Source organism: Siniperca chuatsi, linkage group LG4, assembly GCF_020085105.1.
Source record: "Siniperca chuatsi isolate FFG_IHB_CAS linkage group LG4, ASM2008510v1, whole genome shotgun sequence".
NCBI classification, from domain to species: domain Eukaryota; kingdom Metazoa; phylum Chordata; class Actinopteri; order Centrarchiformes; family Sinipercidae; genus Siniperca; species Siniperca chuatsi.
Window position 1 is genome coordinate 10,111,240 of NC_058045.1, and position 66,055 is coordinate 10,177,294.

The 66,055-nt window shown below is 39.5% G+C and overlaps 5 protein-coding genes across 16 annotated transcripts in view; 1 reads left to right on the forward strand and 4 right to left on the reverse strand.

The window, feature by feature from the left end:
* Positions 1–8,628: 8,628 nt before the first annotated feature.
* Positions 8,629–19,352, reverse strand: LOC122875412 (CD81 antigen-like). The gene is made up of 8 exons (XM_044194480.1): positions 19,135–19,352; positions 17,211–17,325; positions 11,703–11,800; positions 11,498–11,572; positions 11,229–11,342; positions 10,979–11,077; positions 9,523–9,606; positions 8,629–9,349 (listed from the first exon to the last, which is right to left on the reverse strand). The coding sequence occupies exons 1-8, from the start codon at positions 19,198–19,200 to the stop codon at positions 9,284–9,286; spliced, it is 717 nt and encodes a 238-aa protein (XP_044050415.1). The 5' UTR covers positions 19,201–19,352; the 3' UTR covers positions 8,629–9,283.
* A 456-nt stretch (positions 19,353–19,808) lies between these two features.
* kcnc1b (potassium voltage-gated channel, Shaw-related subfamily, member 1b) lies at positions 19,809–36,519 on the forward strand. Of its 4 annotated transcripts, none has more exons than XM_044194438.1 (4): positions 19,821–21,867; positions 25,524–26,439; positions 27,090–27,263; positions 34,918–36,519. In XM_044194438.1, exons 1-4 carry the CDS (start codon positions 21,304–21,306, stop codon positions 34,974–34,976), a joined length of 1,713 nt encoding a protein of 570 aa, XP_044050373.1. In that variant the 5' UTR covers positions 19,821–21,303; the 3' UTR covers positions 34,977–36,519. The 4 variants fall into 4 exon arrangements, with proteins under 4 accessions (XP_044050374.1, XP_044050373.1, XP_044050371.1 ...); XM_044194436.1 differs by lacking the exon at positions 34,918–36,519 and adding an exon at positions 28,441–30,605 and having other exon boundaries at positions 19,824–21,867; XM_044194437.1 differs by lacking the exon at positions 34,918–36,519 and adding an exon at positions 31,095–32,729 and having other exon boundaries at positions 19,825–21,867.
* sergef (secretion regulating guanine nucleotide exchange factor) lies at positions 21,901–42,316 on the reverse strand. Of its 5 annotated transcripts, none has more exons than XM_044194464.1 (12): positions 42,165–42,316; positions 41,753–41,891; positions 40,865–41,017; positions 39,695–39,789; positions 39,480–39,540; positions 39,284–39,397; positions 39,100–39,162; positions 38,102–38,260; positions 37,841–38,007; positions 36,343–36,379; positions 28,193–28,319; positions 21,901–25,277 (listed from the first exon to the last, which is right to left on the reverse strand). In XM_044194464.1, exons 1-12 carry the CDS (start codon positions 42,204–42,206, stop codon positions 25,250–25,252), a joined length of 1,185 nt encoding a protein of 394 aa, XP_044050399.1. In that variant the 5' UTR covers positions 42,207–42,316; the 3' UTR covers positions 21,901–25,249. The 5 variants fall into 5 exon arrangements, with proteins under 5 accessions (XP_044050399.1, XP_044050400.1, XP_044050398.1 ...); XM_044194465.1 differs by lacking the exon at positions 21,901–25,277 and adding an exon at positions 27,163–27,293; XM_044194463.1 differs by lacking the exon at positions 21,901–25,277 and adding an exon at positions 27,177–27,311.
* Positions 42,317–43,236: 920 nt separating this feature from the next.
* On the reverse strand, positions 43,237–49,139 carry tph1a (tryptophan hydroxylase 1 (tryptophan 5-monooxygenase) a). Of its 3 annotated transcripts, none has more exons than XM_044194458.1 (11): positions 48,948–49,139; positions 46,524–46,634; positions 46,119–46,302; positions 45,927–46,027; positions 45,756–45,823; positions 45,471–45,667; positions 45,225–45,360; positions 45,006–45,132; positions 44,799–44,894; positions 44,340–44,473; positions 43,237–44,193 (listed from the first exon to the last, which is right to left on the reverse strand). In XM_044194458.1, the coding sequence occupies exons 1-11, from the start codon at positions 49,035–49,037 to the stop codon at positions 44,019–44,021; spliced, it is 1,419 nt and encodes a 472-aa protein (XP_044050393.1). In that variant the 5' UTR covers positions 49,038–49,139; the 3' UTR covers positions 43,237–44,018. The 3 variants fall into 3 exon arrangements, with proteins under 3 accessions (XP_044050393.1, XP_044050391.1, XP_044050392.1); XM_044194456.1 differs by having other exon boundaries at positions 46,500–46,634; positions 48,948–49,138; XM_044194457.1 differs by lacking the exon at positions 48,948–49,139 and adding an exon at positions 47,630–47,665 and having other exon boundaries at positions 46,500–46,634.
* Positions 49,140–58,136: 8,997 nt separating this feature from the next.
* The window catches only part of saal1 (serum amyloid A-like 1), a 9,178-nt gene continuing 1,259 nt past the window's right edge, over positions 58,137–66,055 (reverse strand). Inside the window, exons 2-13 of one of the 3 annotated variants that reach the window (XM_044194459.1) lie at positions 65,766–65,965; positions 65,354–65,455; positions 62,928–63,011; positions 62,755–62,834; positions 62,601–62,660; positions 62,405–62,520; positions 61,678–61,840; positions 61,018–61,100; positions 60,677–60,862; positions 59,814–59,971; positions 59,560–59,652; positions 58,137–58,531 (exon numbers count right to left, since the gene is read on the reverse strand). In XM_044194459.1, coding sequence (XP_044050394.1) covers positions 58,454–58,531; positions 59,560–59,652; positions 59,814–59,971; positions 60,677–60,862; positions 61,018–61,100; positions 61,678–61,840; positions 62,405–62,520; positions 62,601–62,660; positions 62,755–62,834; positions 62,928–63,011; positions 65,354–65,455; positions 65,766–65,965 — 1,403 coding nt within the window. In that variant the 3' untranslated portion in view covers positions 58,137–58,453. Of the gene's footprint in view, positions 58,532–59,559; positions 59,653–59,813; positions 59,972–60,676; positions 60,863–61,017; positions 61,101–61,677; positions 61,841–62,404; positions 62,521–62,600; positions 62,661–62,754; positions 62,835–62,927; positions 63,012–65,353; positions 65,456–65,713; positions 65,966–66,055 lie in introns of those variants that run through there. The other 2 variants (XM_044194460.1, XM_044194461.1) reach the window with 2 other exon arrangements.

Below are 66,055 nucleotides of genomic sequence, written 5' to 3' on the forward strand. Positions count from 1 at the left end.
AAGACCTGTAAGTGGCATAAATCTATCTCTGAATATTTTCTCTCACTATTAAGTTTTTTTAAAATTCCTGTTTTTTGTTCCCTGCATAACCTGAATTTATTTTTAACAGACGACCTGAAGACAGTGGTGGGATGTAACTAGGTGCATTTACTCAAGTACTGTACTTAAGTACAATTTTGAGAATTGTACTTTACTTGAGTGTTTCCATGTCATGCTACTTTATACTTATACAATTAAAAATATATAATTTTATTATATTATATTATCCCACTGTATCTATTTAAGTAACATTTTCAATGCAGGACTTTTTCTAGTGATGGATTATTGTTATATTGCAGTTTTGCTACTTTGACTTAAGTAAAGGATCTGAATACTTCGTCCACCGTTGCTTGAAGATTATGTGGATGTTATCTGAAACGTTTACAAAAGGAATTGTTTTTTATACTTCTTCAGATGTACCGTGTTTGAGATCACTGTAGAGAGAGATATTTAAGGTTTTTGTCTGTCGGCCACTCTGAGTCCAGACTGCTTCAGTGGAAACCCATTTGAGGCAAATTTGTGTTTGTAGTATGGGGTAATTAATAAAATTGACTTGAGTAAAAGAACGTCAAGGATAATATCAAGATATATATTTATTTTTTTCCATTTATTCACAGGTAGTGTCACTGAGCAATGCTTTCTTATTCAGGAACGCCCTAATGACAGTTACATATTCACACCTGGAAGCTGTCCAGTACAACCATAGTCTGGGCAGCTCCACTGGAGCAGGTGGGGTTAAGCGCCTTGCTCAAGGCACCTCAGCGATGGTAATGAGGGAGGTGCAAGCTCTCCTTCACTTTCCCCACCTAGATTTATCCTGCCGGTTCAGGGTATTGAACCTGAGATATTTGATAGGGCAGAAAAATATTTGTTCAAGTGGGGCATGAATTGCTTTTATAAATGCATAAGTGTATTGTCTTTGTTGTGTATTTGTTTTTCTTGAGTACAAAAAAGCTATTTTAATGTATCTTCTTGGACCCTGTAGGCTTTTTAAATGTTAAAATATACTTTAATGTAACATTAAGTTGAATTTTTAATTTAATGTTACACTTTTAAAAAATGTAAGTTAAATACATTACAATTGTGTCCTATCAACATTAAAACACAAGCAAAGATCCATCTTGTAACAGGGTTAAACAGTGAAAGTGACAGTGCGGACAAACCAGGTAAAACAGCTGTCAGTCATTCAGCCCTGATTATAGTCAGTGGAGTCATATTTACATTAATAATGAGGTTAAATGTGACAAAGCTAATCTCTTTATAGCCATAAAGCTATAATTCTTTTACAACACTGTTGTTTACAGAGCTGGAATGTAACTAAGTACATTTACTCAAGTACTGTACTTAAGTATAATTTTGAGGTACTTTTACTTGAGTGTTTGCATTTTATGCCACTTTATCCTTCTACTCCACCACATTTTGGAAGCCAATGTTGTACTTTTTACTCCACTACATTTATTTGACAACATTAGTTACTAGTTACTTTACAGATTCACATTATTAACACAACATATAAATCCACAATAAATGATAATGTATTATTATGGATTGAGCTTCCCAGCAGTGTATAAAGTAGTTCAAATCAGCTCCACTTTTACCAGCTGCAGCATTGGATGAACACATTAATGCATCACTAATTATAATCCAGTAATATAATTTATATGATTTTGAAATGGGCCATTCTGCATAATGAATTATTTTACTTTTGATACTTTAAGTATATTTTGATGCTAACATTTATTTACTTTTCTTAAGTAAAAGTTACATACATGACTTTTACTTGTAACAGAGTATTTCTACACCGTCGTACTGCTACTTTTACCTAAGTAAAATATACAGTATGAGTACTTCTTCCACCACTGGTTGTTTAGTTTTGCAAAAACAGTTTTATTTATTTGTTTATTTAACAGGGACCATATAGATAAACATTGTTACATACAGATAAGCAATGCAACAGATGTAATGTATACAGGGATAATATGTAAATAATATTATAAAGAGTACGGTCTAGACCTGCTCTGTAGGAAAAGTGCAATGAGATAACTTCTGTTATGAATTGGTGCTATATAACTAAAATTCAACTGAGTCTGACAAATCCACTCAACTAATAAAACAATGTAAGGTGTTCATGTTATTTTGTCCCACCATACAATCCACAGTTTCAAAAATTAACATCCACTAAATTGATGGTAACTGATGTTGAATCAACACCTCTTTGACACACTGAACACTAAAAGCTTCATAAAGTTATCTTGCATTGGAGATAAATATAGTTTACATAGGAATTTGTTCTTTCTTCAACAAAACAACGGGAGAACAAATTTTATCTACATGTAGTAACACCTATTTTATCCATTTTTTGTAGATTTTGAAACATCTTAATATATTCTGTATTTACGTTCTACTTTTTGTATGTATGTTAGGTTAATACATGTATATGCCCTAAACTTTATGCTTCAGTATGCAGCAGTAAAGGCCTTTTTGTCTAGGGTGTTTTCACAAATTGGCATGATATGAAGTTAAATCTATCAAATGATGTTAAGTATGAATGGAGGACTGTTACCAGGTGTGGCACAGACTCTCTCTATTATTAAGTTGGAGCCACACCTAAGGTTTATCTGGCTTGTTTTATTTGAGCTTAGCAACTGTGAGTCACTGCAGCCAATATTAAAGTGATATGAAGTAGTTCATGTTATATGCTGCATGTCTGTGGTATCTGCCTGGATACAGGCTAAACTGTTAGAAAAAAATCACTGTTGGAGCAGAATAAATAAATATAATTATTATATTATATATATTATATACATATATTATATGTATTATAATACATATAAATTAACATATTCGCTCTAATTGCTTTATTTCCTGGGTTCCTTCCTTTGTTTAAATGCATTTGAGCAGAAAGAGATGAACTGCAGCCTGTCTAAAGGTTATTCAGTCAGCCAATCATTTTCCTCGATTTATTTTTCCCAAAGTAAATCAAAGTCACTAGTTTTACACTGAACCGGATGCAGTAGGAGATCTATCGAAGCATGACCGATTGCCTCCTCCTCCCTCTGCTTATAGTATCAGCTTATCACCTTATCACCTTTCACTTGCGCAAATATTTCTTCACATTCCTTCCAAATCTGTTCACGCTGACTTCACTTTCATTGTCACGGCATATTTGTATAGAAACAATCAATCACAGCTTCACATGCATGCACTGAATGCCGCTTAGTGAGTCTGAGAGACAAACATTCTCAGTGAAATGAATTTATAATCCAAACAGCAATAAAATAGATTAATCTGGTATAAATAAATAAAAATCATACATTTTGACTCACCATTACCATTGAAGCTGTGTTGATTGTAGATGTTCTCCTCTCTGATGTTGAGCACCTGCTCGTCTAACCAAGTGATCTGATCTGGTGGGATATTAGAAAGTATTAAAAGTTATAGTCACAGTCACCGCCCTGAAAATTATAATTCCCCTTTCCATTGCAGGTAAATGCAGGGCATACACAAAACAAAACAAAGAGTTGAGTCACAGGGGAGTATGACACCACTGGGTGTGTACAGAAGAGGGGGGCAGACAGTCTGACTGTGACACTCAGGACCAGTGAGAAAAGACAAAGTGCATTTAGCTGTTCAGTTGTGCTGTTGCTCTTCTACTGAGGAGGAAAGTCTTCATGGGAACTGAGGGGAGTTTTTGTATTATAAATTTGCTAAATACATTTATATTTATGTTGTGTGATTCAACATCAGTGCTGATTTTTTTTAGGCTGTTGCAACATTTCTTTGATGACTCAGTCAGTAGAGCATCAGTTCAGAGGCACAGAGTGACCGAAATCAACCTAAAGGTTATTGGCTCAGGGCAATGTGTGTGTGTGTGTGTGTGTGTGTGTGCGTCAGAGAGAGTGATTGCATGAGAGAGCGAGTGTGACAACCTTGTTCTGCCTGCTGTCTCATGCGTCAGGCCCCAACTGTCTGTCTGTCTGTGGTGATCACTGAAACTACACTACGTGGCCAGAAGTACCAAACATTTAAAAAAAAAAACATAAGAATAAAATAATACACAGAAGAAAATAATAATAAAATATGCTCACGTGTTCACCCAATGCACATAGAAATAGATACAAACACCTACAAAGGTTTCAGAAGAAATAAAACAGCAGGTATGAACGGATTATGAGAGAATGGGCCCCTGGACATGTTAAAGGCCCCCCACACCTCAGACTGAAAGAGACATTTTGCAGGTGAACCAGAACTCTCAGGTGCTGCTGTTGGTTTAAAACCTGAACCTGAACGTCAGTATTTTGTTCACGCTGGACACAGAGAGAAGCCATCATACGCCTGTCCAAAGCTTCCTACCACAGCAGACCTACACTGACACTCCTCTGTTCAGATATTAAACTAAATACATACAGCACACTATATAAAATAAATATTATACGTAACCATCAGAGTAAGCCTGAGATGCAGCACGCACCTTTTCTGCTATCACAACGATATATATTGCTTTAGTAGTGTTACTGTATTTTAATGAAAAGTCGCTGAAGCCTCAGAACACAGTGCAGATGTAATATCAAAGAAAAATCAACAAAAACAAATATTGGACGGGATTTGGTTGGCTGATACTCAAAATGAAAAGACTCAGGAGCAAAACAAAAATTGATCAGGACATTGCGACTTTTAACTGTGACTTTACAACAGGAAATGTTTTTTTTAAAGAATCTTTTTATTATCAATTTTTCCAACAAATATATTTATATTTCCAATAATATCTTTTGAACCACAAATTGAAATAAATCAGAAAAAGAAACGTCCCTCCCGTTTCCCTCACTTTCTCCCTACTTTTCTCTCTTTTTACAAACACCCTGATTTATAATATATATATATATATATATATATATATATATATATATATATATATATATATATTTAAAGTCAACCACATTGACATGTACAAACTGGTTTTTAAAGTTAAAAGTGAAAACTAAAATAATCAGAGCGCACATTTCACCGCTTATGAGTTATATCTTATGAGGTATACCATTACTTTTACATTCAAACATGCCCCAATAATAGATTAAATGGTTTCAGATTTCTTCATAAACATTTAGTTTACCTCTCAAAGTGTATCTTATTTACTCTTATGTAATCTTATTTTGCCCCATACAATGAGCCATATTTTTAACCCAGACATTATTTGGCTTATCACTTTTTTCCAGTTCAGAGCAATAAGTAGCTTTGCTTGTAATATACACATATCTATAAATGTATAGTCTTCTGACAACAAGAAATGTTAACTCTTCAAACAGAGGCTCTGTCATCTGTGGGGGGGCTTTGGCCCCTGGGCCTGTGCCTGGTAGTACTGTTCAGTAATTCATCCACGAGAGCAGGTTATGTTAAAAGCACTCCTGAGGGAAATATCTGGCTCTTTAGCTGCTAAATGCTCCACTATGTTCACCAGCTAGTCACTAGCTGTGTCTGTCTGCCGTTTGGGGCTGAGCAGGTACTGTACAGTGGGTTTTTAGAGCTTTTACTCTGCAATCAGTTGCCTGCTGCGGCTGAAAACAACGATTTGAGAGTGGTGAGAGTGATCTGTAACAGTAAGCCTGAAATTGCAGCTGGACAGCAAAAAAATGAGCTGAAACTCTTTATAAAGCTCCATAAAGTCTCTGAGGATTCATCACTGCGAGTGACCTCTTTCATATTATTTTCACATTGTAATTTCATACATTGTTATAGTAAAAATATTGATTATAGCGGCTTTAAGAAAGCCCTGTTGCCATTGCACTTTGTCCTGGATCTCGGGACAGACAGGAGCCTTTGGTCAAAGGATCTCAGGTTTCTGATACTGTGATATGAGGACAGGAGTTCTATAATGTAATCAGGGGGCAAGACCATTTTACACTTTGTAAACAAACAAAGGATTATATAGAAAAGCATCTGAGTGGCAACCCTTTGCCATGAAGTGAGCTTGCACATTTGATGAAGGTGACAATGTACAGAATTGACTATAAAGCAAAGGTGTTAAACCCAATAAGGATATATTTCATGTTTTATGGGCTAAACATGAACAAATATGTATTCATTTGTTTGCCAAAAAGTAATTCACAGAAAAATAAATGTAGGCCTACAGTATGTTATCCTACATAATGATTTTACTTGTGTTTGGAGTCAGTTAGACCCCAGAGAGGTCTATCTCCTTGTTAGACCTCCAAGTAGACTTATTTGGGATTTGGGTTTAAGGTAGTGCATCATAAAAAGTACAGACACCAATCACAAACACAGAGCGTATAACACAGCTGTGAATGAAGTAATGCTTCATTTTCTGTATCTGACGTCTAAAATCATGTTTATAAGCATTTCATATATTTGGGAAAGTGAATAATCAAGCTGATAAAACAATGTTAAGTATGTTTTTTGAGCTGTTAAAGCTAGGGTAGGTAATGTTGGAGAAACTAGCAAGAGACAGCTAGATTTTGAAAGTATCCAACCAAAAAAATCCCATCCCCTCCCTTCAGGCCTCCCTCCAAAGCCACTCCCCCAAATGAGTGCACGGGCAGAGTGTGCGATGGGCTTATTACAGTTCTGCGACAGCCACAGATACCAGATTTTTTTCAGAGCATTTGATTTATTGATTGCTGTTGAGATGTAACGAGAATTTCAACAAAAATAACAAAAAATGCTTCTGAAATACATTACCTACCCTAGCTTTAAAGAGGGCCCAGGGTCTCCAGGAGGGTACAGACCTTGCTGCGGCATTCTTAACTAGTTGGAGACCTGATGAGTGATGCAAAAATGTAAAGACTTGCAGTGCAGTAAGGCAGGTGGACATGAAGGTGTGGAAGGCTTTCTCCGGGTCAGAGATACAGAGAACTGATGTGACTGAATCTTGATTTGACAAACTGATTTATTTGTTTTCCAGACTTTAATGCTAAATCAGACATGTCTCCAAGATTTAAAGCCCCTGTGTGATTGATGATTGTTGATCGCACCTATATGTCATTGTTGAACATCTCATTACAAAGCCTTGGGCATTAATATAAGACTTGGCTCTCAGTCGGCGTCCCAGTTCACCCCAAAGGTGTTGGCTAGGGTTGAGGTCAGGGCTATGTGCAGGCCAGTCAAGTAATTTCACATCAATCTAAGAAAACCACTTGGACCTGGCTTTGTGCATGGGGACATTGTCATGTTGAAACAGGGAAGGGCTCCCTAAACTGTTGCCACAATGTTGACCATAAAACACAGCTGTCTAAATTTCATCGTATACTGTAGCATTAAGGGCAAAGCCCAAACCACGAAAAACAGACTAAAATCAGAACAAACATATGTGGGCATTGGGTGTTATAATATGTGTATATATAATGTACATTAAATAAAATAAACTAAATAATAATAGCCAAATAATAAAGCCAAATTCAAACAGATTAATTCAGAGACACTTTGTAGATACAGTACATTAAACACCAAATATGGTATACTCTACTGAAGTCCTGTAATAAATCCTGCCTTCATGAAGGTTATAACGTTCACCTTCGTTGAAACATTTTAGAAGGGTGTTGATACAACTTTATGGTCATTTTGGAAGCCGTAGTTTGTATTACTACTGTTGACTTGCATTGAGTTATAGGTGGTTCTAATATTAAGTCTAGCAATGAAGAAACAGAAGTCACTGAGAAAACAAGAGAAGGTCTCTTTTTATGCGTTGCATTAACTTTGCTTATCTTGTCCAGGAACTTACATAACCACTGTGTTATAGTTTCATTCTACAAAGTTTTGTCCTCAAAATATCTTTCCACCAATTATGCCTCTTGAACGTGTTTGAGCTCGGGGGCATTCTGAACTAAATGTAAACTTTGTAACACATGGCGTTAGTGCTTTGTGTCCTCTGATGAAAAAGTAAACCTGTTGTCAGGACAAAAACTGTGTTTACTGGGTGTGTCTGCTGCCACAGTGCCAGAAATACAAGTCAGTTGCGTTTTCAGCTGTGCTGCAGTGGGAAAGATAGTGCTGATTGAGCAAAAGGGGTGTTGATATCCCACTGCCCCCCTGTGGTGACACACGGCAAATACTGTGGGCCGGTGTGTAGGTTTGAAAAAAGTAAACTATCAAGGGCAGGAAAGACATTGTTGTACAGATCAAATAGAGATCTTGTACAGTATGTGTGTCAGTCAAACACAGAGCATAGTCCTACATTTAAAACAATCCCACAGTGAAGAATGTCACTGTAAGGACTTGGATCCATGAAGTTGTGGAATTTCAAATTTCATATATTTAACTCCTTTGTGTAGTGCAGTGGTTCCCAACCTGGGGGCAGGGACCTCTACAAGAGTCTACTGGGCTACGAGTTGATTGCCCAAAAACTGAAAAAAAAAAAAAAAACTCAGACTCACTCAACTCATTTGGACACAAAATATATTTATTTTCCTAACTTTTCTATATTCGTTAAATCCCCCCCCCCCAATATTGTAATTTTACCTCTTCAGTACTCTAAAAACTATTCAAATGAAATAATCTGAGAAGTGAGAAATGCTCACACATTATAGGCGTGGAACAAAAAATTGCTTCATCTTAAGGAGTCACAAGCGAAATAAAAGGTTAGGTGTAGTGTAGACATCATTTATTAGCATTATTAAAACAGGCTGAGTAAGAAGACATGACTGTTATTGTCATCATTTAAGGGCGAGTGTTTCACAAGTTAATAAAGGAGAGACAGCATGAAGATGTTTCATCAGGCACAACGAGACACACAGTCGACTAAAAAACACACTAGGCTAACTAGTCATCCTGATAATCGTTAGAGTAAGACGTTACATTACCATATACCACTGAAACCCTGCTGCTTAAATTATATTATAACACTGCAGCGAGATACATAACAAACAATCAATCACATGGACTCTCCTCAGTGTTATTAACATATGACAAGTATATATACAATTTATACATCCATAAAAACAGCATTAAGTTCAATGACTTCAGAGAAATATTTCATAACATACTGTATGTATAAAAGATTCAAGTGAAGTGTTGTATGATAAATAAAGAACATCTGACTGACAGAAGCTAAATTGTTGTGTAAGACAGATGAGTGTTGATGGATTAGCAATATAAAAACAAGTATTTTCTAATCTAAAATAAAAAGAGAGCTATATCCATCTTGCTATGTTATAATTATAAGTAAGAGGAGCTGATGCATATAAACCCATAATAAAATAATTCCATTATAGGCTGATGTGGACTGATGTGACGCCTAGTAAACTCCAGGGCTGTTACGGATCCCACAACAGAGCACCATGGTGAAGATCATCTCGAAAATCTAAATGGGAAAAAGGACAGAACGGCTTAATTCAATAAGTTTCTATTCAAGTACCTGCATCCTTATCACAGCTCATAAAAGCAGGAGTTTCAGGGAAATGTTGGCCATGTTGTGAGCCTTTTCACACCACAGCCGTGTGAAATAACCAACTACATTTTCAATCTGACACTCACCATGATGACAGCAACCACCAAGGCAGCCAGACCAATCAGGTAGAGCTTCTCCGAGAACAGCTCGATCAGCTTATCATGACAGCTCTGGGAGGAGACAGAGGCAGAACAGAACATGCCAATGGGATAAATGAGACATTTTTCACCCCTCACACTGTACACACACTGTAATGGATTACATGTAACAGAGAGCTGGGTCAGTTGTCAAAACAAGGTGCTGAAAATCAGCTGCCTCTGACTACACTTCTGAATAATTAATTATGTATATGTTATCTATTAGTGGCATAAATACTAACAAGGAGTCAAAAAGGGTAAAAGTCTTAATCGCTGGTGTCAGTAATTTGGGTCAATATAGCACCAACACAATACTGGGTAACTTTAACTTGGGTAGAAACCCACCCAAGACAAGGTGTTGTTTTAGTTAAAACTTTAGTGTTATTTTTTATATTACTGTTGGATTATTTACCCAAAGTAAATATGGTATGGTTGTGAACTGTTCTAATCTACTGTAGTTCTTTTTAAACTTCATGTCACTATGTGTTACTGATTGTTAATGTGTATCCTTTGCAGTTTTGAGCACATCGTTTCAGACAACTAACAATACATTTGTGGCCATTTTGAGGTCAAATTTGAGCTTTTTGTGTTCTGGGTCAAAATATTCATATTTTAGTTTGAGTTAATAACCCAACGGTTATATAAAAAAACAATACTAACACTGGATCAAAACAACCCATTGATAATGGGTTAAGCCAGGACTAGGTCTGTGCTATATTGATCCAAACTGGGTCAATTTTGAGTGAGTTTTGGTATGAAGTAAAGTTTCTGGAAAATTAATTGAGATAATTGAAATAATCAGACAGGGATGTCTGTTTTTGGCTAATCCAGAGACTTAAATATCTGACATAAAGGAACATCATCACATTGATCCAATGAGCCAACCTTTATTGTCATAAAGCAGTCCTGCTCATTGATTTCAAACATTTATCTATCACAGTATAAACTGTATGGAAAACTTATATTTATAACTTATATAAAATGTATATTATCTCAGGGGTGTATACTGCCATATTGCCCACACTAATAATAACTGAAATCAATCAGTCAATCAATAAGCACAGGAATTTACTTTTTGATTTTTCTTTTTGACAACCATCCATTTCTTAACAACAACAGTTTCATAGGTTACAGGTTACAGTTTCGCATTTGGCTACATTTGGTGAGATGCTGTAATTAGTCAATCCAAAGGCTGATGATAAGTTCAAGTTGCAATTTCATAAAACCTGAAATTTATATTTGCCCCTCTTTCTAAAGATGCTAAATAATAGTCTATTTTCTGTCTGTTCTGCAGCCATTGAAATATATTCTAAGGATGGCAGACAAAGCCAATAAAAACATTTTCATAACAGATATTGTGAAGGTATTGTGTTCATTGTGAATTTTAGTAAGAATATGTGTATACCTGAGATTTCAGAAAATCTTCTAGAGACTTTCTGGGACACAAGGTGCCGATGACTTGTTTGAAGAGAGCAGTGTCGTCTCCTTTACCACAGCAGTCGAGCTGAAAGGGAGATCAAGAGCAGAAACAAGAGGTCACTCACTCAACAAAATACATGATCGAAATTGATTTCTATCGCTTATAGACATAACAAAACAACTGGCTTAGGGCCATCAGAGCCCCAATAAAGTGAAGATTTTCCATCATGACGTACCGTCTGGTGGAAAACATCCAGCACCTTGATGGCAGAGTCTTTACTGGGAGACCCTGAGACGTCCACAGCTTTGATGTATGCAGAGTCGTAGAAGTTGATCAGTTCTTTGGAGATCTGTGGACAGTCAGGAGTCGGGCAAGTTGTTTTAGAGACACAACAACAAACAGAGCAGGTTCACTGGAGCAAAGGTGGAAAATCAAAGCAAACATCAAACATTCAGAGCTGCAGTGAAATGCGGGCCTGTGTGTGTGTGTGTGTGTGTTTTCTACTGTGTCCCTGTTCATGAAACCCCAGATTGCTGCAGCCACTTCACAAGCAAAGAGGATCACCAAAAAGAAGAAGAACTAAAGAAAGAAAATGAGGAAAATTATTTGAACCTCAAAGTCTTTTTAATAAAATTAAACTGAAAAACACTTCCTGCAGGATAAAACTCACACATGTGGGAGCTGCAAAGTCAAAAAGAGAGATACTCACTGTTCCCAACAGGCACTGAGATTCCTGAATGGCACCGTAACATCCGAGGAAGCCCACAAGCATCATCACAGCCCCAACAGCTATCAGTATGTACACACCTGTAAACACAGAGACAACAGGAAACTGACAAACGTACCAGGGTTCAAAGAAGTGTAGTTCATCATTGTGTCCTCAGCACCACTAGGGGGCAGCAGTGTCAGAGCAGTGTGTGACTGCTGCTCATTCATTGATTCAGACATTGTTTGGTAATGGACTTCCTGGATGGCTCTCTTGCTTTCCCTGTAGGATGACATGACATTACTGACATCCTGGAGCTCCCAGATCCTGAGAGAGAGAGACAGGCGCTGAGGCCAGGAAATGCCTACCAGGCGCTGAGGCCAGGAAATGCCTACCAGGCGCTGAGGCCAGGAAATGCACACAGACGTTGCTGTGCGATTAAACTGACATAAAGAGGAGTCTAAAATTACATTTATACTGAGCGCTCGAGCAATGTATTAACCTATAAAAAAATACATTTTTGGCCATTATCCATGGTGATGAAACAAAATACACAATTTCTAAAACTTTTAATTGCAAGCAGAAGTGTTCAACAGGCACCAGTATAGGTAGTCCTGTTCCTGCAGGAAAAAGTAAATGAATAGCAATAAAGCTCCAGTTACAGCAGAGGTCTGGCTTATGTTTTATGCAGCTTAAAGAAAAGGTCCTGAACACAGAGTGAAGGTGAAAAAATATATCTATTTTACTAGCTATATGGTGAGCTTAATTTAGAGTACAAAGAAGCACTTGGAGCAATGAAGGCATGCATTAATAGATTATAAAAGCTATCATAACAGGCCGCCAATCTGCTTTAGACTCCTCTAAATGCATCTGTCACTCGTCTTAAACAGTTAAAAGTTGTTAAAGCTGAGAAAAATTGTCCCATAATACACCATTTTGATTATTTTGTTATTAGCAGTGGTGGAAGAAGAATTCACATCCCTTACTTAAGTAAAAGTAGCAATACCACACTATAAAAATATTCAATTACTGGATTCAAGATTCTACTCTTTTTAAAGTAAAAATACAGAGGTTTTATCAGAAAAAATTTAGGCTACTTAGAGTATCAAAAGTAAAAGTTCTCATCATCAGAATATCATCTTTTTATTCCACACATTCTTCTTCTTTGTCAAAACCTGGCGCCTACAACAATGTACAGCAGACAGTTGACTCGGAGATTCAGGTGTGTTATACTAGTAGTGACTAATGCAGCCTCAGGTTGCTAGCCTCAAGATGAGGAGCAGGCTACAGAGCTCTGGTAAACTCACTTCTTTCTAACTCCACACTCCCAGATTTTTTACATTTTTTCCCTAAGTTTCAGAGAAGCTGTAGTTTGTTTTAGTTTAGAATGAATCTAACGTCTTTAATCCACCCTCATGACCTCAGCAGATCCACAGCAACCTTTACCCTTTACCATAACAACAGTCTAACTACACTTCACTACATTTCAAGGGGAAATATTGTACTTTTGACTGTATTTATCTGACAGCTATAGTAACTAGTTACTTTTCACATGATAAGCTTATAAAATACACTTCCAAAATACATCGTTAAAGATTAGACCAGTGGTTCCCAACATTTTTGCCTTGTGACCTCTTACAAAAAAGCTAGTTGGGGCCCCATGTCATATTTCAGATGTATCTGAGGTCATTAGCAGTTCCACCAAAAAGAGATTTCCCCTCTTCACTTCTCAGATTGTTTCATTTAAATAATTGTTTGAGACCCGAACAGGTCAAACTATCCAATATTTCACAAGAAATGCAAAGATTAGAGAAAAGTCCAAACTATGAATACACATTTGTGTCTCAGCACTTTCTTTGCTTCCCCATTAACTATCTCATGACCCCTCAGATTTTTCTTATGACCCTTGGCTTGGGAACCCCTGAAATAAACTACCTGACAGTATATAAAGTAGTGTATTGGTACTTTTACTGAAATGAAGAATGGGAATACTTCCTCCACCACTGCTTTAAAAAAAAGATGGTCTGGGAGCAGTCTGTTTCTGAGTTTTCAATTTTAACACACACGCGAACAAAACACGCACAGCCTCTAATGTAGCCTGACAGAGCGGTGTAAAAGGGACAGCATCTGTAGGCCTCAAACACCTCAGACTGTACCTCATATATCACGCACAGCCATTCCACGTACTTACGTCTACACCCTCTCTTTTTCTCTCTGCCTCAACTCAATGCCCCCCTTCTCTTTCCCTTTCAGGACTTGATGTTTGCAATGCGGCAAAGCAGGCATTATTTCCACTGCCTTCCATTACTATGACAACACCCTTTGAGGTTTGAAGGCCATTGAGACTTTGAGGGAGACAGGCAATTTTGTACCACCGGGGAAGTTCATTTATTTCTTGTCTCCCAGTGTAATCTCCAGAGGGGGAAAAAGAGGGGGTGAAGACCAGCTAAAACCCCCACTTGGACTTCTCTTGTCTTTTCTCATCCAGTATCTTTAAAAAAAGAGATGTGAAGCCATGGCCACACTTTCGGAGCATGACACCAATACACTGAGATGAACCCAATCATACTGTATGTCAATGTATAAATGATGAGGTAAGAAGTAATTATTAAAAAGGCTCCATATAAACATTTCATCCTGTCATTTTGTTAACAAAAAGAGTTGGAATAAAAGGTTGCAGAGCATCTTTAACAAATTACCCCCTGCAGTAAATATTAGAAATACTAAGTTAAAGTTACACAATATATTTGTAGCCCACCTTACAGTAACTTCAACATCATTCACAATTCATAGATAATTCAAGTGTGTGCACTGTAAATAGTTGACGTGTCACTTGGTCTGTAAGCAGTGATAGCAGGTTAAAGGACAAGACCAACATTTTTGGAAATATGTTTCACTTTCTTGCCAAAAGTTAGATGAGAAGATCAATACCACTCTTATGATTGTACGCTAAATAAGAAGCTGGGGACAGTAGACAGCTAGCTTAGCTTAGCATTAAGACTGTAAACTGGGGAAATAGCTAGCCTGGCTCTGTCTAAAGGTAACAAAATCTGCCTACCAGCACCTCTAAAGCTTTTTAAATCTGTACAGCCAAAGTGTAAAAACAACAATTTGTTAGTTCTAAAGGTGCTGGAAGGCAGATTTTGTTACAATACCTTCGGACAGAGCCAGGCCAGCTGTTTCCCCATTTCCAGTACTTTCTGCTAAGCTAAGCTCCCATGCTGATACCACTCTCATATCTGTCCGTTAAATATGGAGCTGGAGCCAGCAGCCAGTTAGCTTAGCGTAGCATTAAGAGTGTAAACAGAGAAACAGCTCGCTTGGCTCTGCCCAAAGGTACTGTAGCAAAATCCACCTACCAGCACCTTGAGAGCTCACAACTTGTCGTTTTTACACTTTGTCTTTTGTACATATTAAACAAACAAAATACACTGTGTTAATTAGTGAGCTTTAGAAGTGTTGGAAGCGCTAGAGATAGTTGAAGTGTGTCATTGAAACCAGTGGAAGTTTCTGGTAAGCAATGATAGAAGTTGATAAATAAGACTTTAAAACCCAAAAGATTTTAGTTTACTGCTATTTTCATGTGAGAGATTTCCTGTTTATACAAAGCAGTTAAAGTAGCAACAGAGCAGGTTTCAGTAGCTGTGAGGCTTTAGAGGAATGCTTTCTCTTTGTGTACAATGATATACACATGCAATTTTATTTCAACATTTTGCCTTCCTTCACAGCCTGTTTACCCACAATGCAACCTTCTATTTTATTATGAGTTATGATATAACGCAGAAAAGCTTTTCAGGCCGAGGCTCTGCATTGTACATACAGTGTAAAACAACTGAAACATCTTGTGTAACAAAATCTGTCACACTCACTGTATCTCCTACAGTATGAGAGGCTGTAGCACTAACCAGACCAGACTACTGACAACTGCCACCAATAATGATTTCAGGCACTGGATATGAGGTAGGAGAATGTGTATTTTCAGCCTTACATAAATACCACTTTGGTGTGCCAGCATGCTAAAAACATCCAGTCCAAACTCTAATTTGAGGGGTAATGCGCAGATGTACAAGGCTATTTGAATTATGCAAGGGCGTATGTTCAAGGGAGGGACAAAAAAAAAAGAAGCATTCCCTTGATCTCGGTTGGGTGGGCCACTCTTGCCGCCCTGCCTTTAAAATCACGAGTGTGCCTTCCCTCTATAAAAAGCATGGGTTTTTACTCGCTCTGTATACTTACTGAGGAGTAAGTATGGGAGAGCAGCAGGAGCCCAAATGTAAATTAGTGGGCTCACTAGAGTTCACCACCACAACAAACCGAGACGATGGACCTTTGAAATGTTTAAATCATATCGTGTATTGTAGGTTTTAGGGCCAATCTGGGGATTGCTGAGGGCAGCGAAGGAGACATAATGATGATTTATGACTTTAGTTCATGCGGTGAGTGCAAGCTGAGGCATATATTCCTGATTCTGTGATTTGGTTGAACCTGCAATACTTTAACAAAGATATACAGAGAGCATGTTGCACTGCATTAATACAAAACTCTCCTCCAAAAATTCCTGAGGATCAAATACTTTAGCGACAGAAGCCACATGATGGCTTTATTTGTGCACCATGCTAACGGACCGTTAGTTTTCTCAGAGCCCACATATGTCTCAACCTCTGTCTGAAGCATCTAGCCTCTCTCTTGAAAGAACCACGAGGCTGTGACTTTTTGCAGTCATAAACATGTATATTTATCTGAGTTAGAGAACATCACCCAAAGTATTCAGTCATCAGTGTCAGAATGACAGCTGAGTAAAAACACTGACGTGTAGACACCGGCTGTAGCACTCTTACGTCGTGCTGTGGATTTACGCAGATCCTGTTTCCTGGTCTTTTCCCAGATGTCACGCCGCTTCTACTATTTCTGGACATTACTCACATGATCCCAGCTGATTGTGAAAGACATGTATTTCTGTGAATTAGTTAACTTTCATCACTATGTTAACAGTGAGCTTCCTGTAATGTGGAGAACAAGGAATGAGGACAGGAACACCAAAGAGTACGACAGGAAGAATAAGTTGTGCCTCAAGAGGACGTACACTTACAACGAAATAGGCGGGATGGGACGCATGATGATCAAGCAACTTACAGGAGGTGGTTTTATGAAGACTATAATCTGTGTTGAGACTCTGACAGAGAGGAGTTGATGTTTATGGTATGTTTTTGAGCCCATAGTTTGTTCTATTGTAAGTTGATTTTATTGTATTGTCAGATTGTATTTGTTATTTTGTCCACCCTGTGTATGCCCAAAATTAGGCCACTACTACTCTGTGGACATTTACCACTGAAGCATGAAATATTAACAGCTTTCCCAACCTTAAAAAATGAATCTTTAAACAATGAACACTTTAAAATAATGTATATCTAAACATTAAAACTAAATGTGTATGGGGGAAAAAAATCCCTTTTTATGCTATTTAAAGATTGGTGTGATTGTGAAACACTACTGTTGATGGTATATACTCACTGATGTAGAAGGTGCCTGGTGCCTGGTGGCCTTCAAACTGAAGTATGAGGAGGCTGCTGGTTCGACTGTCATGGCGGAGCCATAGGGCCACTCCTAAGATCACACCTCCAGCCAGCTGTCCCAAAGAGAAAAATGGTTTAATTATTTTCTTTCATGTTTCTTTACTTTGGTGAAACCTTGGGAAGGATCAGAGCCATTAAAAATGTTAGCATGAATATTACAACAAACCTGTAGTTATCCATTTTTAAGACTTTTTATAAAGACCCATCAAGGTGTTTTTTTTATATGACGGCAAGAGCGAGTGCCGTGACATCGGGGACGACACAAAGCCCGACTCTGCTGAGATCAAATCAGTGTCCAAACCTTTCTGCTAAAGCTTCTCTCTGTGTGCGTGTCCAGCTCCGCCGTGAGGCATTGAACTGTCCGCTGTCCTTTAAGGGAAGTGACGAGAGGACATCCTGACACCTCAGTGACCTACGGCACAGACCATGTCCTCACAACATTGTTTAAAGCCAACTTAAGAACTTTGTTATTCAGGTTTAGCTCCCTTGATCTCTCCTCTATTCTGTATCTAATTAAGGAGAATATCCTGATACAAGTGTTATCATATAAAAGCTGAACTACTGAAGGATCCGATCCAGTGCAACTTATTGTTCACATGCTGACGCTCTCTTTCTTTATGCAAATGTTTACGTCAAGGTATCTGCACATTTAGTGACATGACTGCACTCTATTGTTCTCCAACAAACAGGAAACTGAATTCTCAACATGAAAAATAGCAAAATGAGGAAGAGAGGGCTGAGAGTTTTTACAATGACAGGCAGACTAGCAAAACCAACAGAGGAAACACTCCATTAGGTGCGGCGTGTCCAGTATATGGTGATTTTGTACGACGACTGTTCTGTACAGACAAACCAAATGGAAATTTACAAGTCACCATTTCTGACTGTGCAAGGCTACGAGTGAACACATAAAGTGGACAGCACATCTGCAGGAAGTCTGATGTGATGTAATGAAGTATAAACAGCAGACAGCTGCATTAGGCCACTGAACCGTGGCAAGTCCATTATTACTAGTTATAAATAACTTTTTCAGAAAACACGATGGACTCAAGGAGCGTTCAGTTTGAAGGGAGAATGTACCATTAATGAATAATAAAACTACGCCATTTCACGAGGAGTTTCCTGAGCTCTTTAAAGGTTCAAAGGCAGCAAATGCTACAGTCTGGGGACCAGGTAGGAACAAAGGAAACAGCTCTCCCCACCCCCAGAAACTCAATTAGCCCTGTGCAATCTCCCTGTTTAATTTGGGGAGAACCAGACTCCTCAAAAAAAGAAATCATCTAATACTGAGGAAACTCTTGTTCAGTTTTTCATCCAAAACAACTTCAGAAATCAGACCTTCCTGTCTGTAGTATTTGATTAATATGAAGCTGAGTTAATTCAGTGAAACAATGGATCTAAAGCAGAGTTAAAGTGAGACATGCTGGAGGGTATTATCCCAGTGAGACGACCTAGAAGGCTGAAGCCCTCCCAGTCTGGAGAGCTCCTCTCTCCTTCTCTTTCAGCCACCTTGCACTGGTGCTCGGCCATGCAGAAAATAACTGTTGATGAAGGGTGAGAGCATTTCAACTCCTGCCCGGCCACGGTTTTGTGTGCTGTGCCTCTTCTATTGATGCTGCTCTCCTCTCAAAGACAGAGCAGCATAATTAACACAGCAGGGCGGGAAGCTCTGTGCATCACCTCCAGGATTTATCATCTATCCGTTCTAAGCCCTGAGCTACACAGATGTGTACATGTGCAGCTGTCAGGCCGCTTAACCAAACAATAAGAAGAGAGACAGTTTTAAGAAAGAAGTATGTTACTCAAACAGGAAAAGCGCAAATTTCAAAAAGCAACTTCAGAGAAAAATGTGTTCAACTCACCCAGAAAATAAAATTAAAGAAAAATAACATGTATTTAATGCATTTCGTGCAGCCCGCCACAGCCATGTTGCCAGTTTTTATCAGCTCGTCCTGTAGAAACAATTCAAATAGTTAGAGAGGCCAGTCTACTGTCCCGGATCACACAGTCTCTGCTAGAGGTCTCAGTTTATTCAGGCCAGTTGGGGTATAAGCGCCTCTGTGCTGCAAACTCCTCCTTTATAATCAAGAGTGAAAACCGAGACGGAGAACTGCCCACCAAGTGAAGCGGACAGGAGGAGGTGAAGGCTGAGGGAACAACAAGCTCCCCATCCACAAGAGCGAACAGGGAGCCCTACTTTGTTCCTCTGCAAGTTTAAAAATGCGTTCTAGTCAGATGAAATGTGGGGCAAACTCGGGACCATTCCCATGTTTTGCCTGAGAAAAGGAGAAGAAAGAAAGTACAATCCTCAATCTTTTCTAATGATAAAACATGTTTAAAAATTTAATTTCTGCAGCAAAAATACACATAGCTATAAGAGATCAAGGTACAGATGTACGTGTGCAACATTGTTGCTTTTTCTCATTCAAGTAAGTGAGGTATTTCATGAGAAAAATGTGTAAAATAAGATATAAAAATGGGAATGTTAAGAAATCCTTTATCCTGGATCTGGATCCGTCCCACAAAACTAAACGCTTGTTCTTTAGAATATGGCCTAATTTTAAATGTTTTTTTAATCTGTTGACAAGTTTTGGAGATCTCACGTTAATTAACAAACACAAAATAAAGGGGACCAAAAATAAACCTTCTTTGCAATGAACAATGGCGCCCTCTGCCGGCGGATTAAACACAGGTGGAGGCCCTGGTGGCTAATTATTATACAGATCAAGTGCAGCAGAGTTGCGCAAAAAAATGTAATTCTCTTAACTCTTTGTTTCAAAAGATCTCCACCGTCAGTGCAGTGACACACATGCAGACAACAACAAGGCGACTGCAGTCTCAATTCTTGCATCCGTAGATCATAAAGCTATAAGAAGATATATGATCAGACTCTTTGCACCGTTATGGGCGGATCTGCGCGTTCATGGCTCCAGGGTCACACCTTCTCCAGCCAGCTGTGCATGAAGACGATGAGTCCCCGCCGACTGCTGACAGCCGCTGACCGACCGTAACCCTCCGAGAGACGACGTTAAGTGAGAGGGAGAAGGAAAACTGGGCAGCGATGGCAGTTTCAACAGCTTTAATCTGGAGAACTTGACAGCAGGTTTTAACAAATGCAGGGTCCTTCACTGGGCATGCTCCATCTGATCTGAGACAAGAGCTGAGCACGGTGTGAATAACAGGCAGTTTGGGCGTTTTTGAGGTTTTTTGTCGCCCTCTCATCTCTGATCTATTATTATCATTATTATTATTATTGTTGTTGTTGTTGTTTTGTTTAACCACGCAGCACAGTAAACAGAAAACCTCCCTTCTATTAGACGGCGGATGTTTTGTTCTCAGCGATGCATGACTGAAAGGGAAAGTCTCTGAGCAGGAGGCATCTCTCTGCTGTGACAAAGACCTGCTGAACAGCGGCGGCGTGTCGTTAAACGCAGAGAAGGAGCGGGCTGAGCGTCGGTGTGAAGGAGGTGAGTCTGTAGGCAGCAACAGAGGAGGGACTGAGTCTCCATCAGGAGCTGCCGGACCGGCGCTGTCCGCTCAGCACCACCGCAGTCACCTTGCTGCGAAAGTCATAAACCTGCTCAGGACTGATCTGATCAATTACCGCAACTTGGGGAGTCCAATGATCTGGGTTTATTCTGCTGGCGGGGGGGAAATTTGCCAGCGTTTGTCCTTTTACCCCGACATCTTGGATTTACTGACGATGTGACGTCCATTCTTAATGTGATGGGCTGCAATCATTTTGGATTTCGATTCAATACCCTCCAGTGAGCCTGGCAGCTATAAGCGTTTATGATCCTCCACTTGCACGGCAGGTGCTTGTAGAAAATACGGGGTTTAGAGGGAATGCAGCCTGATGCGTGTGAAGCATTTCTTTCATAGTTGTTGAGAAACGACAGGTTGCTTTGTGCGCTGCTTCCCTTAAGTAATTGTTTCCTTCAGTCTAATCACTGCTGTGCATGGTTGCACGGTGCGCCTAGACTTACCTTTGCGATGAAGGGAACTTATTGGAGAAATGCCTAAGGGACGCAATGGGCCTGAGCGACGACAAGGATCGCATTGTGATAAACGTGGGAGGGATCAGACATCAGACATACCGCAGCACCCTGCGCACTCTACCTGGCACTCGTTTGTCCTGGCTGGCCGAGCCTGATGCACCCAACCACTTTGACTATGATGCCAAGATCGAGGAATTTTTCTTCGACCGCCACCCTGGAGTTTTTGCACACATCCTTAATTACTACAGGACAGGTAAACTGCACTGCCCGGCTGATGTCTGCGGGCCCCTCTATGAGGAGGAACTGGCCTTCTGGGGCATTGATGAGACAGACGTGGAGCCATGCTGCTGGATGACCTATCGCCAGCACCGGGAAGCAGAGGAGGCCCTTGATAGTTTCGGCGGGGGGGGGTTGTTAGACCTGGCGAACGATGATCCGGAGCCAGAGCAGGAGCATGCTGAGGATGATGTGGATGAAATGACAAGGAGGCTGGCGCAGGGAGACACTCATGATGCCAGGAGTGGAAGCCTGTGGAGCCGGTGGCAGAAACATGTTTGGGCTCTGTTTGAGGACCCTTACTCCTCTAAATATGCAAGGGTGAGTTGCTTTTGCTTTTTGCCATGGCTTTGTTCCTTCTAGTAAACTGGAGATCTGAATCCTCATTAGGAGTTATCATAGGCACATTCTGAGCTAAAAAAATGTTTCATTGCTGGTTCGAAACTGTCAAAGCTGCATGAACAGGACTTTGGTTGTGGATGTGTTTGCCTCTGTCCCTTAATGGTGAAACAAAGATTGGCGGATCTGGGAGAGGCTTTTGATGACCTTGAAATTGCCCTCTCAGGGGTCTCCACAGCAGAGATGTGACTGTACATAGAAGGAGGGTGGGGGCTGGGTGGGGGAATTAACCAAAGAGACTGTCAAAATCATTTACATGCAAATCATCGCTCCCACCCTCCTCTATCTCGCAGGAGAAGATAAAGAAACTCATTGTGACTCTCACAGGTCTTTGGATTGATATTTCCAGGACACAGGGATCCCTGGGTAGGCTGGCTCTTTGGTTAAATAGGTCAGCTACACATTAGGAAACCAGATCTTTGGCACCACCAGACTATTAGTGGCAGACCTCCAGACAAAATTTAGTTTGCTGTTAGAGGTGACATTTTTGGTCTTTGTTATGGGCACTTTTCCATCTGGGTGCAATGCCTCTAGATGGTGACAATGAAATGACTTTACACCTTCAGATTTGTGCTGCACGCTGGTTTTACAGCTGTAGCAGACTGATTGGTGTAATTTGTTATCAGGCTCCATCCAGCAAGTGTAAACTGTATCGACATGTTCTCACTCTTACAGCAAGCATTAGTGAAAGCGGTTTAACCAACACACACACACACACACACGCTTCTTTCAAATTTCACCTTCTGCATGCAGGACATTTCCCAAAGCAGAAAACTCCTCAGATGTGTCCTACTTTTAACAGTGAGCAAGACAAAGCAGAGAGTGGAGAGTGACAGAGCTCCACCAAGACTGGCAAGAAGATTAATTAGAACTGAGCCTCAGAGTTAATTACAGCCTCTTTTCAGAGTGGATACATCAGTGAAAAACCCCTGTCAGTGCATTTCACTGTAGGCCTGTGGTTTGCCAGCAACAGTGAGAATTAGCCAATAAGGAGAAAACAATCTTTGCCTGTCACCCTCCCTCCAGGCCACACTGTTCCTAACTGTCTCAAAGACACATAATTTACTGCAAGAGGCGGTCTGATAAGATGCAGCGTTTATTTAACAGCTTGAAGGGTGGGATGTTCAGAGGGCTCAGCGAGCCACTGTGTCAGGAGGCATCAGCGGTCGACATGAAAGTGGCTTACAAGAATGAGGCTTTTAACACACTGAAGCATGCTGGCAGTGATGGTGACATTTATTTTTCAACTCTTTTGCTAATTGATGTGCAAAATAACAAGAGCACCTGTTAATTAGGGCTGCAACTAAGTATTATTTTTATCATCGAGATATCTGCCGTTTATTTTCTCGATTGAATAACTGAATAATACATTTGGGCTAGAAAATGGTGAAAAATCCCCATCACGACTTTCTAAAGCCAAACATCTTATTTTGTCCGTCCAACAGTCCAAAACCCAAAAAGCTTCAGTTTGCAATCATAGAAAACTAAGAAAACAAGCAATCATTCTCATTTTAGACGCTAGAGCGAGTTAATTTGGGGAGCACTTTTGAAAAAAAAAAATGTAAACAATTGTTAGATTATCAATTGTTGCCAATTAATTTTCTGTTCCACTAATCTATTGACTAATCGTTTTAGCTCTACTGTCAATAAACCTAATATATAAAATATCTGTTCATACTGCATCGGTGACGTGCTGACAGGACCAGATTAACTCACCTTGTTAAATTTATTCAGGAACATTCACTATGTAAATTTAGATTCATGTAGACAAGAAACTCCCAAACAAATCTGCAATTAATTAAATTAGCACAAACAAGCTAACAATAAATCTGTGGCTTCTGGGACCCCTGACGATCCGGGGCCCCCGGGGCAGTTGTCCGCTTTGCCCAGTTGGTACTCCAGCTGTGGATTCCAATTTGTTATTTTTTGAGGTCATGGTTGAATTGGATTGTATTATATTCTAGGGAGTTCTTGCTATTTTGTGCAGTACATACTGTGGAGGGGGTGGACAAAACAATATTATGCAATCCAGTACAACAACACAAACACTGTCCTAATGCCTCAAAACTTGACACAAAATCTCTCTTACACTGTACCAACAACAGCTGACCAGTAGTAGCCTGACAAAGCTACATTTTTTAGTAATTTTGTATTTTTAATTGCATTAAAATGTCAAGTGCTCCTTTTGTCCACACTCTATTTGTATGTTTAAAAGATGGACATTTTGTACTGAATTTAAAGAGAATTTAAAAACCCACATTCACATGCTATATAAGTGTGTAAACCTGATGTGTGAGTTTTAAGATGCATATGGTGAACAGTGATGTTTTCTCACTGAACAAAGAAGACAGCCCTGCTGACCGAACAGAAGTCAGTGTGCTGTAACACCAGAACCATCATACTAACATGAATAGGAAGCAGACATTCATAAGCAGCAGCGATTTCCTTAGCACAATGCGATGAATTGCCAGTGATGAAATGATATGATAAGGGCCTGTTTTCCATCTCGTGCTGCATGCCTGCCTTAGTGACACACTGTGAATGGACTGACTAAGAGGCTGTGTATCCTTTGCTCAGTGGAATATACGTGAGAGTCCTCCTGCCCAGACATGCCCTGCTCCAACTAACCTCCTCCCTGATGCCATTCACTGCTCCTCCCAGCTGCTTAATAGACATTTCCATGCATGAACAAACTGCTATTGATCCAACTTTTGTGATTCACAGGATCATAAAGTAGCTATCCACTCTTCCTGTCTGCCTCTTTGTCCACCAACTCTGATCTATTGACTTCAGATTCCCATTGAAGTAACACACTGTTAGCCAGTACAGTATGATTTGAGCAGGATAAAATGAGGACAGGTTTGCAATCGATACCCAGGAGAGAATACTGTATCTGTTACACCCATGTTGTGTGCATCAGAAATATCAGAGCCTGAATGTGATGAAATGTGATTGTCTAATCAATACATAACAAAGGCTAAAGTAAACTTGTGCCATTACGGGAAATATAGGTTTCTCATAAAACTCTGTCCTCAGTTCAACAAGCCTCTCAGCTCACTACAATTCCCAAGGGTTGATCATCTGGACAGTATGACCTTGCATAGGGAAAACCTGTAGTGATGGTGCTTAAGGGAAGAGCCCCAGCTAAATTTAGTCATGGGGGCTGACACTAATGACCCGTCTGCTGCTGCTGCTCCTCATTCTTTGCAATTCTGCATGTAGCATACCCGTGAAAATGACATGACCTTGAGATACAGCACGGGGAAGAGAAGCAAGAATGGCAAGCTCGCATTGATTGTCCCTTTTACAATGACACCTCTGAATCAAGACACCTAGAGAGCAGAGAGAGAAAGGGGGGGTGAGAGAGTGTGTAAATGCCACTGTAACTGTCAGACCAGATGCCACAGACTCAGACAATAGATTGAATTGCATTGTGTCGTGCTAAGAAATGTTGCTGGATTACATTGCATGAATTACTGTGCCCATTCTCCTCTCTGTCCTTCTTCCCCCTGCCCACCTTCTCCCTCCCCTCTCCCCTCTATTTCTTTTTCTGCACCCTATATATATTTCCTGCTCAGTGGGTGGCTCTGGCCTCGCTGTTCTTTATTCTGGTGTCCATCACCACCTTCTGTCTGGAGACCCACGAGGCCTTCAACCCCATCATCAACCGCACTGAGGAGGATGTGGTGGACAACGTCACAGTGGTGCGCACCTACCAGGAGACTGAGACTGCGCTCTACCTCACCTACATTGAAGGGGTTTGTGTGGTGTGGTTCACTTTTGAATTTCTAATGCGAATAACTTTCTGCCCGAATAAATTTGACTTCATTCGGAACGCCCTAAACATCATCGACTTTGTGGCCATCCTGCCCTTCTACCTGGAGGTTGGCCTCAGCGGGCTCTCTTCTAAGGCAGCTAAGGACGTGCTGGGTTTCCTGAGAGTCGTCCGCTTTGTGCGGATCCTGCGTATCTTCAAGCTGACCCGTCACTTTGTGGGACTGAGGGTGCTGGGCCACACGCTGAGGGCCAGCACCAATGAGTTCCTGCTCCTCATCATCTTCCTCGCTCTCGGTGTCCTCATCTTTGCTACTATGATCTACTACGCTGAACGGATTGGAGCTAACCCCAACGACCCTCGAGCCAGCGAGCACACGCACTTCAAGAACATCCCGATCGGATTCTGGTGGGCTGTGGTGACCATGACGACCCTCGGCTATGGAGACATGTACCCTCAGACGACCTCCGGCATGCTGGTCGGAGCCCTGTGCGCCCTGGCAGGTGTGCTGACCATCGCCATGCCCGTCCCTGTGATTGTCAACAACTTTGGAATGTATTACTCCCTGGCCATGGCAAAACAGAAACTACCAAAGAAAAAAAATAGGCATATTCCTCGGGCACCCCAGCCAGGTTCTCCAAACTTCTGTAAGTCAAGCATCAGCTCCCAACCTCAGAGCCCCATCCCCCATGACGATGTTTTTGAGATAAAGTTTCAAGGTAAGAAACAAAGATGAAATATATTCTGATATATTGTTGTCTCATCACTTCTCTGTCCTCCTGAAGCAGCCATATCACTATTCAGTTTGTCTGTTCCCACACTTCAATCAGCTGATGATTCAGGCATGAGATTAAACAAATGGGCTTCCCACAGAAAACAATCAATAAAATATGTGATGAAAAGTGTATTTTACTCTGGATAGGAGAATAGAGAGATTGAGAAAGACCGGGAGTAATCTTGCCATTGATTTTGCACTTCTTAATGCAGTGATTCACTCCTCCTCTCTCTTAAGACTAACTGAGAGCCTGTAATCATCATGTATTTGTAACGTTAAGAACATGTAAGTAGACACCTGAGTCACTTGACTTCCTCTTGAATTCCTCTGGTGGCTTTAGTGCATAGATATTTATTGACCTTTGATACAATTTGTGCTCAAAAACATATAGAACAACAGACTGCAAGGCAAACATTAGACCGAAGCTATACATGCGGTATTATTGTACGACTTAATCCCTATGTGCATTCAGGTAGTAGAGCGTGAAAACTGAAGATGTATTAAAAAATGTAGCACTTAAATTCTGACAAAAGCTGGTATATGAAACCAGATTTTTTTTGTTTGTTTTTCTTTTCTTTATTGTTTTCTTATAAGATTCCAAGCTGAATGGTGAGGCAGCTAACGCAGCTCTGGCCAACGAAGATTGCCCTCATATAGACCAGGCCATATCTCCGGAGGAAATCTTCAGCCCCAGCGAGAGAGAGCGGCCCTGCTTCTTGGTCACCACTGCTGAACGCCCCAACCACACAGGGGGCAGAGTGAGGAGGGGTACGTACAGTAACAGCCAATCACAGGCCCCTGTAAGACACTGACACCCTGTAGACCGTAGACAGAACACGCTCTTTTTTTCCCCTCTTTGCAGAGTGTTACACCTCAGTCTTTTGCAGGCACACACACACACACACACGCACACACACGCACACACACACACACACACACACACACACACACACACACACACACACACACACACACACACACACACACACACACACACACACACACACACACACACACACACACACACACACACACACAACTACAAACCTCTTATGAAAACCTTCACACACTTTCACAGCAGCTGCTTCTCCTCCTTCTTCCCTTTGGGAATTGTATATATTCCAAGTCACAATAACATATGTTAAGGCCAAGCACAATCACCATAAAATCTCATCTACATAATATATTTTTTGATACCATGCATAATGTAATACCCCTATTTATTTACGAGTAACAAAGCTATTTTCGAGATTTATATGATCTAGAATGTGTTGTCTTAAGAAAGTATTTATGTGCTATGTGTGTACCATGTATGTATATGTGTTTTAATGATAAATATCATGCAGGATCCTGACTTATGAGTACATTGCTCTTGACCATAACAGTGCATGAAGTGTGTTGCTGATGGGTGCTATCAGTATGGTGAAGGAGCACAACACAAATGGAGGAAGGCTAATGTCAAATATTATTATTATAAATATTATTAAAAGACAAATTCTAATTTACTGATTTTGACACTTTAACAGCAGGGTTAAACCCTTTTTGTTTATTTATTTCGTGTTAATCTACAAAACATTCCTCTGAGAAAGTCACGCTAATCTCTAAATGTGTGTGCAGCCAGCACATCAACAATAAATGGCGTACAGTATGAAATTCTACCTGTAGCTGAGAACACATTCCCTGCCTGAGGTGCCTACCTTTTCCAGTCTTTTATAGTGTTATACTCCAAACCATTCCAGTACCACCCGGTGCATGCTGTTCTACTCCTGATGCACTCAATGCATGGAGAATATGAATCTGTCTCAAGTCTGTGTTGACCTGTTTCTTTTGGAGACAAAAACAAGAAAGCAACAGGTGTAGTATTACCAGTGAGGAACACCAAAACATTTTGTCATGGATTCAGTGCTGCAGTGTACTCAGAACGTTCTCTGTTTTTCAACTGAAGGTTATGAAAAGCCTTGGAGCCTTAACAGCATGTCTGGCATGAGCGGGGATGCCTCTGGAGTGTCCTCAGTGTCCGCCCTGCCCTGCAGCCCACCCTGTCTAATGCAGCACTCACATTCTCCCATCCCATCCATTATGTAGCATGGTTGAGTAGCAGACACAATGCCATTGGAAGGCCAGTCCACACTCCTCCTTCTTATCTTTTCCTGTTCCTTTTACACTTGCCTTCACTCCTGCTTTTTTTCATTTTTATTTCTTTATTTTTCTGGAAAACTGTATCTTAACTGTGCTAATACTCAAGCCTCCCAAGTGTTCTCCTTGGGTGTGTCATCATATGCTAGACTAGAAAACATTGGCACATGCCACTCTGCATGGGTCACCTCAGTTGCAGACAAAGCACTGTTCTACTTGTACCACAGGCTAACCCCACTCTTTCCCTGTGTTTACATCATTGCCTGTTGCTCTGTTGCTTTTGATCTCGCATACTCTTCTGCCAATAACTTTTATCTCATCTGCTTTTTACAATTTTGTGAAAGAAATTTTCATAAGATGTAACCCCTGCTAAAAATATGCTGGACATGAACAACACATGGCTTTTAAACATATCCAAAAGGTATCATTACCAGCTGTTAAGGGAACTCCTCTTAAGTGCTTTGAACGTTGCAAAGTAGAGACGTTATCATTCTGAAAGTGCAGTCCAGAGCAGACTCAATGTTGTCTGAGTGGCCATCAAAAAAAAAAAAAAAATAATTATGAACATGATGTTCATGATGTCCAATGCAATATGGAGATGAAGACAATTCCTATGATACTAGTGATGAATACATCTAATGTCAACAGAACTAAAACTGTCTGTTCATTTGCATGAACTGCATGAGAAATTATGTTTAACAAGAAGCTAACTGTATCACAGTACCTGTAAGAAAAAGAAAACGTTTTCTTTTAAAAGCTTCTGAAGCTTTGTCATTTTTTATGCATTTTAAGACAGCTTTACAAGAGACTCAGTCATAGCAGAGATTTTTATGTAGCTGCCATTTTTTGCCTTTCCCCAAATTCATATATTTATTGTCTTGTATTTATTTGACTGGGGCCTCCAACTAAAATAGTGTGATTTAACTTGAGCAATTTGTCATAAAGCTAACTAATGCTGTTATGAGCATAAATAGTTTTTATACAGATATATTTACTGGTAGTTAAGAGTTTTTAAACAGTATCGTAGTCTGCAGCTACTTCTATTACTGCTGCAATGCCTAAATTAAGGCAAGGCTCATGAATTATAAAACAACGGTGCCTTCATACCTGGTGAGGCAAAGTAAAAGTGAGTAATAAATTGACATGGTAATACATAAGTGCTCCCAGTGTAGCATCAATACACTTTATACCATGCTCATAACAGTGTAATGAAAGCTTTATTTATAAGGTGCACCTTGTACCTTTTGCACCACCCTAGTACCCTTAATCACAGTAAAAAATACCTTCTTAGTTACTATTGTTACACCATCCAACACATACTAGGATTTAACCTTTAGGGGGATACATAGCTCCAACAGCTGAAAATACTGACTTTATCCAGTAGTCCCCATCTCAAGAAAAGTTTTGTATGATAAAGCACAAAATATTATTAAAGGGGACCAGGCAACTCTACAGAGCCAAAATATATTGCGTTACGATCAACCAGAGATGTCATGATGACTCCTGCAGTATGTATGTCTGTTGATTTAAACATTAATACAGTTACTGTTACATGTATTGATCCTGTCCCAGTAATTATGCACAATTTTTTCAGGGCACTTTAACAAATTTTATGTTGACAAATCAGAAACATTAATTTCTAGAAGAAGATATAAGTATAGCAACTCATTTAAGTTTTGTTTTTATTCTGAATGAGCAGAGTTTTACATTTCGAGTCATGTCTCTTGTGGTAATTAATGGACGTTATATATTTAGAAAAAAAAACTTGTGAAGATTTGATGTGAAGAGATGCAGGTGAATTATATGCTCATGCAAATTCAAGTGGGAAAAAAAGTACATTACGACACAGTATGGGATGTGGGTCTACTTGGGGAAAGGTAAATGCATGTATTTTACATTTATGCAACAGACAAGTATTCAAATAAAATATGTAAATATAAGTCCTTGCATGAAATAAATTTTATACACAACGAGCGTTTAGACTCCGTTTTTATTCAACAGCACATGCATACATACATCTTTCCTTTCCCACTAGCTTACAGCTAGTGCTTTCAACTGCTGTTTGACCCTCTGTCTACCTTTGTCCGGGTCAAAGAGAGCATAAAAAAGGAGGTGACTGTGAGAGCATGACGCAAAGTATACAACCGCATGACAATGACCGAACTACTGTACATCAACTTGTAAAACGCAGCATGATTGGGCATGTTTATTAACCGACTCGGAGTCCAACCTCTGCACACAGACAGTACATCGTTGTCTGATGCCTTGGCTAAGCATGGGAAATACATGGTAAACCTGTCGTTTACCATGAGGAACTAACGGAGCACATTTTCTTTTACTCTCCAAGCTAGTGTCATTTCTCACCTCGCACCTCAGAGGTATCCATCATCGCCATAATTTCCACCATTATACATAATTTGTGTAATAATTTATTTTTGTTATTGTTTTTTTATATGTTTATAGAGACCCAGCGACAGCACCGGAGCAGACAACCAACAGAGTCAGTTTGTGTTATGAACCATGGTGTACCAACCACTATGTGTATGACCCATAATGGCCCATCACCCACCTGATAGTGCTGTAGCATTGTTGTGTGTATTACTTAGTATTTTTAAATGGGTGTGACAGTGACAACCTGTGCATCACAAACTCAGCATAGATGTAGCACTGAGGAAGTTTTGTTGTCAAGCCTTATGTAGCTCAGTATCTGTGACTGGTTACTGTGTTGTAATTTGTGTGCCTATTTTTGGTGTGTGCCAGTGCTGTAAATACGCTTTTTTGTGTGCTGAAGTTGTGTGTACCAATGTTTTTGAGTGATCATCAAATATCTGTGTGCTTTTTCTGTTGAAAGAAAAAAAATGTTGCTCCGATTTTAATCACCCCCCCCAGCAAAACCCTGTCACTTGTCATGTCAGCCAGACTAAACAGTTGAAAACAAATCGTTAACTTTGCACTGTCATGGTCACATCTTTGTAGACTTTTGCACTGTTTTGCACCAGTGAACTTTTTAACATCCCTTTGTATGTTTTCAGGCATCAAAAAGATAACACACCCCCCCCAAAAAAAAATAAAAATAAGGTCATACTTTACAAAACACCACTCTTACCTTATATTAATGAGGCATTAAAAAGGTAAAGTGTGCTGTTAGGAATTCGTAAATAATTTTGTTGGTTAAGCAAATTATTCAGAAAGGAAAAATAGATATTAAACATTAATTGAATGTTGATATATCTTCATATGTAGCTACACTTTGATTAACAAAGACATGAACTCATATCACACCTCAGGCATTGATAATTATTCTGTATTACATTTTAATTGACAATCATGTAGAATTGGATTATTATTCTTTTTCTGCACACATGCCAATTGGTATAATAGTATGTAATATTAACCAATGCCAAAACATTACACACATCATACTGGACAAGTGCCTCTGTTATGCAAATTCTTCTTATCATCATGCTGGTATAGCTTAACCAACATGACAAATTAATGTACATTTTATTTTTTAAATTAGTCATCGGTCACCAGCCATTGAAAACAAGCATCAGCTCAGTTCTCAAAAAGCACCCAGAAACAATAAGGACCCCCGTACGGATCAGCTTCTAAAGGCAAGCAATGAGCATACCTAATTAAAAACATAAAGGAGAGCCATTGAGTACAAAGTAGAGCTTTACTGTTTGTGTGGAAAAGTTAGTGAAAAGGGACCAACAACTGCAAACACACTGCCAACAACCTACTGAGATCTGTGTGCAGTCAGGAACAGCAGATCTGCCAATAGAGCTGAGCACAAATGGGGGGGACAGTGTGCTGGTTATTGTCCGACACAGAATAAAAAACAAACAAACCAGTAGCTGTTATCATCAAACAGAATCAAAAACGCAACCAAGAGGCAATTAACGTGTGCCGTTTAGTGAGACTTCAGAGTGTGTGTTTTGAACACGGTGCATTTTGTGGTTAGTTATCTCAATAAGGTGGTCAGTGATCGTTTTGATTGGTTTGTTGCTTAGGGATTTTTTGTGGGTTTTTTTTAACAATACAGTTCAGACTTGTACATTAAATAGTGATAAATAAAAAACAGAAACACAGAAATGATCATTTTTTAAGTGAGTGTTGATTTATTTTTTCAAACTAATCCAGGTAAAAGCACATTAACTTAACTTTCATTAATGCTTAATTTCAGTGATAAAGGTGTTTTCGTATTCGATTTGCATAAACCATGAGTAAAATAAAACATTTTAAATAAAAACGGAAAAAACTATCATTCAGGAGCCATTCTGAGTCCTGTCATTGGCCACAGCACTGGCTTCAGACCTGCAGTTGGTCCCCGGGTGCTGCACTGCGGGCGCTCACAGCTTATAAATATGTAAGTTGGGTCAAATGCAGCGGATGAATTTCCTCCAAGAGAGATTAATGAAGTATACAGTATGAAAGTGTTGCAGACAAACAGAACGTCAAAGAATATGACACAGACACACACACACAAGAATATAAATAAGTGATGCCAAAGAAAAAATATTGTACTGTATGTGTAAGTGGTAAATCGTGAGATGGCCAGGAGATTTTCAGTGTGAAGTGGAGAGAGTGCCTCCTGACACTCAGGATCACTGCCATAAACCGCTGACATGGGAAGATGGAGCTATAGCACCAGTCTGGCCCATCCCTCACATGATCCATAATGGCTTCATTCAGGAAGACAAACATGGCAGGTGGACCAGGAGCCATAGGCATGGCCATTTCCTGCAAGCCCCAATCATGGCCATTAAAGTGATGGGCTGGTCAGAGAATTGATGGCCTCTGTCCACATGTAACATAACTCAGCCTGTGTCCAACCACACAACAGTATTTATGATGTCTGACCTGTTCAAGAAGCTCAGGTATTAGAAGGTGAAAGTTACTGTGTATTCAAAGGCACTTAAAATAATCATATGTGGGCTTTGCTTAGCACCAATAAGCCACCAAATCAGTCAGTTATGTAAATTCACAGTCATTCTGTTTTTCTAGTCTCTGACTGCCTCATGCTGAATAAATGTTCGTGCTCTGATGTTACTAAAGTGGAGTAGGTGCAGAGTTTTGTCGCGAGTCAGTTGTCGCAGCGCACACTGCCATAGAGTGTCCGGCTCCACAGCCAATGAGAAGAGGCCTGAGACCAGAAACGAGCTGTGGCTGAACTACGTCGGTCTTTGAACCGTCTCCACACATTCCATGTTCGTTCCAGCCCCAGGAGAGGAGACACCCCCCTGAAAAGGAGAGGGGTCATGGGTCAGTGGAGCTGACAGGAGAGGGGCTGCAGCACAGTACCATGTAGGCTGAAATTAGCTGCCTGGAGGAAAATGTCTGGGTGCAAAAAAACAAACACACACACACACACACACACACACACATACAGCCTCTCTGTTCCCAACACTGACACTCAGCCAGTAATAAAGCCTCCCTGCTCTTCACAGCTGGTGAGCTTGTTGGTGGGTGTGGTCAGGTCTGCATCACCGAGGAGACACGTGCCATGGCAACACAGTTACCTAATAGGCTCCATTGCCATGGCAACAGAAGCGAGCTTGCTTTCTCAAGGGTAACACATCTTTCTCACAAGCTTTCCCCATCCTGCAGTTGTGTGTCTTTCATGCCGTCTTTTTATTTACTTCATTGTGGGGTTTCTTTGTCTTTCTGCGTTTCTAGCTCGTCTCTGAAAATCTGTGGCATCAAAGATATGGTTTCGCCAAGTGACACATATGCTTTCGCCAGTTAACAGACCAAGCTATCATGCCAGCAGCTTATGTCAGTGTGACATTCTGCCAGTTATGGCTTATGCATTACAAACACACGTAGCCCCGTCTTTATGATACTGAATGTATTTATAACTGGACTGCAAGGTTATTCAGTAAACATTCAGTTCTCATATATTAGTGAGCTTAATGTGTTGAAACGTTTTGTTCTTTGGGGAAAAAGCCTTATTTTGGTGCTGTGCTTAATTCATGGACTCACTGACTGGAGTACAGCACATCAGTGTTTCCATGGCAACAAAGTGCCTGCACAATAGAAGGATAAAAATCAAGACACTCAAACCAAAAAACATTTCCTTGTAAACAAATCCGGTCTTTTGGTTTTAAAATCTCACACCTAATTAACAATACCACATTGACACAATCTGCAGGAGGCGCCTTTTTTAAGCGTAACTTACGTCATACTACAGGTACAAGTTTAAACAGGATCTGATTAAAGGTGTTTGTCCTTATACATTACTGTTAAGTTCAAAATGTTCACATTAACAAAAATCTTTTCTCAGATTGGATGAGCTGTGCCCACAGCGTCTTTGGCCTATCCCCCACCTCTGACCACCGATGATGAATTTAATACATGAGGAGCACTTGCTCAGGTGCAAATGGGCAAGGGCTGAGCAGGCAACAGATATCATAAGCAGCATGCAATGCTATCCGTTCCTTTCCACCTGACCTACTTCGGCACCAGAAATAGCAGCACTCAGGTCTCTACTTCCAATCCTGTTTTGCTATTTCATTGCTCCTGCCACTGTGCTCCAGACAGGAGGAGGAAAAGAGGAGAGCATGGCACAGGAGGGAGGTGCACGAGGTTCCTTTGCTGCTTCTGCTTTCTTATCACATAACTGAACTTTTGAAAGCACAGAGCAGTGCTATGACGGACAGTCTGCGTTCATTTCCTGATTACAATGACATTTCCAGTTAACTGTTCAAATTGGTCAGAACATTAAAAGTGGCCATTTGCTTGTTGAAATACCAGTGATGTTCAGCGTTTCCTCTTTAATGGAACCTTGTGCTTGTGTTTCAACGTTCATTTGTGGTATTTATATTCATGCTGATATAAAAAACTGGGTCAGTGTTCAAAATTTTATGCGAATGATTTTGCTTCCAAAATGTTTTAAAGTGCTAGCCGGTGACTATGGGAAAGCAGGAGACTCTAGGCAAGCCTGGAAAGAATAAAGGCACATTTAATCTCTTTGTAAATCTGATGAAGAATCGCAAACACTCAAATATATCTGTGTTTGTTTAGGATTTTTTAAGGGATGTGTGACTGCGATGCTTATGTTCTGTTCTTATGTGGACAAAGGGAGATTGCTCTCCAAACACTCTGAAACTGGAAAAACATGCCTGTAAATGTGTGTGTGGTTAATTAATCTCTTTTACAGGCCTGTTCAGGTAATTGCTTCTGTCAATGATACCCATCTATTCATGCTATAATTACTTCCTGATGCAAAGACCACAGAGCAACAAGCTGACCTCAGAAATCCTCTGCAGCATTACCAGAAGGATTAATATTTCACACTGATGTTTAACTGTAATGTATTAGACAGTTCCTTTACTAATTCTTTGGTACAGAGAGAAGGATGACTTAAAATAGTTAAGCCTCACAAATGTGTATTCCCTATTCCTTTATGTAGTCCAGAATCAGTTCCAGAGTCATGTGAGGCCAAAAGTGAAGTCTCTTGGTTCAGCCACTTGGACTTATTGAAGCCAATTACAAACTATTTCTGCTTAATTTCTCTCTTCCTCAATGTACTTTTCCAGTGCAGTTGTGTATTATGTTGTCAGATGTTTATGCTCAACTATTTTGCTGCAACATTACAGGTTCTGATATTGGCAAATAAGGCAGTTTTTGAAAATAACATACAAAAAGAAAAAGAGAGGAAAAGCCAAAAAAAAAAAATGTAAGGAAACTTTTGAGAGAATACACTCACCTACAATGGCAAGGTTATGTTCAGATCCACAGGCAATCTGTAGGGAAAAAGATTTGAAAAGTGTTTAAAATGCATGTTGAAAGCAGTAATATCCAAGAATTGTTATGCCAACATGGATACTGAGATACTTTGTAACCAACAAGCTCTGAAACTGAAATAAAGTTCCATGTGTCAAGATGAAGTCATCCAACATTTATTCAAAACTGCATACAACATGAGTGCACTAAATGCAAAAAACATTAGTGTTGATTTCATCTGTAAACACATTAGAGGCTCCAATATAAAATCCCTCACCCCACAGTGCATCATCAGAAAGCAGAGCAGAAAACTGTAACAGAAAAGCATTTATTCATAACAGCACACACTGCTGGGCTGCCCAGAGGAGTTAATGCAACTGTCTCAGGAGGGCTGTGTGTGCCTACCTTTGCTGACCAAAGCCTTTTACAATTTAATGGCCTTTTTTTCGCAGTCTTTCCCCTTCATAACTGCTACAGGAATTGAGGGGACAATTTTAAATTCTGATCCTGAAATCTACACAGCTCAATAAGAGTAAAAACATGAGACAGAGCTCTCTAGATGCCAGTTTAGATTGTTAAAACTTTATTTCTAGCAATAAAAGTAATTGAATTGTATCAACATCCTTGCTAATACAGTTTGAACTGCTTGGATAAAGCAATGTTTTTGATAAAGCATACAGCTGTGGCACGTCATGAATAGAAACAAACCCACTGAACCACTGACATTTGTTACTCCAGTAATGTTCATAGGCCTCAGAAAAATGTGACAATAAAAATATTGACTCTGTGGGTGTATATGTACAATGTTAGGAGGACTAATATGGTAGAGTGGACTGAGAAATTCATAGCTCACTCAGCTGATCCATCTTGCCTTCAGCTTTACACACACACACACACACACACACACACGGTGACGACGCCTTGACATATGGCAGTGTTGCTGCAATGATCTGTGTGCAGTGGAAGAATGATCCAGAGCTTGCCCTTGCCCGCCCCTGACATCCACTTTATTGGCAATGATATCCTACTATACAACTGCCATTTAGACTACAGGTTAACTGGTGCAATCCCGTGATGCTCACACATAATTGCCCTTCTGGGAGAAGAGACCTCCGCCTTCACTGAATGTAAGTGGTCCTCAGGGAGTGTGTGTGCACTCTACACGCTAGATATAGTGATGTAAATCATTAAGAACCTAGTCTTACTGGGCCTGGCTCTCATTCAGTGGCAAAGTGTTTCACTTCATACAAAACGACCCTCAGCTACCTGTTTTATTTGTGGTTGTCTGCTGCCCCCTGCTGGACTGACACAGACATGTTCTGCTAAAATACGAGGACAATGGCCACAGCAATAAGAATCAATACAGTATATCTTTAATACTAATAACACTTCATCTAAAACACACTACATGTATTAACAGTTGTCATATGCCTTCTACATTTTTTCAGTCTGTAGAGGTGTCAAACACTGCAAAGTCTTACCTGTGTCGCTCCACGGAGGACTTTAACCTCTCCAGGGAGGCAAGCCTCCTGGTTTCCACCATCTGCTGAAGGAGCAGCTGACTGCCGCTCTGGGTTCTGACTGGTTGATGCTTGTCGTCCCAGCTGTCCATAATCTCTTCTGCCCCATGTGAACACTCTCCCAGTCTCTGAAATGGATGATGACCTTATTTAGATATGATAACTGTCCTTTAAATCCTGTTGGTGACCATCACAGAAATAATATGTGTTATTAAGTTTCACCTGTTTGAGCAACTATGTGTGTCCAGCCACTCCAAATATGGATAACTTTCTCTCCACCCAGCAGTGAGCGCTTCATAAGAGTGGGAGAGGACAGGAAGGGCTCTGGGGTGGTCAGCTGGCCGTGCTTGTTGCTACCCCACAGAAACAAATCACCATCTCCTGCTCACACGACAGGAGCAACATTACTCTTCATACAGCAGAGGCAGCAACAGAAAGGCAAAGCAGTAATTGAGTGGTGCTGGTCAACTAATTACAGGGCCGAAGGGAGGCCAGAAATGATGTATGAACATGAGGTGGAATACAACTCACTAGTACAACCTGAAAGTGTAAATGCTCTCTGAGGAAGAGCAGCACAAAATGCATTACATAGCTGCTTTTAAATTATAGCCTCTCTTATGTTTGTCTGCTGCTCTTTAAGCCAAAAAATGAAATTATACACTTCTAAAGCATCAATAAAAACTTGACCTGTTTAGTGGGGGAAAGGGGACTGGGGTCTATTTGCACTATTAAAGACTGCAAATCAATCAGTGTGCTCCTTGGAAAATTACTGTCCTCGATCCGAGAATAACCTGATTCTGCTGCATACTGCTGCAATATGTGTGAAGAACCCCTTTTCATCTAAACTTTACTGTTTACTTACTGTTTATTAGAAAGAAGGTTTCAGCCTTGTTTATTTTGGAGGGCAGCTGTGGCCAGTTTGGCAGGTATTTCCTATTGTTTCTGGTGCAAATATCAAAATCACAATGCAAAAATCAAGCTTTTTATTTATTTTATTTTTTTACCTTGGGCTGCTAAATTAAGTGGCTCTGCTGCCTTTTTTGTGTCCTGTGTTAACAATCTTCTGCGAGTAAGAAAATCTGGAGCCTTCTGGAACACTTTCAACATGTCCTTCTTACAATTTCCAGGCTAATATGAATTTTTTCTCTTGAATTTATGCTAAATAAACCAAATATTTCATGAACGCAGCATAATGATCGTCATATATATCGGTGTCATACCTGTAAGGCACACACAGTGCGCTAAACCTGCAGTTACCATGTGTGAGGTCTTCTGATCCAGACCTGCAACATGGTCACAAGCATCTGGTCACATTTATCAATCATCAGAGGCATTGTAAATCACGTAAAGCCTAAAAACTTTGTTTTCTTTTACAATTTCTATTCAGTACAGAGTTTCACATACCTGGTACCAGAGAGGGCACCGTAGAACTGAGGTGTGATGGCACAGGGCGTGGGCTGAGTGCCCTCTTAGCGTGGCTGAAAAGACCTCTTCCCCACTGATAAACACAGCCTGAGTCTGAAGGCAGAACAGAAAATCAGGATTTGTGGATTGCCTGCTAAATGAAAACACACTGAGGAAGTTTTTGGTGCAATCTTACCAGTAACAGCTAGTGAATGTCTGAGTCCTGCTGCAACACTCACCACTGGCTCCTTCAGACTCTGAGAACAAACAGCACAATGACATCTGCTTCAAAGAAACTGACCAAACTGATCCTGAGGTGAAGTTGGTCTGTAGCAGTTCTGATCACTCAGGATTCAATAAATAAAGGTATGGTAAACATTACAATGGCTATATTGTCAATCATGTGCTCACCTCAACAACCAGTGGATCTGCAGAGTGTGTGACTGTCTGTCTAACACCAAGTTGTCCAAATGCATTGGAGCCACATGCCAGTACTCGACCACAATCTGTCAGTGTGACATAAAAAGAAGAGAAATATCTCTATAAATAAAACACAGTGAAATATTCAACTTTTGGATGGGTGAAGGTAGTTCCAGGCGTCCTCTGTCATTCCCATTTTAACATTTCTGTGCTGTCAGAATTCTGTGTAATTCCCTCAAGCAAAGTCTGTAAAATTGCAGAATTACAGAAGGTGTGGCCTAAAACGTATCTGTATGAGAGCCCTTTGGCTACTGCTGGGTTTAGGACAACCCTGATCACCTGTAATGTGAGTCTAATGCTGCATTCACGTCAAGCATGATGAAAGGCTGACATGGGAAAGATTCCCATGATTATGACATGCAAGCGTTCATGTCATCAGACAACTCAACACAGTTTTATGATTGCAGAGCTGGCTGCATGAGGGTTAAAAAAAAACCATGCATTGAAAATACAGCCCAATATTCATTAAATGTGGGTTATATTACCTTGAATTGTAGAACTGGCTGACGTGAGAGTGCCTATTTTTTTGCTTTTTCAGGCACTTCCGTGTCATTAAGCGCCAAGACAGATATAACAATGCTTTCAGAAAAAGCTCCCAGTTTCCCAGTTGTAATTACAAACTGGATGTTGACATGAATGTTTACAAGTCTGAAACTAGTAATTACAGTAACTTCCATATGACGTGAATGCAGCATAAGTCTGTGGGTCTGGGAGGACTGCTCTTATTGTCCACTTACGGCCATCTACAGTAATGTAGTTGCATTCTTGTATATATCAAACAGTTACAGCCATTTTACCCACTGATCAAGCTGTATTGCACTCATTCTCAATTACTAACTGACTGTATAAGTTGCATATTCTTATATATAATTAATTTGCTCTTATGCATTTCAATTTCTATCCTGTCTAATTTTTGGCTGCTGTGACATCCAGATTTTCCCTGATAGATAAATAAAATGTCATCCAATCTTATCCATTACCCCTGCCTAAAAAGAACACCTGGGGGAAATGCTTAATCGTCTCTCTGAAACTATCATATCCTTCTGAACCTAGTGCAAGTGTAAAACAGAGCATCATATCCTGGTGTGAAATGGTGCTCACCAGTGAGAAGAAGAGTAAAATCCCAACCACAGGCTACTTTTGTGACCCTTTGACTTAGGCCGGGGCAGAGTTGAAGAGATGAGATGTCTGCATTGTGGCCAAGTCCCAGCTGGCCTCTGTGATTCTGTCCGCACACAAAAACCTCTCCATTCTCTGTCCAACGCAAAATACACCACAGACATTTGGGAACCATGCAATTTATTTTTTTAGTAAGACAAAAAACAGAAATAGATGTTTTAAACATGGACAATGCACAAAGACTGAGTTGGCTATTCATATACAAAACATTTAGGTTAGACAGCGACTTGCAGCCTTGCTGATGATGAGTAGATGAGTAAAAAAGTATTTTATCAGGATAAAAAAAATTGTATGGGCAGTTTCCTTCTTTCCTCTACTATTTGCTGCACAATTTATTTGGAATTTTGTGTTAAACATGTTATCTATAATTACACAGATATGTATTAGATTGGATTAGATTAGATTCAACTTTATTGTCATTGCACAGAGTACAATTACTGAGGCAACGATATGCTGTTTAGCATCAAACCATAAGTGCAAAAACCAGTAAAGTGCAGCAGAGTACTGTACATATAGATGTATGTTACGATTGATGTTTTTCTGTTTGGCTGTATATGTTTTCCCAGAAATGTGTATATGTGTCCTGTGGTGTATTATAATCCCATGTGGAATGGGCTAAATGTTTGGCATGACACGCAAATAAAAATGACCTAAATTGACTGTCTTCATCACCAACAATTAACTTATTTGGCCAGGAGGGGGCAACACATGATCTCTGTCTTGTTCAGACTTTGTTCACATTGCTGAACACGTTATAGAGGCTTGTATTTAAAATGGGAGAGTGCAGTTTAGGGGCAAACTCTAAATTACCGGTGATAACCACGGAGTGAACCCCGCCGCCGCTGACAGCCCGGACTGCCTTGTTGTGTAGAGCAGCGGTGTCAGAGAGCCGGGGATCTGACTGGTCCTCCACATGTCCCTGTCCCAGCTGCCCGTAGCTGTTGGCTCCCTGACGGACACGATATTAGTTAAACACTAATACTGTACAGAACCACTAATGCTGATATAGCCGTCAACCAAATCTTAACGGCTGTTTGTTTTCGTTGCACTTGTACGTTGGGGCTACAGTTCGCTGACTGTTTAAGCTAACGTTAGCAAAAGTGTTATGTTAACGTTCCCCACTGAAGTGTCCCTCTGCTGGTGGTGAGTATCTGAGATAATTTAACTACACGGCAATACATACTCAACTTAAACACTTTAACGGTGAAGATAACGAACTTACCCAAGAGTGTAAACAAAACTCCGGCCGCGAGCTCGTTTCCATGGAGTACCTAGCTACCAAAGAGTACAGCACGATTTGCGACACTGTCGCGAAGCACACTACCGCGTTTGGGAGTTTTGGTATTTGATAATTTCATGACATTTTGTGAGCAGAATGGTCGCTGGACCCAAAAGCAATTTATGATTTTGTGTCTGCGTGTCCGCCGTGTTGAGTGAAGCCATTTCATATTGTTTTACCGATAACGATACGGGGAAATCACCCACCCAGAAATAAACTTGCGAGTTGCGAGTTTAGTACAGTCACCTGGCTAAAACGTTTTCTAACATTTAGTCTACTCAGCTAACGTTATGTAAATGGGATGGACAGCATATTAGAAACACCTCTCAGTATAACACAACCCAGTTGAAGAACAACACCACCATCAGCCTTCAAAATGACCATAATGCTGAATTAACACCTCTCTTAAGAGATTCTGAACTTTATAACCTTCATGATGGTAGGAGTTATTGATACTGCATTAGGTGTAGCTAGGTGTAATAGTTACCTATAAACTAAGTAACTTGATCAGGTTTTGCCTTAAGCTAGACAGAAAGACTAAAGTAATAGAGGACCCTTGATTGGACATGGAGATTTTCTAATGTGTCTGCTCTCCATTCAAATAGATCTCTTTGGGATGTTATATATTCCAAATAAAAACTCAACAAGCCCAAAGAACCAGTCACCAGTTCAGTGTCTAAGAAACCAACTCCAAAAATGTCAAAAGGTTTCCATCTTAGGGAGACACTTGTTCATGTCAGTTGTATTTCATAATGGATTTTTTTATTAGACAATGAGGTGATGTGACCCTCAGGTCAAAAGGATCATTATTCTGACAACATTTAATTGAGATTACACAAACTCCAACCTGATCATAACTATTATTATCACTTTCAGGGTCCCAGCTGTCGTCACTCTGCATCTCCATGATCATCGTTAGCATCTTCCTCTGCATTCAGTATCCATAACCGAATCACCACCATGACAACATCAAAAAGTAATTAAGTCAACAGGTAACAAACCATTTGACACACTGTGAAGACACAATGAACATTTTTATTTTTGTTTTGATTTTCAATAGTTTGATACACAGCTTACTCATAATGTCTATATTTCTTTACAGTAGAAAAATAACGTTTTGATTTCAGGAGTACTACAGATATATTCACTTCGAGAGGAGGTATTCAAAATCATCACTGTGAAATAAAATAGGTCAGGGTACATGGGCCAAATCTGTCATAATCAGTCATGAAAACATTCTTAACAACACCAGTTTTCACTCTCATAATGTCCCTCAACAGCCCATAAAAAGGAACATGATACATACACGAAAATACAAACAAGGTACATTTTATACATATTACTGAAGATTAAATGTGAAGAAGAAGAAGAAGAAGAAGAAAATGAAATACAAAAAAATTCACATGATAATGTACAACAGCAGAGTTAACAATAGGATGAGGAAACCACATCTGTGTTTGTCACAGCTGGGGATGTTTTAAAAGGGTAATAAAGTACCATGAAAGCGCATTGATTGTTTGTAGTACAAGTACAGCTGAAGCAAAACAGTGTCTCAGGTTAAGCAGCTCTTTGGGTTTGTGCAATTTACTGACATCAGTGGCTAAACATACCTAATGCGCCTCTGTAAATTGTATAAGTCATATACCATGCAGTGGGGACAACAGGGCGTTTTGCCAAAAGCAGTGCACATTCATTGTACTGACGAAGGGCGATACACAAGCAGTATCTCTACAGCAGTGCTTGGGGATGACATGGTGAACGTTGATGGACGGATAACTTCAGCTGGAACATGGGCAGTCAGACACCCAGCTGCTTGTTCAGCCGGCTGAGGGCGTCACCGACGATGTCAAGCTCGTGTCGAAGCTCCTCCACCACGCTGTTGATGCTGGGAGTGTCTTTAAGCACATCCACACTCTGGGTGTAAGGGTTGTATCGGACTGTGAAGGGACGCTTAATGGTCTTGGCAAACTCCCTGAAATGAACATAATGTCATCATTGAATAATATGTAGTAGATATTTAATTATATATAAAACAACAGCGTAGTTTGTAGATAATGTTCATCTATCCATGCAAGATCTATCATTATGAATATGTTAAATTATTGCAACCAAGCTCACCTCATCTTGACTTTGGCCTCCTCAAAGCTGTCTGACACAAAGTAGACATCCTGAAATGTTGTGATGATACATTCTTGTTTGGATGTAACTTTGGGGTCAAAAGGCATTATCCTTGCATTGCCAGAGAGTGCATGCTGTAAGAGAGAAACATAGTACAGATGTTGCAAGCATTGTATGTAAACACTAGCAGACATATGGACCATTTGAGTGATTAAATGCAAATCAATCTGTATTTTGCTGTTTCAAATGAAAGAGCATCAAGAATCTTTAATGTACATTTATCGATATTTTAAGAGACTCTTTAGAATTAAAATGTTCAAATATAGCCAAACCTATATAGTGACTTTTCTGTTTGCTTAATATAATTATTTTAATGGGTTTGGCTGGTAAGAAGGCAGGTGTATAGGTAAAGGACTTTTTGATATATATTTTATGATATTCCTGTTAAAATGTTTTCACCTTAAGCTCACTGATAGATGACAGCAGTCCTGCTCCATATGCTCGCAGCTGTCCTTCTTGTTTGCATAGGCCAAACTCCACCGTGAAGAAATAGCACTGTAAGACAGGAGTCGGAAACAATTATGACAATTATTCTAGATTTTTACATTTGAGAATATCTTTGTTGAATTTGATTTGATCAAATGTGCCTGTATCAGTCTCACTCACTGTGGCCAGTTTCTGAACTGAGTCATCTGAGGCCCCGAGTGAAGCCAGTCCAATCTCCTGAGAAAACTGGGCGAAGCTGGGCTCTGCCAGCAACGGGACGTGACCCAGCAGCTCATGGCATGTGTCCCTTGATAATGAAAGATGACAGAATATTAGAACCAGTAGCTTTGTATGAACATTGACATTCCTTTTCTAAATATAGTACTGTATATTACTCACGGCTCTGGGGTGTATAAGGGTTCGGAGCTGTGCCGCACATACTGGGTACAGTGGAAAACACGGAAGGCCAAACCAGCAAGGAAGTCACGCGGGGACAGATAACCTGCAACAGGCCTGATGGTAAATCCAGTGCGTTCTGCGAAGATAAGAAGTTTGAAACACAGATGAAAGTTGAAAAAATCTATACAAATGACATTTCCAATTTTGTGTTTGAAGCAAAAGAAGCATGTTTTATTAAAAACCTACCCTTGAGGAAGCGTGACACATCTTCCAGCTGAGGGATGTTGTCCTCCCGAAATTCACAGTATTTGGACAGCAGTGGCAGGTTCTTCAAGTATTCCCGGCAGGCGTGGGTCGGGTACAACTTGTTGAGCTCCCTGTACACAACTCCCCAAGTCTTCACTTCCTCCTCTGTGAACTCAATACGAGGAATGGGATCCCCACTGGAAGGAGAGAGAATAATTCTCTAAAATTCAACTAAAAACTTCACAGATTTCCAAAATAACCATTAAAATATCAACAAAAACTCACTGTTTGTAGGCCATGGCAAGATCAGCAAAGTACTTTCGCCTTTTCCGGTAGACATTGTCCTTGAAACCCTGATGGAGAGGAACATAGAAGGATGTGAGAATAATTCAAATTTAAGGAGTTTGCATTTTTTAAGTCGACCATTAGGTCAGCCATTGATTTGGGCCTACATACCGGATGATCCGCATCCAACTCAGAGCCATACATCAGGACACGGTTAGCACACTTGTCTAAGTCTGAAATCTTCTTTGGGAACCAAGGTACATTATACATATCTGAGGAGAGAGAAGAACAAATGAGTTATTTACTGTCAATACGGTCAAATATAATATATTGCTAATACAGTATCTGCAGGATTTCATTTACCTTCCTCGTGCAGACAGGAGTTATCTGGAGGCTCCATATCCACCACGTTCACATGCTTTCGAAGCAGATGGATGATTTCATTCAGTTGTTCGTGGTTGCTGTCGCAGTCCACAAAAATTTCAAATTCAGAGCTGCGTCGTTTGGATTTTCTGGACTCTATGTGTACAAGGTTGACATGATTTTCCTGCAAGAAACATTGAGAATCATTTTTAAGTTACCTACATTTGCTTTATCATCAGTATAATACATGAATAACTTACTGGTAGACCTATAATGGATATATGATATAAAAATGTTATTCTATAAAGTAGACATGATATTCCAAATTAGCACATTAATAGATAGGAACAGTAACCACAAGTATAATAACTTTGTCCATACTTGGAAGAGTTTGAGTGCCTTTACCAGTCCTCCCACTTCATTCTTGAGGGAAAAGATGATTGTGGCTCTCCCTTTCTCTGAAGTATTCTTCTTTTCAGTGTTTTCTTCAATTTTTGTGAAGGTTGATTTGTTTATCTGAAAACAGCAATGAAATATAGTTAGATTTTAATTTGTGTAACAGCACAGATATATCATCATCCTCTGACGATCACGTGAGGAGATCTTCGACTTTTATCAACTTTTTTTAATCACCTGAAGAAATGTATGGAAATTCCACCTTTCTTGTTAGTATAAAACCCTACAAGTGAAAGAACTAACTGCAAACAAAGAAATAAACTCACTTTAGAAATGTGGCACCAACATTATTAGTAGTGTGAAAACAGCACCTCCTAGTTCTGTGCTACATAGTTTCAGTAACCCTTCAACATGGTAGTTAAAAACGAATGATCTTTGCTAATTTGGTAAATACCTGACTTGAGTCAAGCTCAGACAATGCATTTCCACCGTGACTGAACCATAGCTCAGGGCAGGTAATGACGTGAATGCACAACTTCTAATCAGTTAAGAGCATCTAGCCATCCAAAAAAAAAAGCCCATGAACATCTTCTCTAATAAACACGCAACACTCGCAACAAGCAGTGAGAGTAAGAGTCACAGAACTATGAGCCTTTGCTGCACAAGTAGCTACAACAGAAGAAAACAGAAAACAAGTAATATTAATGCAGATGCATGAGATACATGTAGAGACAGGGCTGAGATTAGTGATCGCAGGAGGCTAACAAACCCCTCGTCCATTTCAGCACCTCGGACAGCGCTGTCACGTTGACGCGCGGCTGTGCGCGCTGCACACGCCAGGGGAAAATTCATGTAATCCTGCATCAGGTTTTAGAAGCAGGACTCGTAACACGCCTACAGCACAGAAAAACAAATCTGCTTTGATCGACTGCAACGTTTTCTCGTTAATTTTACTCGTAGCATACATCTGATTTAGGCACTACAGTTGAATCCTGGACATTAGGCTATCATTTGCTTTTGAAATATAATATCTACACAGTCTAATGGATCAATTTTCAAGAGGATCAAGATTTGTGGAAGGGGAGTAGAGTACATTCAGGTCAGTTGCTGCCTACCATATTTCGCCCTTCGAGCATTGTGTAGACAGCACGGCAGAACAGTTTTCGGTGGACCCTTGTCGGTAGTATCCCTGAAAGCATTAGTGTATGGAGACTAGATCAGGACGCTCCCCGGGGTCAACTCTTTGCGTCTCGGTTTAACGAAGATGAACTTGTCTCTGTCTCAAAGAATCGTCTTACTGCAATCTCATTTAGCCGGGGAAGCCTATTATTAGCTCCCTGTTGAGATCTTACCAGACATTAGGCAGCGTTTAATCACTGCAGCGTGCAGGTGTTAGTCTGCAAAGTGAGATTATTTTACGCACACCTGTTCCTCATGTTCATATGATTATTCTAAATGTTAATTTACAGTTAGGCCCAATCACAGTTGCTTAATTGAACTAATTCGATTCTTTCTCTTTTTTCCCCTCATTGTGAGAGACGTTGTTGTTCCACATTTATTCACTTTTAGAAATACATTTAATGTACGGCCAACATTTGTGTAGCATTACTGTCAGAAAAGGCCTAAAAATGCATAAAGAACCCTGTGCTGAGATAAAAAGATAAAAGTTTCAGGTGAAGGTCACAGACACAATCGGATTGCCTGCTTAAGCTACAGAAATGTAGTCACCGTTTAGAGAACGTTTTGTCTTTGACTTGTTCAATAACATGATTATTTGGGTTATTTTGGTGGTTTGTCCTCTTTATTGAGCATTTTGCAACCTTGAAAAGGAAAGTGACGCATCTTGAATCTTGCACAGATAAATTGCTCAAATATTGCAAAATAATATCTGAATTTATGTAGCTATTAATGCAATCTGTATATATCAATTTCTACATTGGTCACAGCTTTAGAAAATCGGTTCTCCCTGTCTCCTGTCAGTGTCCTTTTCCATGTGCCCAATGGAGACATCACAGTCACTACAGGTTTATCTTTTATCTCTTCTGTCTTTTACTATGGAAATCAGTGAAGGATTGAGCAATAATGAGGCTTTTATGACATGAAATTCGGAGGCATCCCACTTTAACCTTCTTAACCCTTTGACGTAAATTACACTAGGCCTATAAAAAAACGGCTTTAATTAATCTGTGCTGACGACAAAGTGAAGGCTTGTTCATTAAGAGGACCCGGACCCGTCTCCTCCACCACTGTCAAAAAAGTAAGTCTTAAAATATCACATACAAGAAAACCTCTTCACCTTCTTGGTTTCAGAGCCTCGCCGAAGTTCTTATTACAGGACGAAACACATACAAACAGGTCAAAACTTCAGTGCTGCTGGCAGATAGTCATATGTATTAAAGATTACTTTTTTCTTTTTACCGAAGAAGGTCTTACCTCATTGTTCAGCAGTTTTTCTTCAAAGCCAATGTTCATGGAGTCAAAAGATCTTCCTCTGCGTGGTCCTTCGTTTTTGTATGAGTACATGTTAAAGTGCCGCTGGGTTATTTGCCTTTTTATGTAGTTCTTACAGGTGGATAATCTAAGTACCCTCCGCTATGTCAAGTGGGCTGTCTGCCCCGAGAAGCAGTGCGCTTTGCTATTTAACCACAGAGAGAAAGAGGAGGGGGCAATAATCTCCCCCACAGCAGCAAATGGAAAAAGAGCAGCACCGCCCACGCCATTAGGGAAAAGGGTATCTTTTATTTCACTTAAAGGCCTGAAACGGCTTCAATGAGATCAATCACAAATTCTGATTTTACCGAGAGAATAAAATGCCCGATTAAACAGTTTTTATTATCGGATATTTCAATGTGTTTGAGAAAAAAGTGCAGCATTTGTCATAAAAAAAAAAACAGGTCGTATTGTTATATTTTGTTATGTTATTCTCATCTGCAAGCATTTAACAGTTAAAACCAAATATGGAAAATGTGCTGTCATAATGATTGTTTAGTTTGGATGCAGGCCTAAAATTTCACTGTGGACTCCTCATGTTGACACAAGCAGTCAATTCTTCCTGTTTGTTGACACCTTGAGAAGAAGCGGTCAGGATTTAAGAGGATTCAAGGGTAGCCCACCTTGCACAGTGATCCAAACATGCCCCCCTTTCAAAATCCATTCCTCTGCACTGTAAGCACCTTGGGATTCCTGCGCACATAGCATACAAAATCTGCATGTTTTCCTGTCTTTAACACCATGAACCTTTTTAATAAGATCAAGACAATCAGTTGGAAAGGCTTCAGAGGCCCCTGCAAGCACAATCAAGATGAGGGAGCACTGAACTGGAGACCTAATTACTTTAAACAGATAACACCACTGTTCTCTCAAGCTTTAGTCACCTCACAAATAGGACAGGCGAGATGTCTTTGTGTGTCAGCCAGCACTTTTAGCAGCACCCAGCTCGAATGCAGTGATACATGTGGCTGATACACATGCTGTTTGTCTCAGGTGGTCCTGGCCTGTGTCACTCGTGACATGGACAGATGCTTTACACAACAAAGGGGGAAGTGAAGGGAACTTCCTCTTCTCGGGATCTGCTCTCAGATCAGATAAGAGCAATTTAAAAGTACAACTCACCACTTGTTATGTGGGCATCCAGTCTGTTCTGGTGGTCAGTGTAGCCCATTAAAATACATCTGGCACCATTCATATTAACAGAGGAATCCGTCTCCTCCTGTACAAAGAGCCTCTCCAACAGTAACTAAGGCCTACGTGTAGTACCAGTATGCATTGCTCATATAGTTTGCAGCAACAACCCCCCCCCAAGATCAGCAAAGCATGAGTGAACATGTTTACCTAACTGTTAGCTTAAGCTCCTTATCACCTCCACCTACAGAAGGCAAGCATTTCTGCTAAACACAATATACACTACCTGAGCTACGAAACGCAACAAATGAACGATGAATATTTTGTACAGTTGAAAGGTCAGTTGAAACATCTCCATTTTAGCTCTGCTTAGAGTTAGTAGTTTGTTAGTTTGTCACATTTAGTAGTGATAACCACAGCAAACAAATGACATATTATCACATAGTGATCTTATGAAAACACAGGTGGGTTACAGAAACGCTCAGCAGTCAGCTGCTCTCTCCTTTCTGTTGGCATAATAGTAATAATTAGGGCTGAAACAATTAGGTGATTAATTGATTAGCTGATAGAAATCAAATCAATTGGCAACAATATTGATTGTCAATTTATCATTTAAACTAAAGCAAAAACTCCAAACATTGTCTGGTTTTAGCTTCTCAAACGTGAGGACTTTCCACTTTACTATTTGCTATATACAGTAACTGGACTGTTGGTCAGACAAATGAAGCTGTTTGAACGTCGCCACTCTGGGAAATGGTGATGTAATTTTTTTACTTTTCTGACATTTTATAGACTGAACGATTAATCTGTTGATTTAAAAAAAAAATGGTAGAAAAATCGATAGATTAATCGACAAAGAAAATTATTCTTAATAGCAGCCCTAAGAATAATAATAATATTGATAACAATAATAATAAAACTTTATTTATATAGCACATATTATAACAGAGCTAAGGACAAAATGCTCAACAAATAAAAAAATTGAAACAATACAAAGCAGAAACAGAAGAGAGGCAAGAACACAATCATGGTATTATTAATATTAGTTTATAAAAAAGAAACTTAAAATGGTACAAAACAGTAGAATTATTGACTATTAAGGTAATAAAAAGCCTTTTTATAGAAACAGATGAATAAGGTTACTGACCTGACAAATCTAAGGAGATCTGGCGTCAGCTGCTTTTTGTTTGAAGAAAGTTTGTGACAAAGTGCTATAAAATGTAAAGTAGCTATTTCATACTGTCCTCTGCCTGTATAGAGTAAACTTGGCTATCCAAAATGCAGTTTACACCTCTGACAGGAAAAGAAATGAGACTTCTTTCAGACAAACTCTCCCTGTAGTTCTACAGCTGTCCATTCAAACCAGAATACATCAGTGAACGTCACAAGCAGTTAACTAGACTGCTGCTGCCTAAAGCAATACAAAGAGCATTGACAAACACTATGGACCATGTTCACCCTATGTGACTAATACATGGAAAAAGGTTTAAATCTTTCTTTATTGTGGCTTGCTTATTTATCAAGAGGAGATAAAAAGCAGGGGAGAGGACAAAGCCTACTGAAAATATGGCAATGGTGTTCATGATTCAGTAATGAAGTGGTCCTTTCACAAACACTGAGGTGGGCTTCTCACACTGCAGGATCAAGCACATCCAAAATCTACTTATAAATACATTTTCACAGACAACACTTTTATGCAGCAGATGCTCTGGCCACGTCTTTGATCTCCCTGTGTGTCTTGACAGCTCCTGGATCAGATCTCCTTTATTTAATGCCAGAGTCATTCAGTCAGAGTCAGATTTCAAGCCAAATCCATGCTTTTTTTCCCTGCTAACTGACGTTTTCTGCAGTAAATATGATTACACTAACTCTAATATTATCCTTTTATCATATTAATGTATGTTTAAACAGTTTGTACTGACTCTCATATCATGTGGTTCGTGCCGTCTCTGCTGTGCCATACAGAAGGTAATTGACACAGGTGCTTTGAGATGCTTTAAGCCAGCAAGTACTTTGACAAGGGTCAGAGAGTGCAGCATGAATAAGATGGCTCATTGTGGTTCTCTCTCCTACCTTAGGTGGATAGTGGTCTCTGGATAATTAGCTTCAAGGATTAGATAACATGACCCAACAATTTGGCCATTAATAAACATTTTCCAAAGGGAAAATTTAGGTCATTCTCAGTACCAGTTGTCCACCTAAACTATAACAGAAATATTCTTCCACATTGCATTCTACAAATTGTGCAAAATGTACTTAAGGTAGTTCTGTGCTTTTGTATATTCATCAAAATGCACGCGCATGTACTGAAAACATTATGCTCAGCCCTAGTTACAGCTACCTGAACTCGACCACAGTTGTACTCAATATTGATTTCTTGTGGCTCCTGATGAAGCTCTTCATGCTCTACTGCAGTCAGATAAAGAGTACTCAATACATTCACACATCTCATTTTGTGACATTCATGACTGCTTTTGAAGAAACGAGCCACGGAAAGGCTGCTGAAGGACTGCCTGGTTATCAAGGCAAACAAAATAAAATTTTTGAAGGAATAAATGACAATCGTTCATAGAAAGTTTATTATTCTAAAAATTATTCCGCAAGCACTTATTACTGATCACTCCCATGTCCGAGACTGTGAAAGCTGCACCGTGGCCTGTCTGTCCCAATTCTGTTCACTTCAATCAGAGGGGATTTACTCACAGTGTCTGAGCATCAAGCTGCAAGAGATCTCTCTCGCTAATCTCACCCATGGTACTAAGAAACTGCCCAACATGAGCATTAGAATGTATTACAACTGCACTACATCTCAGTGGGCATTTGACTAAGGTAACAGTTACACATCCTAACACATGTGTTACAGCAACAAACACACCAAAGAGGTCGGGTATAATATAGATTAGAAAAACAGAAAACTTAACAAATAAATCAAAATTAAAAAGCTATTTTTCAGCATCAAAACATATGCAAGCATTAAAGTTAACATACTGTAACATTAATGCACAAATGAATGTATAATATGTTTGTGATTGTTGTTCTTGCAATAGAAGCTAAAAAAAAACTAACAACACAGAAGAAACATCAGTATAATCAGTATGTTTTTTAACAGATTTTATTTCTACATAAGAAAAAATTCAGCAAAGTCTCAGTGGTTCTACTTGAGTGCCATGTTCTGTCTCCCTTTCCACTCCTGATTATAACCCCGGTGTTATTTGAATTTCCAGAGAATTCAAGGTCTTCTAATAGCACTTCATCAATAGAATTCCAGTCTTTCACCTGATCCTGAGCCTTGTTTAAACAACTAACTAATCAGAACAGTGAATGGTCTGCTTACGTACACTTCCTGTGGCAGGACTACGTCTCTTTAATTAGCTCCAATTCTCTCATTGCAGAACAAACAGCAGCATATGCCACTTGGTGACAGGCGTCAGCGCACACAAGGACAGGACAGGATAGAGCTGCGCCCATAAACACCTGCCACATTCAAAATAGAAACGTTATACGTAATGCAAAAAAAAAAAAAAAAAGGTAGAGATTAAAAAGGGTCACTGAAAGTATCAATTAATCTGGAAATCTTTTTGAATGTGCTTTGATTATAAATTAGGTTAGGTGATAATTTAAGAGTTCATTTGCATATTATCCAACATGTATATTAATCCAGTACATTTTATCTCCTAAAACTACATGATTTCTCCAATACAACCAATTAAAAAGCACAATTAAAAAATGAAGGCAATTACTTTACACAGCAGTTATTTTTGAAAAATATGTAATTATTTATTCAGTAATTGTTTTTATTAAGTTTCATGCCTGTCACCACAGAGTTTTGCTTCAATATCTTACTAACGAAAGGCAGCAATTTAATTCCTTCATATTTAGGATAATATTAACTTTGTAGGTTTATGTCCAGACAACGTGAAACATGGATACAGTCACATACATAAGACATAAATAAATGTACATTCACACTTACAAATATTATCACATCCAGTCACTTCCTATCACACTTACTCAAAACTAATGCTACATTTAGTTAAGCAGTCTTTATCACACAGTTTAGACAAAAAACTGTTCTTTTTCATTATTTGTGTATAGACAACAAGTAGAGTGCCTTACAGAAGATGATTCTTGGTGATATACAACCGTTCTACCTTTGCATAAATGAGATTATGTTGGTGACAATGTGAGAAAAATATTGCACTGCCATTGCAAAGGTTGTACACTATAAAGTATCCTTGCTGTTTAGTTTATCATTACAATATCCTATCAGATAAGCTGGTTGAAGAAGCAGAACAGACAGTAAAGGCAAACATCAATGTCACCGCATCACTTTTTGCGAGCAGGAAACGTCAGTGTCTTTGATATTCAGAGATCACGAAGGGGAAAGTTTCATTGTAATTCTGTTGACAAGAGATAGAAAGCCAGGGAACTCAGGAAATGAGCTGAAGGGGGCTTTGATTGCACCCAATAGCATTATGTGTCTTTATTAACACGCCTTGACCAGGTGGTTGTGAATAGGCTGGGCCTTGGAATCAAAGGAGAGGGAACGTGACACTGCACACACATTCTTCATCCCTTCATTATCTCTCCTGCTCGCCCAGCAACAGGTACTACACCAGTGTCAGAGCCATTTCACACACTCAAGAGGGCTTAATTTAGATGATCCAACCTTGACAAAAGTATACATTTTCCTTAAATTTGTTCTTTTTATCATCCTGGACAAGTCAGTCCACATTTTGGGTCATAACACAAGAATACCTCTAAGCACAACATGTGACGTCCTCAAGAAAAAATTCTGTTTATGTTGAATGACAGTCTTCCGTCATGAGAGGGCAACTCAGTCTCCTAATCCCTTTCACTGGAGTATCCACAGAAAATGTCTTTTGATCCCATTTGATCACAGGATAAACATGTTTCTTGTTACAGAAGAGCTGTTTATTACCCCCCAAATCCCTGGATGAAGCTTAGTAAAATCAAAATATGTATCAACTTCATGTGTATACCAAGTGAAAAGTAGTGTTATATTCTTATTAGGTTATATAAGGATCAGATGTGAATTTTCACACTAATGTGAGACAAAAATAGAACACAGTTCACTGTAAAGCAAAATGTCAGGTCATTTAAAAGAACAGTGAGTTGTGTGGGCAGAAGTAAACAAAAAGAAGTAACTGTCATCCAGCATCAGCATCAGACAGGCCTGACATGCCTCAGTGTCACTGATGTGGAGAAAGCACCAGCCACACGAGGAATGGCCTGCTGTGTTGTGCGCATGGAGTCAGATCATGTCAAGCGGCTGTGAAGACTGGAAGACTGACAATGAAGTTTGGCAGGGCAGCAGGAAACATCTGGGCTTCACCCGGATCTCTGTGACATGACACGCCTGGGAGCGAGGCCTGAAGACAGAGCACCCAGCAAAGTGCAAGTCACTGGCCATAAGCGATCTTGAAAGGCCAGGCATGATTACATCTGGCATCATTCTAGCTATTTACAACACAAACAGGGCATGGCTCGCAGATCAAGGCACCGGCCACTTACATGCATCATGACTCTAGTCAAGGTTCAGATTGTGTCAAAAGATAGCAGGATTAAAAAGACGGGGGGTTTTTCCCATAGGGTGATCTCTGTCTCGCACACGCTCTGACCATCTCGGGATTTCCATTAGAAAGAGTGTTCTACATATCAATCCAAGCTTTAATTAAAAAGCTGCTATATTCACAGAGCCTTCGTAAGCTTGCTGGAAATGCGCAGATTGTCCTGCTCTTCTCCGTGAGTGGGCGAAATGGTACATTTGGAAACCAAATGAGTTCATTGTTGCCAGGCTCAAGCCTTTCATCTAATTTTATTGTCGTTACCGAGTGACTGTCACCCTCTGGTAAACACTTGATGTTGTCATCAGCATTAGTACCATTACTCATATGCTTGTGGAAAGGTGACTCAATACACACTCAATGAGGTTTCATCTTATATAGAAATGTATAATTTCATCATATAAACTAGAATTACCACCCCGTTTGTATGCCTCAGCCAACCAGTCAAACTGTAGTTTACAGACATATGTCTGTCCAGACTCATATAATATATGTAGTGAACAGTTGGAAGGAATTGAATAAAAGGTATAAAGTGTATTTTTTGGCTAAATGGAAGTTATCACTATAGTGATGATACATATGTATGATTCCAGTGAATATACATTGTTGAACTGATTAATGAAGGATTATCATAGATGTATTGGCTATACAGGTAAACGTATACTTGTTTACTATGTAAAGATGGATTCTTATAGAGTATAGCTACACAAAATGTGGTGCTTTTGTTTTCTCCTGGAATTTTTAGATGCGAAGCCGCTCTCTGAGCTGTAGGTGAAACTCACTCACAGGATCACGATTAGCTAGGCGCGCTCCATTACATTGTTTGCAGTCACGTGATTCAGATGACGCTTGAAATTCAGAATGCGGCAGGAAGTGAAAGGCAGAATGGACGAGATGGAGGAAAGCCCGTACTGCGCTAGTTATTGTTTACTCGTTGTGTCGTCCCAGTCAACATGTGTGTGAAATCTGGGATCACCCAATTCATTCTTAAATTATGTTTAAAAACCTATTTTGAGTTTACGACCTTTGACCTTTGAGTCAAAAGTGTCACCTAGTCAGTGTCCGACCAACTAAAATATGGTCACAATCTCCCCTTCTGTTCCTGAGTTATGGTTTTGAATAATGGCCAGGACATTATGTCACAGTGAAGACGACCTTTGACCTTTTGGATAAAAAAACATAATGCCCACTGCTATCACTGGCGTGGAGGAATAAAATCAGGAACAAATAATATATTTGTGATGAGTGCTTAAAGCATTAACATGCATATAGCTTTGCTAAGCTGCAGTGAAGGCTGATATGTTTTCTGAGTGTTTGACACTTTGCCTACATGTGGCAAATTGAAGAGGACAGAAAAAATACAGCCAAAAACAATGTAATTATCAAAAAGGTTATAATTACGTAGTATATATTTATTTAATTGTAAAATGTACAATACTACAGTAAATAAAAATAATAAATTAGATTTATATAGCACCTTTCAAGGGACCCAAGGATGCTTTGCGCAAAAAAGGTGGGATAATGTTAAAGGCCAATAGGCCTTAGTGAGTAGGTGAGTTTTGAGGAGGTTTTTAAAGATGGCCAGAGAGGGAGTGTTGATGGGAGGGAGTTCCAAAGGGTGGGGGCTGCAACACTGAAGGCTCTGTCCCCAAAAGTCCACAGTCTGGTGTGAATCGTCATTGTACCAGTGTTTTATTTACATTTTTAAATAAAGAAATGATCTTTGGATGCCAATCTGCGTCCTTCATACAATATGCTAAGAACATGTACACTGAATTTGATGAGTGAAGTGCCATAATATGCTAATTACTAATGTGTTTGGAGTCCAGATTTCAAAAATGCTTTTTGTCAGAAGCAAAAGGTTCGTTTACACAACATATTACATAGATATTATCATATTCCAGTAAAATTCCACAGAATGAAACTGAATTTGGTTCAGCTATCCCTCTGACTTCTGTTTTGTTTATTAGGGGACAGATCTCAAGTACCAAATATATCAAAATGTTCATTTTCAGTTGCTTAAAATTTGAAAGACTGGATAGATGCAATGGTAGAGATTGCATCCTGTGAGTTTCTGCTCAGCAGATTAAAAGTTAGTTTGGAAGATGGGACTTCTGGGAACGTTTTTGGGCCTATATAAAGATCAATGGAGTTTAGCCTGTTTCAAGCATAGCCAAACATTTCCTGTGACTGTGACATGTTTTCCTTTCATTGTATTGTGGACTTTTATTTTATTTTTCTGAAATGATATAAACTGTTCCTTGCTGCTTTGTACTAACCCTTTCTTTAAAACAACAAAAACTTAAATGACAAAAATGCTTTTTGTCGGTGATAAACCTTTCTGCTGATTGCCTAAAGCTTTGCATCAAGCCAAGATGATAATGATGATTCAGTAAAAGCTTCTAAGCTCAAATTCTTGGAAGAAAGATCTTTTTAATAAAAGACGGTCAATTATTTAATACAAAAATAGCATTCATAGAATTAAAAAAAACTTTAAAACAGAAACAACTGAATTTGACAGAATTCCGTCAAAATATGGAGAAAAGAAAAAGATGACAGTCTTTGTCACACCGTCTGCCACTCGTGATGGTGTGACATCCTTGTTAAGTCTTTCCAATGGAAATCCAATAGCATGACTTGAACCAGGATCTTTGGAGGGGAAATAGAGGCCACTATAAAAAGCAGTGGTGAGAGTCTGGATGAGTGCTGAACACTGATCTGCTGGACGCCTCAGACAGGAAACTGCTTCCTCACCATATCTGCCAATTGGGGATCAGTCTCTGACAGCATGGACTGCAGGTGCTGAAACTGCACAAGAGGAAGAAGGGCGGGGTGGAAACACAATGTTTATTTTCCACACACATCTTAACCTGACACAAGCTCTAAAATTAATCCTAAACACTTTTGTTAAACAACGGCCTCACGGGCAGCGGTTTGCACACAAGGGGATTAGAGAATACGAGAATATGTAGACAAGAAATTTAGAGATAAGTCGAGGTGTAATGAACTCGAATCAATAAATCCATTTGTCATTGAGTCTATGAAATTTTGAAAAACTAAGCTTGTGCCATTTTAAATAGCTCATTTTGTTGCAAACACCAAAAACAAATAGCTGATATTTATACCTAATAAAAGGACTTTAATTAATTGGAGTCATAGCATTTGCTGTCAATTGACTTTTAACTCAATTGACCTTTTTTAAATAATCATTCCAACAGTAATAAGATTAAATGGCAATGTACATTTTGTCATTAGATGGGACGTTTAAACTGTTATGTTGGAACGGTTAGGATTTGACAATGAACTTTTATTTTACACTAAAAACCAGACAGGACGATTATCTTCACGGACTACAAGTCTTCAATCTGTCATTAAAGTGTGGTTCTACCATAAAGGCCTGAATATAAGACGGCCCGTCCTTTTTGAAAAAATACTTTTTGAAGATATGAAACACTTTCAGAAAATCCTGTTGGGAAACTTTCCCGAGATACTAACAGAGAGTCCTCATCCTTGAAGCCTTTTCTCTTGTAAAAGTGAAATACTTCCAATAAGGCAGAATGTAAATCCCATTTTTGTTTGTGTAACTTGTCTTATCAATCACATACTCAACACTCTCTAGTCAGGCTCTTGAAGCGGTCAGAAGGCTTTTATTGCTTTTCAGAGTGTCCATTGGAGCTCCTCATTATGAAATTCAGTGACACTGTTAATTCTTGGCGAGTTAACATGATTCTGTCCATCGTGTGTGGCTTATTAAGTGTAGGTGATTACAGTATGTAATACTCCTTTATTGAATGTAATACATATCTGATTTAAACCATTTTGGAGAAAGCACTTACTGAAGTCTTAAAGTTGGGAACTAAACTGCACGCAGCAGTGAGACAAGTCTTCTCTGTAAGGTAACCTTTCTTCACCAAATCTGCCACGGTGTCCTACAAAGAGCAAAAACAGAATAAACAGACACTTCAGTGGCCTTTCAAAGAGAAAAGAAAGCTCTGGTTCACCTTTTTCATAATCATTAAACAGTTGCATTTAATCTCAGCAAACAATCTGATCCAATAGGAAAGTCAGCAAAGCGTTCCTTTGGTATTACCTTGGGAATCTGAATGCAGATGTCAGCTAGAAACTCAGCTGTAATCTCTGTTAGAGTCTGGAGCTGTTCATCTCTTGTGTCTTCTTTGCTGGTACCGTCATCTTTGCCCTCACTATGGTACTGAAGCACCCGCAAAATGGTTCCAATAAGAGGAAGACCTGGAGGCAAAAGACAAAAGTATTTGCACGAAACACATTAAATTATTAATAAGGACTGAGCATATTAAAATTAAAATGGGGGATATCCTGATCATTACAGACTCTGATCTTATATTGTCATTATTTTTTTCATTAATATTTTCCTGCATAATGCAGTTGCACAGTAAACAACCTAAACTTGACCAACAGAAAAATTAGTTAAGCAATTTGACAAACAGCTCTGCATTAAGAAAATGTAGCCTGAATCACAGATTTCCATTAATGGTTTTGTATAATGTTTTCTATAATATTAAAAACACTACAGGCCAAACCATAGATGCAACGCTGCTGTTTATTTGCTTCAGAACCTCTGAAGATTCCAGAGACGATGTGCACTGGGACTTATTTGATAGCTTGTGTACTCAAGAGGGCACAAGGAGTTACAATAAACAGAGAATCAGAAACAAATAAGGTTTTAAATCGCCAGTTTCGAGCCATTTAAAAAAAAGCCCCAGTCTTAATCGTGTGGGTCAGCTTAGAGAATTAACTAATATACCATAAAATATATTTCTAATACCAGAAATCATACAGTTAACGCTAAATCAATGTTCAGTGTACTATATGCATTAAAAATGCAGATCTCATGGCTGATGGCATCCAGTGACCACAGCTGAATCTGTTGTAAAATGTGCAACTGAAGAACAGTGGAGCTGATACAAAGCTTACTTGTGTCACTTCTGCTCCGCCACTGATCTTGGCATCTATAAAGAGCCTGCAGCACAGCAAATGCCTGAACCAAAATGCTCTTCTGCTCTTGCAGGACAACTGGAAGATCATTTGGTTGGCAGAGGTCCTCACACACAACGTCACAGACAAAGTCCCAAACTGCTTTGCCGGGTCCATCAGGGGCAGCTAGAAGAAAATATTAAACAACGTCTTGTCTACTGAGAGGTCACTTCAGTCTTGTGTTACATTTTACTGAATCAACAACTATGGTTAACATGTTTAACCTCTGTAATGATGTACCAACAGCTAAACTCAATATAAACTCTGTTGATCGCTCTTACCAAAAGTCTGAATGCCCTCATCTATGGTGGTGAGGAGTTGGAGGGCGTAAAGGTAAACCTCTAAGCCATTCGGACTTTCTGATCTGTGAAAACAATTTAATACCGTTGAATACTGAGGGTCAACTACATCAACAACATCACAAGTGCCACGTATTTACTTTGACCTCCGCTGTATCAGACCGACAATAAATAATAGATCTATTTTATAAGACGTCAATAATATCAACAAATATGCCAGTGTATTGCATCACCTAAATATAGATATACAAATATGAAAAAAAGAGTGACTGAAGGCACTTAAATCACAACTAAAGTAATTGTTACAACAATGACACTAATTATTGCTTAACAAATTTAATAAGTACTTGCACAGTTGGTGCCTTGAATTATAAGACAATATTAAGTCAAAGGTCCAGTATGTAGAATTTAGTGGCATCTAACGTTGAAATTGCAGTTTGCAATTATTTGAATACCACTCGCATCATCCTCCCGTTCCAAGCGTGTAGTAGAAACTACGGCGAAACTTGCGAAAAACGCTAACGGCCCTATGTAGAGCCAGTGTTTGGTTTGTCCGTTCTGGGCTACTGTAGAAATATGGCGGTGCAACATGGCATCCTATTGAAAGTAACATTCTCCAGAATTTCAATTTCAGATACCCACCGAAGCTGCTTGGCTGCCTCAAGAAGACATGAGGCCACATCCAGACGGCTTTCACCATCCTCCTCCTCCTCACTTGGCTGAGCTGTAATCCAACTCTTCATCAGCTCTTCGTCAAGGTCAAAGAGTTTGTTGACCAGCTCTCCAACCTTCTCAAGCAGGTCAGCTGTAAAACACAAATGGTAATGACTTATAATAACCATTTTAAAAACAGACAGAAGTTTACAAATACTTAAAAGGTGCCCTGTGGAGTTTTCTTGTAAACAAACGAAAGGTATGTTTACATTCAGTGTTACTCACCAAAAAGGCATTGTTCCTTGAGGAACATTCATATGGAGTGCATTTCCCTCCTCAAAAATCATTTTCAAAGCTGATTTTTCTATATTTACTTGCTAGCAGTCTTCTTTTTCCCTGTCTTTGTTGCCGCATTGCAGCACGTCTTGGCGAGTTACCGCCACCTGTTGATCAGTGGAATAGTCTGAAACTATTGGCAGGGCTGTGTATCGTGTCACCCGTGTGCGCACGTGCATGTGCGTCCTCATGCACAAGATAAACAAAACGAGGACCATAGTGCTACTAGAGGTCAGAAACTCCACAGGGAACATTTAAGATAAACAGCTTACAGGGACTTAATATAAGTCATCTTGGTATGTCAAACAGATATTTCATTTCATACACCAGAAACTTCATCAGCTTATTATAGGGGAAGGAATGAGTAAAAGCACTGTACTGTTTGTAGAACTGCACATGATGAAACAGAGGTTGGTGCGCACAGACGTCTGCTGTCGTATTCGCTGAAGCCACAGGGAACAGACATCTTTCTGAGAGACACAGGTCAGCAGCAATCTGCAAACATCATCAGAAAAGATGAATACTTCTCTCTCAGGCTTTCGGTCTCACATGTCTACAGAAAATGTAAACGCCACCTGCTTGTTTCCAGAAGGGTCGGAGGATCTGTATCTCCAAGAAGAAGCAACAGCACAGCACTGTGGACACAGAGGGAGTTGCATTTATTAGAATGAATCACAACAGTGTACGAAATATATTGAAGGACAATTACAGATGATGACTTTTACCCACCCTAAGTCTTCATTTTGGCTGAGAGTCAGACAAGTGTCAGGAAAACAAGCAATGTTCCCAAGGATTCCCACACAAATTTCCTTGAGAAGCAAATACAAAACCAAAAAATTAAATACATTACATAGGATTATATTTTGACAGAGAATGCATAAATTGTCAAGGATTTCACTCACTGTGAGACGTGGACAACGAGATTTGGCTATCACCCCAAGAAGGATATCTGTAGCTTTGAATTCCTGCAGAAAACCAGCCACGTCCTACACACAGTTGTTAATAAACAGTCATTAGTAAATATTTAAACCTTTGCATGATTCATTTCTAACTGCAACATACACTCAGTTGGCAGTTTATTATTAGGTACATCTAGCTAAAACTATTGGACGTCCTGCAGTAAATCCGACTTTTATGAAGGTTTTATTGTTCAGTTTTATTTGAAACCGTTTTAAAGGTGTTGATTCAACTTTATAATCATTTTGGAGGCTGTAGTAGTGAGGATTTATTGCAGGACTGGTGTATTAGACTGCATTAGTTTTAGCTAGGTGTACCTAATAAACTGCCAACAGAGTGTATGGTTTAATTCATTGGTAACGCTATATACATGGTTCCCACACCTTCTTAAACATTAAATTCAAGGACTTTTCAAGGGCTTTCCAAGCCCAATTCCCTTAAATTCAAGGACCCAACACGGCATAGTTTGAGACACGGATCAAGGTTAATTACTGTTATAACACTGAGAATTTCTATAATGAGAACTAGCAGGTTTTACAGAAGCTCACAGGCAACAATTGCTGTTGTGTTACAGTGATCTTACTTTAAGTTAAAAAAAAAAATAAAAATAAATTACATATATACATATACATATATATATATATATATATATATATACACATAGAAACACACACACACATATATATACATATTTATAAACATTCATATATACATACATACATACATAAATTCAAGCACTTTCAATAACCCCTGTCTATTTATGTCTATTTTCAGACCTGTGGGAACCCTGTATATGAATGGCAGACACAAAGACACCACCCAACATTGTTCAGATGGTGACGTCATGTCCCTGGCCAAAAATGGTCCCAGTCGGATGCCAAAAACTGCAATGTGGTTATGAGGCGGACGGCCAGATGGTGACGTTGTTTCCATGTCCAATATTGGTCCAGTCAGACCCTCTCTTACAAACCAGGAAATACTGATCACATTATTGATATGAAAGCATGCATGTCTTTATTTTGTTTTTTCAATACGATATGTGATTGACAATTTATTTGGTCGTGAAATGGTTGTGATCAGATGTCCACAGTGTGACGTCCACTTCACGTACAAAGACAGTATTACTCGAAGCCCATTTTTTAAATATAAAAAACAAACAAACACATTTATGCCATTTATGTATATCTACATGTAAATCATCATTTTAAGCCTGCGGTGTTTGAAAGAGCCACAAGTCTTTACCCAAGCTGTCTTTGATTGCACATGGGAGAAGTTTGCCTTCAGGGCTTTCTGCCAGAAAGTCAGGTGACGTAGTATAAAGAGCAACAAAGTCCTTGTAGGAGACGAGTCATGCATCCACGGGAGGAGGTCGTGGTGGATGAATGGGTCAAACACAGGACTTTCACCCAGGAGACTGGGGTTTGTGTACCGTGTGAAACAAAAAGTCAACGTTGACTTATTATTTTCAGTTTTTAGGATGTATAAAGCTGCTGAATGCACACTGTGTACATAAACTTTAGCAAAACAGCTGAATAGGTCCGTTCATGGTAACAACTTATTTCTACGCTGCTAGAACTCCCAGCCTGATGGCCAGGTAACGTCCCAGACATCGGGCACAACTTTCATTTTGGAACTATTTTTGAACGGTCATTCAACGTCTCAATGTTTGCTGGGCAGCAGCATATTTCATAATTTGTGGTTAAACATCCTGAATTCACAGAATGTAGTACTACTTCTGTTGCCTAGATCATGTTTAAATTCCATTTTCCTGATGTAAATTTTGTAAAAGGTTTACCACTAACCACAAAACAGGAAATTATCCAAAGCGTGCACATTTTGTTTTTATTATTCAACAGTTTTATTATTTTTTTTTTTACATATCATCCAATTTACTACACAGCTCCAATCCAAAATTGTTCAAAGCCAAACTTAAAACCCACTTATTTAGAATAGCTTTTAACACTTAGTGGCCCTGTGACACTTTATCTTAATGTTGTAATGTGCTCTGCTGACCTATTTGTACTTTTATTATTATTTGTTATTATCATTATTATTTTTTACCTTGTTTTTAATGTTGTACAGCACTTTGGTTCAGCTTCGGTTGTTGGAAGGTGCTATAAAAATAAAGCTTGATTGATTGATTGATTGATTTAAAATAACAAATTTTGATCGATTTGTTTTTTTTATTGGGTTGTAGTTACCTTTATGAATACCATTAACATTGTTCATGAAAGGTCGAGTAACAGAGTGATATATTTCTATAACACAACACAATTTCTCAACAGGGAAAACACAGCAGAATAGTGTGGCAAATAAAATCCTGACTAGTCAAAGAAAGTGAAGTCTAAGGGACACAAAAAAAGAACTCTACCTTATCCATGGCCATATCCCAGACTCTACATAGATCTTCCTCATCATCATCAGGGAGCTGCATCTGACCTTCAGAGTCCACCTCCGAATGCTCGGTCACCATCTGCAAGACATGACCATGTTACGAACATTAAGAAATGTTAGCTATATTGGAAAGTGTGTAGCAGAGAGCAGTAGCACACTGTGTTATTAATTGAATATCAACTGGAAGATTTTTCTTCCCAACTGACTTGATTTGTAGTCTCCAAACTGGATGATTGGAAAAAGACATTGTTAAATAGGTGAAGAAAATAAATGCAACTAAAATTTCAGATTATACTTTGTTGCCATTTTCCACTGAACCCATGAACTGATATCTCACTTTCATTTTCAAGTGCCTCAGATTAGACATTAGCAATAGACAGCCGGCCTACATGGATGAGATGAGTCAAGGTGCTGAAAAGCCAGTGCTTGCTGTAAACAGTGTCTCCAATGGCGTCCAAATCTTCGCCCTCCTCTCCATCGGCTGTGTCTGGGGGTGGTGATGGGTTACGGTCCATAACGGGAGACTGTATTCTAGTTGGAGATGAGGATCTCTCACTTTCCACTTCCCCAGCACCATCAACACTATAGTCTGGGGGAGGGGGGTGTAATGGCGTAAAGGATGGGGGGAGGTAATAGAGATTTGTCAGCAAATAGACATTTTGTTATATTGTTTCTACTA

Bases quoted from the DNA above. Each gene is read 5' to 3' on its own strand.
- tph1a (XM_044194456.1), bottom strand. From the start codon at position 49,037: ATGTACTCATACAAAAACGAAGGACCACGCAGAGGAAGATCTTTTGAC. The intron at 46,635-48,947 runs GTAAGACCTTCT...TGCTGTTTTCAG, and splicing joins AAAAACTGCTGAACAATGAG to ATAAACAAATCAACCTTCAC. The intron at 45,824-45,926 runs GTATGTAGGCCC...CCTCTCCATCAG, and splicing joins AGTTGGATGCGGATCATCCG to GGTTTCAAGGACAATGTCTA.
- sergef (XM_044194462.1), bottom strand. From the start codon at position 42,206: ATGGAAACGAGCTCGCGGCCGGAGTTTTGTTTACACTCTTGG. The intron at 38,261-39,099 runs GTATGACACCGA...TCGTGTGAGCAG, and splicing joins GCACTGTGTGTGCCTTACAG to GAGATGGTGATTTGTTTCTG. The intron at 36,380-37,840 runs GTAAGACTTTGC...TTTTCCCTACAG, and splicing joins TCCTCCGTGGAGCGACACAG to ATTGCCTGTGGATCTGAACA.
- kcnc1b (XM_044194436.1), top strand. From the start codon at position 21,304: ATGGGCCTGAGCGACGACAAGGATCGCATTGTGATAAACGTGGGAGGG. The intron at 21,868-25,523 runs GTGAGTTGCTTT...TTTCCTGCTCAG, and splicing joins ACTCCTCTAAATATGCAAGG to TGGGTGGCTCTGGCCTCGCT. The intron at 27,264-28,440 runs GTACGTACAGTA...TTTCAACTGAAG, and splicing joins AGGGGGCAGAGTGAGGAGGG to GTTATGAAAAGCCTTGGAGC.
- LOC122875412 (XM_044194480.1), bottom strand. From the start codon at position 19,200: ATGGCTGTGGCGGGCTGCACGAAATGCATTAAATACATGTTATTTTTC. The intron at 11,078-11,228 runs GTACGTCATGAT...TCTCCCTTTCAG, and splicing joins TGGATGTTTTCCACCAGACG to CTCGACTGCTGTGGTAAAGG. The intron at 9,350-9,522 runs GTGAGTGTCAGA...TTTCCCATTTAG, and splicing joins TGGTGGTTGCTGTCATCATG to ATTTTCGAGATGATCTTCAC.